This window comes from Vicia villosa, linkage group LG6 (genome assembly GCF_029867415.1).
Source record: "Vicia villosa cultivar HV-30 ecotype Madison, WI linkage group LG6, Vvil1.0, whole genome shotgun sequence".
NCBI lineage: Eukaryota > Viridiplantae > Streptophyta > Magnoliopsida > Fabales > Fabaceae > Vicia > Vicia villosa.
The window spans coordinates 164,334,067-164,385,797 of NC_081185.1; the positions used below are offsets into that span (position 1 = coordinate 164,334,067).

General features: G+C 32.3%; 2 protein-coding genes and 1 pseudogene across 3 annotated transcripts; all 3 read left to right on the plus strand.

Moving 5' to 3' along the window:
- Window positions 1-9,603: 9,603 nt before the first annotated feature.
- On the plus strand, window positions 9,604-16,241 carry LOC131610986 (ABC transporter G family member 39-like; annotated as a pseudogene).
- A 4,979-nt stretch (window positions 16,242-21,220) lies between these two features.
- LOC131610987 (ABC transporter G family member 39-like) lies at window positions 21,221-28,231 on the plus strand. Of its 2 annotated transcripts, XM_058883095.1 has the most exons (20): window positions 21,221-21,532; window positions 21,621-21,741; window positions 21,823-21,911; window positions 21,987-22,071; window positions 22,184-22,474; window positions 22,668-22,758; window positions 22,904-23,804; window positions 24,101-24,261; window positions 24,388-24,491; window positions 24,599-24,764; window positions 24,859-24,942; window positions 25,015-25,151; window positions 25,246-25,578; window positions 25,665-25,955; window positions 26,055-26,138; window positions 26,233-26,366; window positions 26,459-26,686; window positions 26,791-26,962; window positions 27,063-27,317; window positions 27,437-28,229. In XM_058883095.1, the coding sequence occupies exons 1-20, from the start codon at window positions 21,372-21,374 to the stop codon at window positions 27,704-27,706; spliced, it is 4,158 nt and encodes a 1,385-aa protein (XP_058739078.1). In that variant the 5' UTR covers window positions 21,221-21,371; the 3' UTR covers window positions 27,707-28,229. The 2 variants fall into 2 exon arrangements, with proteins under 2 accessions (XP_058739078.1, XP_058739079.1); XM_058883096.1 differs by having other exon boundaries at window positions 21,331-21,532; window positions 24,859-25,151; window positions 27,437-28,231.
- A 2,331-nt stretch (window positions 28,232-30,562) lies between these two features.
- Window positions 30,563-37,527, plus strand: LOC131610988 (ABC transporter G family member 39-like). The gene is made up of 20 exons (XM_058883097.1): window positions 30,563-31,102; window positions 31,194-31,314; window positions 31,433-31,521; window positions 31,609-31,693; window positions 31,787-32,077; window positions 32,230-32,320; window positions 32,439-33,339; window positions 33,536-33,696; window positions 33,802-33,905; window positions 34,025-34,190; window positions 34,282-34,365; window positions 34,639-34,775; window positions 34,866-35,198; window positions 35,293-35,583; window positions 35,678-35,761; window positions 35,858-35,991; window positions 36,085-36,312; window positions 36,439-36,610; window positions 36,712-36,966; window positions 37,063-37,527. The coding sequence occupies exons 1-20, from the start codon at window positions 30,810-30,812 to the stop codon at window positions 37,330-37,332; spliced, it is 4,290 nt and encodes a 1,429-aa protein (XP_058739080.1). The 5' UTR covers window positions 30,563-30,809; the 3' UTR covers window positions 37,333-37,527.
- Window positions 37,528-51,731: the final 14,204 nt, after the last annotated feature.

Here is a 51,731-nt window from a genome sequence, read left to right on the forward strand (position 1 = left end):
AAAAATGTGTATAAGTCTCAAAGCATCATAGAAAATTATAGACAAGCAAACTCATTTTTTGAAGAACAACAACTGAAACTGACCGTCAACACGGTAAATTGTTGTTAAATTGTTTTTATTTATGAGTGATATTTGGGTTGTCCCATATTGAATCACCAAAGTATACCACTTCGACATCAAAATTTATTGCAATCAACTAATCACTCTTTATTGTTGTGTTTGCATAAAGAAAAGTCAAGTTTTGAGAGATGCAGCTGACTCATGGCTGTTTTGGATCGTTCTACCTTTATTAGAAATACCATCTTTTGAAGAAACCTAGTTTGGTGATAAATAGAGTTTACATTTTTACTTTAAGTAATATTTTCAACAAAATTAAATGATCATGCCAAAGTGAACCCTATGACATGACCACTATGCCTACATTCCCTTTACCATAAGTAATGGGCGATAGGGCCTTTAACTCAATGGCATTGTTAGTCTTAACCTTATCATATTCGGGTAGTAGTTTTATGTTGTAGAAAAAATCATCCTCAATATTGTGCAACAACTTAGTGCTTTGATTTTTTTCTTCTAAATACATATTAAAAAAAATACTTACATTCAAAATACAATCCCATAATAAGCTCATTTGACATTATCATATCACTAAATAAATAAAAACAACAACAAAATTTTCTCACCGCTAATTCACTGTCAAAAGCTTCAGTTTATTCGAAGACTATCAAAAGTTATCTACTATACAGTTTTGTGTCAAACAAGTATTTTGTAGCATACTTAAAATTTCTTCAGCAGATCAAGCAAGTATTGTTTTGTTTTGTTCAACATTGAAAACGATGTCAAGATCAAAGTCTATGAACACAATAGAAAGACAAGAAGAACAATAAAGAATTATTTATAATTGTTATTTTTTACTTTCTCTTTAAACAAGATTACAAGTGTTATAAGAATAACAAATAACCCTCTCATTTTAAATTATGATTTATCGTATGCAATGATGGGAGACTAGTATGTTAATTATAATAAACATAACATACTTAACTAATGGGCTTTTTCACAAATATTCATTACAAGCTAACTTAAACAATTGAACATTACCAACAAGCCCAATTCGAAATACTAACAACTCTAACATTTCGACTAATGCGTGTTAGAACACCTTCGACTACACATTACTTTGACAGTAGCATGCGAATAAGCTTCGACCTCAAAGATCAGCATAGATGTAATCAAGGGATCCTTGTGTTCTTTGTTTGCATTTGTTGAACTTCATTCTGCAAGATTTTCCAAGTACACATGGTTCACAAAATTTCAACTTTTTAACTTTGTCTCCACCAAGCAGATTTTGTTTTCCCAATTTGACTTGACCCCTTTCACTGACATGGCCCAATCTCATGTGTCGAATTTCCACCTTTGACAAAGGTTTCATGGATGCAACATTTGTCGAAGCACTTACAACTTCAGCCTCAATGGTATACAAGCCTTGTTTCTTCATACCTCTCAAGACTTCCTTCGACCCCTTCATGACTCTTAGGATACTTTTCTCTCCTTGGAAAACATATTCTTTCTTGTCAAATTCACCAAGAGATATCAAATTTCTCTTCAAATTAGGAACTTACTTGACTTCAGTCAACAACCTTATTGACTTATCTTGGAGCTTGAATCTCACAGATCCAACACCTGCAATCTTGCAAGCTTTGTTCTTTCCCAACAATACAGATCCACCACCTTGATCACATAGTTCCTAGAACAAGTCTTTGTTTGGAGTCATGTTCCAAGTGCAACCTGAATCCATAATCCTTTCCTTACTCGAGTCACTGCTTCAAACCATAAGAACATCATATGATTCAAAATCATCTTGAACAATGGTTGTGTTGCCATTATCCTTACCTCCATGATCTTTCAGGCGTTTAGGGCACACCATCCTTGTGTGACCCTCCTTCTTACAATGATAACATCGAATACCAGATGCTTCACCACTGTAAGACTTCTGTCGACTTTTTCCCTTCTTCTTGTCAAACTTACCATCATTTCGCAAGAATTTTCCCTTAACGGCCAAACATTCATCAACAGTCGAAGGTTTATGCTCATTTCGTTTGCTCAAGTCCTTAGAATACAGGGCTGATTGAACTTCTTCAAAGTCAGGGACTCCCTTCAATACAAGAGAGTTTCTTTGAAGTGAGCATATGTTCGAGGCAAAGCGCATAACAGTAACAATGCTTGATCTTCATCATCAATCTTCACATCAATATTTTCAAGATCAAGAATCAGCTTGTTAAACATATCTCACTGCTCAGCCAACACTTTGTCTTCAATCATCTTAAATGAATACAAAGCTTGCTTTAGGTAGAGTCGATTCACCAGCGATTTGGTCATGTACAATCTTTCAAGTTTTACCCATAAACTTGGTGTCATCGTCTCCTTTGATACCTGTCAAAGAACCTTATCACCAAGGCTCAACGAAATAGCATTGTGGGCTTTCTCTATATAGTTGTCTTTTCTTTTTCTGTTAATGCAACGTCCATAGCCGTCGCTTCCTTCAACGCTCTCAAACAACCCTACTAAACCAGTAAGGATTTCATCTTCAAGCGCCACAGACCGAAATCAGTCACTCCGGTGAAATTTTCAATCTCATACTTTGTTGAAGGCATCTTCTCCACGCTCGCCGCACCAATTTGTTGTGAAAATGATGCCAAGAACAAAGTATAATAGGGAACACAATAGGAAGGCAAGAAGAGCAACAAGGAATTGGTTATAACTGCTATTCTTTAATTTCTCCTTAAACAAGATTACTACTGTTACAAGAATAACAAATAACCCTCTCACTCTTAATTAGGATTTGTCGTATGCAATGATGAGAGCCTAGTATGTTATTTATAATAAACCTAACATACTAAACTAATGGGTTTTTTCACAAATATCCATTACAAGCTAACTTAGGGTACAAGCTAACTTAAACAATTGAACATTACAAACAGGCTCAATTTGAAATACTAACAATCCTAGCATTTCGACAAATTCGTGTTAGAACACCTTCGACTACAATACGCATTACTTCGACATCAGTATGCGAACAAGCTTCAACTCATACATAAATTATGTCGAACCAGAAACTACTCTTCGACCCACTAGAGTTTAATCTAATTCTCACAACATTGATTGAAACTATCCAACCATCAAAGAGACTAATTAAAGTCATCATTTTGAGTGTGTCTTATCCAATAGGTAGACCTAACTCGTTCCAATCAACCAAACACAATAGAAGAGTATTATATTTCAATTAGTATCAATAACCTAATCCAAGTTGACCTAACTTTTTACTATGCATTTTAAAGAATGAACATGGACTTTAGTTGTACCACCCTTAATTTTATCCTTATGAGTTTCTATCATCTGGGTCGGACCATGTGATAAAATGTTAATATCATTATGTAAAGAAACACCTTAAATTAATTGAAGTTGTAAGGAATTAGAAAACAAATAAAACATTAAAATTTTTCCACCGCTAATTTAGTGCGAAAAGTTTTGATTCACAAAATATCCATCATAGAATATCCATCACGAAGTTACCATGCTAATCTCTCAAAATCTATCCAACGATTGGTCGCATCTCACACACATGTAGTTTCTAGCCATCTATCCAACAATTGGTCTTCTTCTACCTCTAAGTGTTTGATAAAAAGATAAACTTACATAACAAATAACCTAAAAAAATATGAAGAAGAACGTATTCAAATGAAGCACTATTAAATACAAAGATTGAGAAAAGAAGCAACGCGTACTTACGAAAATGAAAGAGTGAGATGAAGATTGTGACAATTGACCACTGTTTGCTCATTTTCACTACAATTGTGTGACGTTCTATTTGTTTTAGGCTTTCTGAATGCTTACATACACGTTGGCTATGAGAAAATATTTGAAGCAAAGAAATTAGCGTTTTTTTTAATTAAAAACACACTTTTTATTCACGTGTTTTTCTTGTGCAAAAAAAGGGAAATATTTTTTGTGCGTGTAAAAAAAACTCTTTTTTTCATATGTTTTTTTAATGAACAATGTACCCAAAAAAGAAAACAACTTTAAAAGAATTTAAACAATTTTTTATTTAATTGTTTTAAAAAAAATTTATTAAATTTTTTTTAACAAATATAATGTTAAAAAATTATTTTAAGAAAATAGACACTAAGTGGAATAAACCTTAAGTTGATCGCTTCAAATGCAATTGATACATTCTTCTCTAATAATAAGGTAGATATAGGTACTTGCATTAAAGATGATGGTGGTTGTTTTGTTGCAGCCCGAACGATAGTTTTCACATAGTAAAAAAGTTGATATCGAAGAAGCTAGGTCCTATGACATCTATTAAATGGGCGCATGAGCTTGGATATGACAATGTGAAAACCTTAAGTTGATCGCTTCAAATGCAACATTGATACATTCTTCTCTAATAATAAGGTAGATATAGGTACTTGCATTAAAGATGATGGTGGTTGTTTTGTTGCAGCCCGAACGAAATAGTTTTCACATAGTAAAAAAGTTGATATCGAAGAAGCTAGGTCCTATGACATCTATTAAATGGGCGCATGAGCTTGGATATGACAATGTGAAAATCTTAAGTTGATCGCTTCAAATGCAACATTGATACATTCTTCTCTAATAATAAGGTAGATATAGGTACTTGCATTAAAGATGATGGTGGTTGTTTTGTTGCAGCCCGAACGAAATAGTTTTCACATAGTAAAAAAGTTGATATCGAAGAAGTTAGGTTCTATGACATCTATTAAATGGGCGCATGAGCTTGGATATGACAGTGTGAATTTCTAATTGGATGCCAAAAGCGTTGTGGGTAGTGTGAACACTCTAAAACTCAATGATTTGGATTTTGGTGATGTTACACGTGAATGAAATCGATTACTGACTCTTTTATTTAAAAACTCTCATGTTAAGTTCACTAGAAGACAAATTAATGAGATTGACCATGCTTTGCCATAGCCTAGGTAACTCCATCTCTTGCTAATTTTTACAATTTTATCAATGTACCAACATATATCTAAAAAATAATTTTAATGATATGAATTAAACATTTTCTCATACAAAACCAAACAGAGCTTAAATGACAATTTTTAATAATACATAAAAAAAAATATTTAAACCAATAATATCTCAACATTCATATTTAGTATACATCTATAGATAAAATATCAATTAAGTTCCTGTTCACTTTAAATCTCTCATGGTTTGACAAGATTGAGAAAATCAATTTAAAACCATTTAAACCAAATTTCCTCTCTAATACGACACTTTCTCATCCTCCTTCGTAGGAAATTTAGTCTCACTTGAAGCACTATATAAATAAATATGCATTAACTGTTTTAGCTGATTAGTTAGTAAAATGGCATCTGCATTGACCGGAGATGAACAAGAAAATCTTGTTGGATAGTATCCTCAAGATTGTTGAACAAGACAATGATGAATTCCTCCGCAAGATTAGAGATAGACAAGACAGGTTTGTCATATCATAACCCTTCTTTGGATTTTCTTGTTCCATTCACAACCAATCAATTACTTCACAAACTATAGTATACTAGACTAATATTTTTTTGTTAGAATATGGAGTATATTTTATTTTCTTATGATCCTTTTAAGATAATTTGTTATAAATATGAGTAATAGAAGATTAAAAAATATTTGGCATTATGCGACAATTTTTATTTAGTTATATGATATTTAATTTAGAATAAATGAATAAAATATATAAAATAAATAATTTATATATACTTTTATTTTATGTGTATATGTAAGGAGGATGAAGCTCATTCTAAAATTATATTTATTTTTTTTAATTAATATATATATATATATATATATATATATATATATATTAATTTTTTAAAATAAAATTAATATAATTTATTAAATATCTAAAAAATAATTGATAGCGGGATGAATATCTTCATGAGCCAAATTAGTTTTGATGTATGTATTTCAGTACACAATTCAATTCTTGAATTTTCAAAAGCATGACCTAAAAAAATAAGGAAATATTTGTTTATTACTATTAGTAATAAAACTATCCACTTAATAAAATTTTAGAAGATTAAAACATCATTATAAGTGGGACAATCTTCACCCTACTAGCCGGTTTTATAGGGTTGAGTTAGACCCAATCACATTTCTTAACATGGTATGAGAGTCTCGTTTAAGTTTAGGTAGGCCACCATATCCATTTGTCTAGTCCTAGACATAAGGGTGTGTTAATGTCTAGTCCTAGGCATAAGGGGGTGTGTTAATGTCTAGTCCTAGGCATAAGGGTGTGTTAATGTCTAGTCCTAGGCATAAGGGGGTGTGTTAATGTCTAGTCCTAGGCATAAGGGGATGTGTTAAGAGTCTCACATTGGACAATATATGATCCAGACATGTGCTTATAAGTGGAGGAATCTTCACCCTACTAACCGGTTTTGTAGGGTTGAGTTAGACACAACAACATTTCTTTAACACATACCATAATTATTACAAATTCACATAAAAAATACCAAAAACTTAATTTAAATGGAAAGATTAATTTGAATCTACTATCTAGCTATTATTGGAAGATACCATCATTCTATCAAAAATGTCATTCACTCTCTATGAGTATTTACATAAAGATCAATATAATCACACTCTCTATTCAATAAAGTGTTGCACTTGACGATACAAAACCACTATCTCATTTCAAAATATATTTTTCCTCTTTTTTCAAATTGAATTATTTATATCTTTCACTCTCTCTATCAAATACTCTATACACTTCACAATTTTCATTTAAATTTTTTCTCGTTAGATTTTTTTCTCTTTTTATTTTTCTAAACATGAATAAACTAATAAATTAAATTTTTTAATAGAACACGTAAAAATTTACTCAACCGAAAACATAATTATTTTATAATTATTAAAAAATTATTCTTAATTATTAAAAAAATTATTTTCAAATGTTAAAATTTTTACTTTACTGACGGGTATCTATCAGGAAAATATCTTTTTTATTTTAATTAATAATTGTCTTAATTTGAGACATAAAATTCTTATTTTTAAATGTCAAATTTTTTATTTTTTTCACAGGGCATTATCAACAAAATACCTATTTTATTTTAATTAACCATTGTCTTTATTTGAGACACAATTCTTATTTTCAAATCTCAAATTTTCTATTTTTATCACGGGACACTATCAACATGATACTTATTTTATTTATTAACAATTCTATATAAATAGTGACAATTATATATATATATATATATATATATATATATATATATATATATATATATATATATATATATATATATATATATATATTCTACATAAGATCATTATTTAGCTTTGTTTTGATTTTTACACTTGTCTTTAATGTTATGAGACACAAGTTAGATCAAAGGAATAAAACATGTATAAATATTAATGTGCACTTATAAAGCGATACTAGACACAATCAGTTAGATTTAGATAAAAAACATTCATAAATTGACCATTTTAATGATGAAATATTTTAAATATTAATATGTATTCTAATCTTTTTTCATTGTAATATGATTGAAGAACCGATTCATTCTTACTCTTAAGATAATTTGTTATTTATTAGGAGTTGAGTTATCCATCATTTGCATTTGTCTTTAATATTGAAAATTTGAATTAAATATTTTACGAAATGTCATAGAAACTCTGGGAACTCGGTTCCCTTATTTGGGAAACCGGTTCCTGCTGTAGCAGACCCAAAAATGTGATATTTTGTTGCTACGAACCTCAACCCTTCAATACCCCAAAAACTCATGCTTTTCCCATACGAAAATCACCAATAATCATAGTTTTTCAATGCAAATACCAACATCATACCATTATTCACATCTAAACACCAATTCTTTCAATTGCACAAACATTACAAAGCATTCACAACAATCATAAACACATCAAAAACTCAAATTCTTTACACATTCATGGATATACAATTATGAAGCCTAATCTCTACCATACTCATCATCATGTCAACTCTTAGAGAGTAAGAACCCCACCCTTATCTTGGATTGAAGGTTTCTCTAAGCTTCAAATGGGATTGCCCTAGCTCTCTCTTCTCTTCTGTTTCTATGTTCTTTCACAATTTTCAGAATTCTCCATCTTTCTCCTAACTTCCTTGTTTTATTCTTTTTCACTAATTTCTCACTTTTACTAATAGGCTTAACTTACACCCCCACTAATGCTACTTCCAACCTCATAACAGGCCCAATGCTCACATTCTCATTATACTAATTAATTAATTAATTCAAATAAAATAGTATAAACTCTAATAATTCCTAACCACTTCATAATTCATTGAAAAATTCAAAAATGCATAATTAAAATAATTAACGAAATATTCGGGGCATTATAATCCTCGTTCTCTGCCTCTGATTTCATCTGATGCTTTCACCAGCTTCGTACTCCTCGTCTAACCAGTGCAACAACGACCTCTTCAGATGGTCCATGGAATGAATGTTCCAAAATTTTATTTAAATCGGAGATTCACAGTTGAGTAAAACACATGATCATCTCTCTTAAAAATCGACAAATCCGCCATGACAAGAAAAATCGGAGAGAATGTGAGAAAACGGTAGAAAAAATATGTGGAAAATGAAGGGAGATTAGGGGTATATTTATAGAAGATACCCTAGCACATAAGAGCCACCCCATATGGCTCTTATGTACAAAATATGTACATACGCGTCACAAAGGGAAAACTCTAAATTTGGCTTCAACATTGGCGCCACCTTGGCGGCGCATTCCTTCAAAAAGTTTTACATTGGCGTCATGGAGGGTGACTCCTATGTGTAGAGCACCCCCCAAACCTGGTCACCCAGATAAATTTTTTCAAAATTTAGTTTTTTTTTTGTTTGTTTTTTTTAAAGTTGATTATTTAAAATATTTTTCTAAAACATCAATCAAAATCAAAATTTTTTAAAAATGATGTTTATGAAAATCTATGTGAAGTAATTTCAAAATTAAGTGATTTCTTAAAATTTTAATATTTAAATATTTTTTAATAAAAAATTAGATATGTAAAATAACATTTCAACAATAACTATTCAAATCAAATTTTTATTTGAAAGTTTTATAAAAAAAGAATTTAAAAATTATGTAAGACAATAAAAATTATTAAAAAAAAAAGTTAAATATGTTTTTAGTCCCTATAAAAATTACTTATAGTCCCTTGAAAAAAAATTGACTTTTAGTAGAGGGACTAAAAATGAGTAAAAAATAATTTTATAGGGACTAAAAATCGACTTTTCTTTAAAGACTAAAAATCAAAATTGAGATATTTATAGCCACTCCACTGGTTGGTTGGGACTACTATGGTCTACGTAAATGTCGATCAACTTGTACAACGCTGGTTGATTGCAGACTAATATTCAATAATCGACCAAACTACATTGGATTGTCTACTGCTCGAGTATTGGAGTGGTAGAGATCTCTCTATTATCATATTAAAGGCATTCATGATGGTGATTATGTTTACATTTGTGACTACAATGCATTACAATATACAGAGTTGGGATTGAAGTTCCAAAAATCGAAGTTCGTTATTAGAATTTATCAGTGGAAGGAGACGTCTATGTTGGAAGTAGAGCGCTTCCTACTCTTCTTAATGTCACCATCAATACTTTCGAGGTACTTTTTTTTTCATACAAAAACTATCAGATTTATGTAATTTTTAGTTAAATTTGAGAGTGTTATTATTTGCTTGTTATGGTAGAACATTTTGGGATTGTTTCGTCTTGCACCTTCGAAGAAAAGAGAGATTCAAATTCTCAAAAATGTTAGTGGGATTGTGAAACCCTCAAGGTATGTACTTCTGTGATTCATGCATTGTTTTTACAATTTAATTTATAACTTATTGAATTTTGGTGTGGTAATTGTCAGAATGACACTCCTTTTGGGTCCACCGGGTTCTGGAAAAACAACATTGCTTCTTGCACTTGCAGGAAAATTTGATCCCAATTTAAGGGTTTGTTCCTTTTTTTAGTACTTTTTCTAACTCAATATAGTTATATTGTAAATTTTGTGACAATTAAGTGAGATATGTTTTTGCATGTGAATAGGCTTCTGGGAAAATCACTTATTGTGGCCATGAGCTAAATGAATTCATTGCTGCAAAAACTTGCGCTTATATTGGTCAGCATGACATTCACTATGGAGAAGTTACAGTGAGAGAGACATTGGATTTTTCATCACGTTGTTTAGGTGTTGGCAATAGGTATAAAATGTTGATGGAACTCTCAAGAAGGGAGAGAGAAGCTGGAATCAAACCAGACCCTGAAATTGATGCTTTCATGAAGGCTACTGCATTATCAGGCCAAAAAACCGGTTTTGTAACTGATTATGTTCTCAAGGTTTGTATTCTGATTCTATCTCTGACATATTTGAGCTTAATTGTTGAAATAAGCACTTATGAAGCTGATTAGAAAAATATATTGAAACAAATTATTACATGTCTATAAGCTATTCTAAGCTTATTTTTATGGTAGCTTATTAAAACAGTTTGACTTTTTTATCTTCTTTTAAAAATTGTTTATAGATAAGCACTGATATGATAAGAAATTATGCTACGAAAGGTGAACTGCATTGTTTATCCAAACTTATCCACTTTTGTAAAAGCTGAACTTTATCATGTTAACAGATGCTTGGATTGGATACTTGTGCTGACATTATGGTTGGTGATCAAATGAGAAGGGGTATTTCTGGAGGACAAAAGAAGCGAGTAACAACAGGTTAATCAGCAATCTGAGCTTATTAAACATTTAATCTCACACTTTTGATAAATAAATTAACTCATAAACGCATTTGTAGTTATTTATGAATCTGTACTAATTGCTTTTGTTGTATCTTGAAGGGGAAATGCTTGTAGGACCAGCAAAAGCACTTTTTATGGATGAAATATCAACAGGATTGGATAGTTTAACCACTTTTCAAATATGCAAGTTCATGAGACAAATGGTTCATATAATGGATGTAACTGCATTCATTTCTCTTTTACAACCAGCGCCCGAGACATTTGAACTCTTTTACAACGTGCTAGAGTTCTTTGAATACACAGGTTTTAGGTGTCCGGATAGAAAAGGTGTCGCTGATTTCTTACAAGAAGTAACATCCAAAAAAGATCAAGAACAATACTGGTCTAGAAAAGATGAACCTTATAGATATGTTTCAGTTCCTGAGTTTGTTGATTCTTTTAGTTCATTTCATATTGGAGAGCAGCTTGGGACAGAGCTTATGGTTCCCTATAATAAGAGTCAAACTCACCCAGATGCATTAGTGAAAGAGAAATATGGAATTTCAAATTGGGAACTATTTATGGCGTGCTTCTCAAAAGAATGGCTTCTTATGAAGAGGAATGCTTTTGTTTATGTGTTCAAAACAATACAAATAACAATCATGGCTATTATTACTTTTACTGTGTTCTTTAAAACAAAAATGCCGGTTGGAACTGTTCAAGATGGACAAAAATTCTACGGTGTATTATTCTTTACACTGATAAATGTGATATTTAATGGGATGGAAGAACTAGCAATGACAGTTTCGAGGCTTCCTGTTTTCTACAAACAAAGGGATTTCAAGTTTTACCATGCATTGGCATTTGGATTACCTATATGGATTCTTAGGATCCCTATCTCCTTTTTGGAATCATTGATATGGATTGTCCTTACATATTATACTGTTGGGTTTGCTCCTTCTGCTAGCAGGTAATATGAGCTTACTTTTATAAACTTCCTTAAGAGATACTTCAAATTGAAGGCGTGTCCTTAATCCAACTTGCGCAGGTATTATATACTGACACAGCAAGGTGTCAGAAATGGACACATATGTAGATACATTCATTTACTTCCGTTTTATCAAATTATAACCAATTAGGCATCTATGTCTGTGTTAGTGCATCGGTGATCTTGGTTTCAACAATTTTTAGAAAATAGAATAATAATTTATTGTCTATATGATCAGATTTTTTCGACAGTTCTTGGCATTGTTTGGCATTCATCAGATGTCTCTCTCCTTATTTCGGTTTGTCGCTGTAGTTGGTAGAACACTAGTTGTTGCTAGTTCATTAGCTACAATGATAATGCAAGTGGTATTTGTGCTAGGAGGGTTCATTATTGCCAAAGGTAATGAATTGATTGATAATTAATGGCTTTTTTCATACAACACTCTCACACACTATGCACTGATAACTTGCGCTAGCTAAAGTTTGAACAAATACTGATTGCTACATATTATCTTTCATTCTTGTAGATGCCATTAAGCCATGGATGATTTGGGGCTACTATATATCTCCTATAATGTATGGCCAGAATGCCATAGCAATTAATGAATTCTTAGACAAAAGATGGAGTCAAGTAAGAATTTCATATTCCCGTTTTGTTTCCCACTGCCTTAATATACTTTCAAGAAACAAACACATTTGTGTCCAGTGTTTTATTACAGCTATTACATATGATATGAACTTTAAGAATTGTTAAATTTCATTCGTCTTTTTTCATTTGCAGCCAAATACAGACACAAGAATCGATGCACCGACAGTTGGAAAAGTACTTCTCAAATCCAGAGGCCTGTATACTGAAGATTATTGGTATTGGATATGCATTGGAGCCTTGGTTGGGTTTTCTCTTCTCTTCAATATTTTCTTCATTATTGCATTAACTTATTTGAATCGTAAGTTACATATTCTTTTGATTGTCAACGCCTATAATTCAATAGTTTTTCACGGCTGCTAAACAGTTATTAAACTTCAGCGTTAGGTGATTCGAAAGCAGTCACTGCAAATGAAGATGACAAGAATGAAAGTTCATCCTCTAGAAACCATCCCGTTGAAGGTTCTTGTCTATCTACTAGTATAACTCCCTCTTTATAATTTCTTGGGTGATTCTAAGTGTATCTCATTATCATCTATAGAAGTGTGTGTATAACTAATTACTTAGCAGCATTAATTATTTTTCATAAAAATGTTTTAGTTGGTTAGTTGCAGCAGTTCTAGATAGATTTGAGTGCTTCAAAATTTTCAATACAAGTCCTTTTTCTTCATTTTGCAGCAATGTTTTCAGGAAACTTTAGTTGTTCAAATTTCTCTTTTTTGATCAATAGTTGCAAATAGTTCTCATGTATTCAATGGAAATATGTTATTTAACACTGCTAAATCTTTCTGATTTAAAACAGGTACCAACATGGAAGTAAAAAATTCTTCAGATACTATGAATTCATCAGACCATGAACCGAAACGAGGATTGGTTCTACCATTTCAACCTCTTTCAATGGCATTCAATCATATAAACTACTATGTAGACATGCCAGCAGTGAGTCTATTAATTATGTAAACTACCATTTTGAACTAAGTAGAAGCTTAACATTCACTAGTGTATAAATATGAATTTTTCTTGTTTTTCACTTCGATCATGTAACCTCTTTGGATTTTTCGCTGAATATATAAGCTTATGTTTTATGACATCAGAAAATGAAGAGTCAAGGAGTCAATGAGAATAAACTTCAACTACTACAAGATGTTAGTGGTGCTTTTAGACCAGGAATATTAACAGCACTTGTAGGTGTTAGCGGTGCTGGAAAGACAACCCTCATGGATGTTTTAGCAGGAAGAAAAACAGGTGGATATATTGAAGGAAATATCCGCATATCAGGTTACCAAAAGAACCAAACAACATTCACTCGAATAAGCGGTTACTGCGAACAGAACGATATTCATTCTCCGTATGTTACTATCTATGAATCATTATTGTTTTCGGCATGGCTTCGTCTTCCTTCAGATGTAAAGACACAAACTCGAAAGGTGTGTTGGTACAAGCTTTGTCATCTTAAGTCTATGATGAAATTCTTTTTCGATACAAATTTGGTTTCATTTTTTATTTCTATTGCTGATGTAGATGTTTGTGGAAGAAGTTATGGAGTTGGTAGAGCTTAAACCACTTAGAGATGCTCTTGTGGGCCTTCCAGGTGTGGATGGTCTGTCAACTGAACATAGGAAAAGGCTTACTATTGCTGTGGAACTGGTTGCCAACCCTTCAATCATTTTCATGGATGAGCCAACTTCAGGCCTTGATGCTAGAGCCGCTGCTATCGTCATGCGAACCGTGAGAAACACGGTAGACACGGGGAGAACAGTTGTGTGCACAATTCATCAACCAAGCATAGACATTTTTGAAGCTTTTGATGAGGCAAGTCTAGACTTTAGAGTTTCTATGTTATTTATTTCCTTGGTTGACTATCATTGAATATCTTCAAATTTGATTTCTTTGTTACTATAGCTATTGCTGATGAAAAGAGGAGGACAGGTTATCTATGCCGGACCTCTCGGTCGCCATTCACATAAGCTTGTAGAATATTTCGAAGTGAGTATTGAAAATGTTAAAGGTTTTGCATGTCTGCCATTTTGAAGTGTTTATTATAGATCTTAATGACTTCATCAATGTGCACAAACTTCAGGCTATCTCAGGGGTACAAAAACTCAAGGATGGTTATAATCCGGCCACATGGATGCTTGAGGTCAGCTCTGCTTCAGTTGAAGCTCAATTAGATGTAGATTTTGCAGACATTTATAACAACTCTACCCTTTACGAGTAAGCTTTTTTTTTGTTGTAAATATGTTTGCTTAAGTTGCAAGCAACAACATTTTTAGCTTTATAAATCTTGTTTTCTTTGTACTCTCTCTAGGAGGAATCAAGAACTTATAAAGGAGCTCAGTACTCCTGCACCAGATTCGAAGGACTTGTATTTCCCAACCAAATATTCACAATCATTTTTTGTTCAATTCAAAGCTAACTTTTGGAAACAAAATTTGTCCTACTGGAGATACTCTCAATATAATGCCGTCCGATTTTTCATGACCATACTCACTGGAGTATTGTTTGGTCTAATATTTTGGAAGCAAGCCAAAAAGACGTAAGTCATAAAAATGCATATTCATTTAATTTTTCCTTAGCAATGGTTTCTTCTGTTTTCTAACAACTTATGTTTCACTTCATTAATATATTCACTTTAATTTTTGCCAAACCAAAATTTTGGCAGAAAAACACAACAAGATTTATTGAATCTTTTGGGTGGCATGTACTCTGCCGTGCTTTTTCTTGGTCCAATGAACTCTTCAATGGTGCAACCAGTTGTTTCGATTACAAGAACTGTCTTATATCGAGAAAGAGCAGCGGGGTTGTATTCTGCATTACCCTATGCATTTGGTCAGGTATAAAAGTAAAGCAAGAGTGATCCTATTGACTTGCGAAAGTATCTTCTATTATTACTTGTGCAGGAAAGTTCCTGCAATCCTTAAAAACAGGAAAAAAAATAATTTTTTTCTCATATTCACATGTCCTAATAAATTTCTATACTAAAAGCAATTCTTTGATGATGCAGGTGGCAGTTGAGACAATCTATAATGCAATTCAAACAGCCATTTTCGCACTTATCCTTTACCCCATGATTGGTTTTGAATGGAAGGTGGCAAACTTCTTATGGTTTTATTAATACATTCTAATGAGTTTTATCTACTTCACATTGTATGGAATGATGCTTGTCGCAATAACACCAGACGAAGTTGTTGCTTCCATTTGCATGACCTTCTTTACAGGTTTTTGGAACTTATTCTCTGGCTTCATGATTCCTAGGATGGTATGTCATCTACCTTTTTGAGAACTTGATTTTTTGATTTAAAGTGCATTGAAATGTTTTTAATATCGGAACTTACATATATTTACTTTCTTCTATATAATTTATATAGAAAATTCCTATATGGTGGAGATGGTACTATTGGGCTTCTCCTGTTGCATGGACACTATATGGCCTTATAACTTCACAATTAGGTGACAAAAATACAGAAATCGTGATACCAGGAGCTGGAAGCATGGAACTGAAGGAATTCTTGAAACAAAGTTGGGGTTATGATCATGATTTCCTTCCACAAGTTGTTGTTGCTCATATAGGATGGGCTGTCCTCTTTGCATTTGTCTTTGCCTTTGGCATCAAATTCTTCAACTTCCAAAAGAGATAGAATCATACAATAGATATCAGCTTAAAATAAAAAACTATTGAATAGCATACCATAGAATCATACCAGGATTGGAAGTATTAAAAAAGAAAAACATTATCAAATTTAATGTCATCAATCCTTTATTTTATTTTTTTTTGGTATTAAGGAGGGCCGAGGCCCAAACAACAAAGAAAAACTACAAAGGAATAATTCTAGCAACACAAACAAGACTTTGATCCTTCTTCAAGGAGTTAAGCATCCAAGCAGACACCTCAAGAAGAACTTGATATCTCCATTCAATTTCATCAATCCTTTATTGATTAGCATTGTTTCAACACATATCTAATCATTTTAGACGTGTGAGATCTCTAAAAAAAAACGTGTGAGATCTTTAAAAAAAAAGTATAAAGTTTGTTGAAAGAAAAGACTTTTTTAAAAACCTTATCCGAGATACGACTATCAGAAATCAATTCAAAGATTGTCAAAACAAATAAAATTATCATTTTTTGAGATTTGCTGAATTTTCTAACACGTATTATAGGAGTGTTATACAAGTCACATAACATCATGATATCCAATTCATAGAAGTGTTTTTGCGTCATAGTTAATTTTTTTTAATAGAACAACAAATATCAGTTTGATATAAACTATTCATAATTTATAAAATCGGAATCTTAATTTTTTTTGTACATCTCATCAATTTTTTTTCAGGACAATTTGTGTCATTTCATTTTTTTGATAAACATTTGTGTCGTTTCATATATTTTCTACCATGTCGTTATCAAACAATCTTTCAAAATTTTATCCTATTTTTTCTTCTTCTTTACCACGTCTTTTTTCCTATTCAACTATCATTTCTACTTCTAAGGGATAATTTTTTTCTCATATACAATGTTATAAATTAGAATTGATCGGAAAGAATGGATTTATGGTATGTTGCAGTGGTTTGCGGTTTTGGATACAGTGGTGAGGGGCTGATCCTGTAAAATTAGTATTCAGTAAGAGACTAAAAATGAAGTTTGATTGGAAAAGTATTTGAATACTTGTTAAGTGGCTTTTCTCTTTAAAAAAATGGAGATGGTTGATGATTGCATGTGCGTGGAACAGTGTGGGATGTTGCTAGCTGATGTATTTATCTGGATTGTTAGCACGACATTCACGTGAGAAGGAGAGTCTCGCGCACGTTATATACATTGAACAGGTTTAGAGATTGTGTGGGATGTTGCTAGCTGATGTATTTATCTGGATTGTTAGCACGACATTCACGTGAGAAGGACAGTCTCGCGCACGTTATATACATAGAACAGGTTTAGAGATTGTGTGGGATGTTGCTAGCTGATGTATTTATCTGGATTGTTAGCACGACATTCACGTGAGAAGGAGAGTCTCGCGCACGTTATATAGATTGAACAGGTTTAGAGATTTATCTTCGAAAACTTCCCTTAATTTGAAAACAAAGATTAATTCCGAAATGCGTCTGCGAACAAATCCTAAAACATATTCCAAAATGCATTTCCGAATTAAATTTTAAAATAGTGGTGTGTCCGAAAGTATCTCTCTGAACTCATAAGGCATTCTTATTTTTTCACCAAAGATTTAAAAGAACATACAAAAATGAAAGAAGAAATTGTAAAATAAAAAAGTTGTTCAATCTAATATGGACTTCTAATAAATGGTCTAAAAAAAATAATAATGATGCTTGTCCATTTATCTTCTATTTCTATATAAATTTTATTATATTAATTATTTTTGGAGAAATGATCAATTTTCATCGATGGTAGTGTGGTAAATAATTGAAAAGTTTAATTTTAATGGACTAAAGCAAACTGGTAGATTCATTGTATTCTCACTGTTTCCACTTGCATGTTATAATGACATCATATTATTTCAAATATAGTTATTTTACTACAATTTTTTTTTTCAAAACAGTTTTCTAAGATACAATTTAATACTAAAAAAGCAAAAGTGATTTAAATTTTTCTCATATTTATAGTGGCATACAGTGAGTTTCTAGAAGATTGATCTTCCTAAATGTTGGTAGACGATAGTCAAAAGGCAAAATGACATCTATAGCAACGTCTTCATTGGCAGCGATAAACGCAATATATATACTACTCTTTCTCATTTAACTCTCATTTCAAGCACTTTGGAAACGAAAGAAAAAACTAATTTCAAAACGGTTTTTTATTGGAATGTGCTAGGGCAACTGCATCATTGTCACTTATCTCAAACAATTCAAATTCTATGTTTTCATATGTAATTTGTATCATATTTTAGCAAATCGACAACACATCAATGATATAGTTATTTTGGATCTGCTCATTCTTCAGGATCTTCTCATGAATAGGCTTAGGAGGACGTTTAGGAGACTCTGGTGTCATGACAGGGTGTGACACGAAATAGAACCAAATCATGTAACCAATGGCATAATGCAAATGACTTGTGGCTGACATACTCTGATAGTTTTCTACTAGATGACTGTCGTAATCCGCCAGTATGTCATCAAAAATGTCTTAGGAAGATGCTTATAAGAGCACTAACAAAGAGGATCTCAAAATGATCTGCACAAATCCTAATTGACGATGCATTACTCTGGCATATACATATACATCAAATTAGTCCCACAAGTTAGTCATCAGGAATAATATGAAATGGGATCGATGACAATAGTCTCCCGGTGAGTGACGTACGGTGTCCAATCAATATCATCATGTTGAGTCCTGTCAATATACACACAGAATGGTCGCACAACACCATTCCCTCTACGTGGACAATAAAGACAAGCATGTGGATAATCCTCGGTATACCCTAGCACACGATCAAACACGTGTATGCGGTGAAATTAGGATAGGATCCATCCCTAAAAATGAATAAGAAAAAAAACATTAGTAACAAATGTAAAAAAATGTTGTTTTTAAACTAATAGTGACTAAGGAAATTATCGTCAAAGGGTGTAGGAGCCTGTCACTTGCTTTGTTATCCAAAGTGAACCTTCGCTCAACTTGGACTACAAGTATACCAAGCATACGACCCCCCCCCCCCCCCGCCCGATTTCACTCGTGAATGACTGACAAGTCGATGGAATACTTAACGTATGCCACATCTACGTAGGTTGCACTTTTGTCCACAAACATGGACGTGTCCACCAAGAATAGAAGGAAACACCTCAAATCACACTCTCGGTGATAGGTAAAATGTAGTTCATTGTCGGCGGCTTCCTCGTCCAACTCCAAGTTTTGTTCATAAAGCTCCATCAAGTATGAAAATTTAGCATGAACACCTCTGGTGTTTCACACTGCGTCAGGGAATCCATTGGGCCAACTCCCAAATAAATGACCATCATCCATTAGGCCTCATCTCGCTTGATCCTTGAATGATCAAGTAACTTCCCCCTGATGGGAAGGTGTAGAAGGCAAACGATGTCTTCTTGTGTAATTATCATCTCGCCAATGAGGAAGTGGAAGGATGGCGTTTCTTTAAGTCATATGTCACCAAAAGTCCCTTGCATGCCATGACTGATGGTCTTGTACCTGGAAGAACACAGCCCGGCAAGACCAGAGTATCTGATGACACTTTAGAACTACTCATCCTTAAGCTGAGAAAGGTTGTGAATCTTTCAACGGTGGTGAACACATTTCAAACAATCGCATTCCTGTTAATAAGAAAACCTAACAATATCAGTCACATTAAATTTGGTTAAAATAGAAAAATAAAAATCGTCAACAAATATACCTCTTCAGCCCAAACATGTTAAGCCCAAACACGTAGAGCAACATGGTCTATATAGGATATAAGTAATGAGGTATCAATGGGCCCTCCTAGATAAGGGTCTGCAAGTGGAAGAACACCATCATGTGCATCAGAAACTTCCTTCTAGCGTATGTGAGCAAGAGAGGCTTGATTAGGGGAGATATGAGCAAGGGAGACATGCCCATGGGATAAGGACCCCTGTGATAGGCAGCTCCTAGAACTCTGACTTGGTCATTTTGAAGTCGAACCCTCTCGCGGCGAACGAATGCGTGTTGGGTTTCACGTCAAAGTCTCATTCGACAATTGTTGTTCACCGCCATTTTCCTTAAGAAAAAAACGAGCAAAAGACACTAGTTTGCAATTCTACAATAGAAATGACCCAATTCGGAGATGCATCTCTGAGAATAAGAAATAACCCAATTCGAAGATGCATCATCGAAAAAACTCGTGTTTTGCTTCAATGGTAGAAGCAATTTCTACATTTTCCCTAACGATTCAAAATGCAACCAAATCAAAGTGCATATTTGTAACATTACCTATTTCGAATTCTAATACACCATTCAAAAATTTTAAAAAATGACAAACTTATTCAAAAAACTGTTGATGAGGATGAACAATGTTGAATGTAGTATATAGAGTGAGTCGGGATTGGAAAGATTGAAGTAGATGTACTTTTGTTACTTGAAAAGTAGACTTGCACAAGGTTGCTTACGAGCTCCAATGAAGGATGAAAAATATTCAGAAAATAAAGAAGGAGAAGATAGAGGGTTTGATGCGAGTTATATACATTGAGCAGGTTTATAGATTTATCCCTGAAAACTTCCCTTAATTTAAAAACAAAAATTAATTTGAAAATACATTATAAACAAACCCTTAAAAACATTCAAAAATACATTTCCGAATTAAATTTTAAGATAATGGTGTATCCAAAAATATTTCTACGAATTTATAGAATATTTTTTATTTTTCGTCAAAGATATAGACAAATATATAAAAATGAAAAAAGAAATTGCAAAAAATAAAAAGTTGTTCAACCCAATATGAACTTCTAATAAATAGTCTAAAAAAAGAATAATAATGCTTGTCCATTTATCTTCTATTTCTATATAAATTTAATTATATTAAACTTTTTTGGAAAAAATAATTAATTTTCATCAATGCTAATGGTAAATAATGGAAAAGTTTAAATTTTAATGGACTAAAGCAAACAGGTAGATTCATTGTATTCTCACTGTTTCCACTTGAACGTTATAATGACACCATAATATTTCGTACATATTTTTTTCCTATATAAATTTATTTTTCCAAAAACAATTTCCTAGAATACAATTTAATACTAAAAAAAGCAAAAGTAATTTAAATTTTTCTCCTTATATTTTTAGTGGCCTACAATGGATTTCTAGAAGCTTGATCTTCCTAATTGTTGGTAGAGTGTAGTCAAAAGGCAAAATCACGTTTATATAGCAACGTCTTCAATGGCAGCAATAAACTCATTATATATACTACACTTTCTCGTTTAACTCTCATTTCAATTTTCAAGCACTTTGCATAACGAAAGAAAAAAGTCATTTCGAAACGGTTCTTTACTTTTGAGCGTATGAGAAAAGGTGCAATGAATCACGTTAATGAAGATGGAAAAGATGTGCATGGTGAAGTTGATAGTTTACGTGACAAGAAAATATTATTGGATAGTATTCTCGAGAGTGTTGAACAAGACAATGATAAATTCCTCCGCAAGATTAGAGACAGACAAGACAGGTTTGTTACAGTGTTTTTTATTGATTTTCGCATTAATAGCATTCATTCATGATGCTGATTGTGTTTACATTTGTGACTATCAATACAGAGTTGGGATTGAAATTCCGAAAATTGAAGTTCGTTATGAGGATTTATCAGTGGAAGGAGATGTGCATGTTGGAAGTAGAGCGCTTCCTACTCTTCTTAATGTCACTATCAATACTTTAGAGGTAGTTCAACTTGATCAGATTTAACTGTTTGTGTAATTTTAAGGTTTTATTGCCTGATTCGTTTGTTTCTTTGCATGGTAGAGTGTTCTTGGATGGTTTCATCTTGCACCGTCCAAGAAAAGAGAGATTCAGATTCTCAAAAATGTCAGTGGGATTGTGAAACCCTCAAGGTATGTACTTCTGTGATTCATGCATTGTTTTTGCATTTTAATTATAATTTATTTAATTTGGTGTGATAATTTCAGAATGACACTCCTTTTGGGTCCACCGGGTTCTGGAAAAACAACATTGCTTCTTGCACTTGCAGGAAAACTTGATCCCAATTTAAGGGTTTGTTGCAAATTTAAATTTATTACTTTTTTAAATAAGTTTAGTTAAACACCGCCTTTTTATTTTTTTCAAATTGTAAATTTTGTGACAATCAAGTTTTGGATGTGAATAGGCTTCTGGGAAAGTCACTTACTGCGGTCATGAGCTAAATGAATTCGTTGCTACGAAAACTTGTGCTTATATTGGTCAGCATGACCTTCACTATGGAGAAGTTACTGTGAGAGAGACATTGGATTTTTCGTCACGCTGTTTAGGTGTTGGCAATAGGTATGAAACGTTAATGGAACTTTCAAGAAGGGAGAGAGAAGCTGGAATCAACCCAGACCCTGAGATTGATGCTTTCATGAAGGCTACTGCAATTTCAGGCCAAAAAACCAGTTTTGTAACGGATTACGTTCTCAAGGTTTGTGCCTCCCCTTCTATCTTGGACATATTTGGATTGACTTATAAACAGTCAGACTTCTTTTTAATCTTATTTTAAAAATAGCTTATAGATAAGCACTTTTATGATAGGTGACTATGTTATGAAAGACTAGTTAATTTGTTTATCCAAACTTATGCACTTTTGTAAAAGCTGAATTTTATTATGTTAATAGATGCTTGGATTGGATATTTGTGCTGACATTATGGTTGGCAATGAAATGAGAAGGGGTATCTCCGGAGGACAAAAGAAGCGAGTAACAACAGGTTCTATTCTTTTTTAATACATTCTTAACCGACAATCTACGTTTATTAAACATTTAATCTTACACTTTTGATAAATAAATTAAGTCAAAACAACATTTGTACTTATTTATGAATCTGTACTGATTGATTTTGTTGGAACTTGTAGGGGAAATGCTGGTAGGACCAGCAAAAGCACTTTTTATGGATGAAATTTCAACTGGATTGGATAGTTCAACTACTTTTCAAATATGCAAGTTCATGAGACAAACGGTTCATATAATGGATGTAACTGCGCTCATTTCTCTTTTACAACCAGCACCTGAAACATTTGAACTCTTTGACGATATTATCCTGCTTTCAGAAGGTCAAATTGTCTACCAAGGTCCACGCGAAAATGTGCTAGAGTTCTTTGAAACCACAGGTTTTAGGTGTCCAGATAGAAAAGGTGTCGCTGATTTCTTACAAGAAGTAACATCCAAAAAAGATCAAGAACAATACTGGTCTAGAAGAGATGAACCTTATAGATATGTTTCAGTTCCTGAGTTTGTTGATTCTTTTAGTTCATTCCATATTGGAGAGAAGCTTGTGTCTGAGCTTAAGGTTCCTTATAATAAGAAACAAACTCACCCAGATGCTTTAGTGAAAGAAAAATATGGTATTTCAAATTCGGAACTATTTAAGGCATGTGTCGCTAAAGAATGGCTTCTTCTGAAGAGGAATGCTTTTGTTTATGTCTTCAAAATAGCACAGATAACAATCATGGCTATTATTACTTTTACTGTGTTCTTTAGAACAAAAATGCCGGTTGGAACGGTTCAAGATGGACAAAAATTCTATGGTGCACTATTCTTTACACTGATAAATGTGATGTTTAACGGGTTGTCAGAGCTAGGCATGACAATTTTTAGGCTTCCTGTTTTCTACAAACAAAGAGATTTCAAGTTTTTCCCTGCATGGGCATTTGGGTTACCTTTAGCAATTCTTAGGATCCCTATCTCCTTTCTGGAAACATGGATATGGATTCTTCTTACATATTTTACAATTGGGTTTGCTCCTTCTGCTAGCAGGTAATATGAGTTTACTTGTATCAACTATATATGATATATATATCAGCAACCATTTTTCTTAGGAGACACTTCAAATTGAAGGCAGGTCTGGTGTCCATCTGGTTTCCAACCTGCGTCTAGATTAGATATTGACACAACAAGGTGTCGGACACAGACACATATATAGTTACATTCATTTACTTCCCTTTTATCAAATTATAAACAATTAGGTATATGTGTCCTGTTAGTACATCAATATATTTTGGCTTCAACATTTTTTAGAAAATATAATAATAATTTCTTGTCTATATGATCAGATTTTTCCGACAATTCTTGGCATTGTTTGCCGTTCATCAGATGTCGCTCTCCTTATTTCGATTTATCGCTGTAGTTGGTAGAACAGTAGTTGTTGCTAGTTCATTAGCTACAATGGTATTGCAAGTGATATTTGTGCTAGGAGGGTTCATTATTGCCAAAGGTAATTGATTGATTGATAATTGATGGCTTTTTCTTACAACACTAGCATACACTACGCACTGATAACTTGCGCTAGCTATAGTTTGAACAAATATTGATTGCTATAGATTCTCTTTCCTTCTTGTAGAGGCCATTAAGCCATGGATGGTTTGGGGCTACTATATATCTCCTATAATGTATGGCCAGAATGCCATAACAATTAATGAATTCTTAGACAAAAGATGGAGTCAAGTAAGAATCAATATTCCCATTTTGTTTGTAACTTCTATCATTATTGCTATTATATATGATATGAACATTTAGCATTGTCAAATATCCTCTCTTTTTATCTTTTGCAGCCAAATACAGACACAAGAATTGATGCACCAACAGTAGGAACAGTACTTCTCAAAGCCAGAGGCTTGTATACTGAACATTATTGGTATTGGATATGCATTGGAGCGTTGGTTGGGTTTACTATTCTCTTCAACATTCTCTTCCTTCTCGCATTAACTTATTTGAATCGTAAGTTATAAACTTTCTTTTGATTTTCCATGTCTATAGTTCAATAGTTTTTTGATGGGTTCTAAATAGTTATAATATTACACCAAAATTTCAGCTTTTAGTGATTCGAAAGCAGTCGTTGAGGATGAAGACCACAAGAAGAATAGAAGTTCGTCCTCTAGAAAACATCCCCTTGAAGGTTTGAATCTATATTCTTTTATATTTAATAACTTCTTTGTGATCATACATGTATCTTATTGTTTAAGAACAGGTATCGACATGGCAGTAAGAAATTCTTCGGATACTATGAATTCATCAAACCATGAATCTAAAAGAGGGATGGTTCTACCATTTCAACCTCTTTCAATGACATTCAATCATATAAACTACTATGTAGACATGCCAGCAGTAAGTCTCTCAATTCTAACTAAGCATACCATTTTTCTATGTTATTGGACTATTTAACCTCACTAATTATGTTTTATGACTTTTATCACATCAGGAAATGCAGAGTCAAGGAGTCAACAAGGATAAACTTCAACTATTACAAGATGTCAGCGGTGCTTTTAGACCAGGAATATTAACAGCACTTGTAGGTGTTAGCGGTGCTGGAAAGACAACCCTTATGGATGTATTAGCTGGAAGAAAAACAAGTGGATACATTGAAGGAAGTATCAGCATATCAGGTTACCAAAAGAACCAAACAACATTCGCTCGAATAAGCGGTTACTGTGAACAGAACGATATTCATTCTCCACATGTTACTGTCTATGAATCACTACTGTTTTCGGCGTGGCTTCGTCTTCCTTCAGATGTAAAGACACAAACTCGAAAGGTGTGTTGGTACAAGCTTGATCAACTTAAGTCTCTGATGAATTTTTTTTTTTCAATACATAGTTTTAATTTCTATTGCTGATGTAGATGTTTGTCGAAGAAGTTATGGAGTTAGTAGAGCTTAAACCACTTAGAGATGCTCTTGTGGGGCTTCCTGGCGTGGATGGTCTATCAACAGAACAAAGGAAAAGGCTTACTATTGCTGTGGAACTGGTTGCCAACCCTTCAATCATCTTCATGGATGAACCAACTTCGGGCCTCGATGCTAGAGCCGCTGCTATCGTTATGCGTACCGTGAGAAACACAGTAGACACAGGGAGAACTGTTGTATGCACAATTCATCAACCAAGCATAGACATTTTTGAAGCTTTTGACGAGGCAAGTCTAGACTCTCTAGACTCAAGAGTTTCAATGTTATTTATTTCCTTGGTTGAGTATTATTGAATATATTCAACTTTGATTTCTTTGCTACTCTAGCTATTGTTGATGAAAAGAGGAGGACAGGTTATCTATGCCGGACCTCTTGGTCGCCATTCACATAAGCTTGTAGAATATTTCGAAGTGAGTATTGAAAATGTTAAAGGTTTTGCATGTCTGCCATTTTGAAGTGTTTATTATAGATCTTAATAACTTCATCAATGTACACAAACTTCAGGCTATCTCAGGGGTACAGAAAATCAAGGATGGTTATAATCCGGCCACGTGGATGCTTGAGGTCAGCTCCGCTTCAGTTGAGGCTCAATTAGATGTAGATTTTGCACACATTTATAACAACTCTACCCTTTACCGGTAAGTGTTTTTTGTTATAACTATGTTTGCTTAAGTTACAAGCGACAATACTTCTAGCTTTATAAATCTTGTTTTCTTTGTACTTCCTTTAGGAGGAACCAAGAACTGATAAAAGAGCTCAGTACTCCTGCACCACATTCGAAAGACTTGTTCTTCCCAACCAAATATTCGCAATCATTTTTTGTTCAATGCAAAGCTAACTTTTGGAAACAAAATCTGTCCTACTGGAGACATTCTCAATATAATGCTGTCCGATTTTTCATGACCATACTCGTTGCACTATTGTTTGGTCTAATATTTTGGCAGAAAGGCAAAAAGTAGTAAGTCCTAAAAATGCATATTCATTCAATTTTTCCTCTAACAAATTAAATTTCATTTCATTAATATATTCACTTAAATTTTTGCTTAACAAATATTTTGGCAGCAAAACACAACAAGATTTACTGAATCTTTTGGGAGCCATGTACGCCGCCATGCTTTTTCTTGGCACAATGAATTCTTCAGCAGTGCAGCCAGTTGTATCTATTGCAAGAACAGTCTTATATCGAGAAAGAGCGGCAGGATTATATTCTGCATTACCCTATGCATTTGGTCAGGTATAAAAACAAAGGAAGAGTTATCCGGTTGACTTTTCTAACAAATTCCATTTTGTTTTATCGTTGGAGATATACTAATAGCAATTAATTGATAATGCAGGTGGCTGTTGAGACGATTTATAATGCAATTCAAACAGCCGTATTCACAATAATCCTTTACCCCATGATTGGCTTTGAATGGAAGGTGGCAAACTTGTTATCGTTTTATTACTACAATTTAATGAGTTTTATCTACTTCACATTGTATGGAATGATGCTCGTTGCAATAACACCAGACGAAATTGTTGCTTCCATTCTAATGGGTTTCTTTATGAATTTTTGGAACTTATTCTCTGGCTTCGTCATTCCTGTGAAGGTACGCCGTCTTCCTTTTGACTTGTGATTCATATTTTCATAATGTAAATGATACTAATGCATTTATGTCCTTTTAAGATGGAAACTAACATACATTTACTTTCTCGGTATGATATACAGCAAATTCCTATATGGTGGAGATGGTACTATTGGGCTTCTCCTATTGCATGGACACTATATGGCCTTATAACCTCACAACTAGGTGACAAAAATACAGAAATAGAGATACCAGGAGCAGGAAGCATGGACCTGAAGGATTTCTTGAAACAAAGTTGGGGTTATAATCATGATTTCCTTCCACAAGTTGCTGTTGCTCATATAGGATGGGCTGTTCTCTTTGCATTTGTCTTTGCCTTTGGCATCAAATTCTTCAACTTCCAGAAAAGATAGTATCAGGAAAACCATTTCTACTTCAGTTTAAAAATTATGTTAAGTTTTCTTATTGGTGTTTTGTATTTATTTCAATCTTTTTGAAAGGAACAAGACTGGTAGATTTGTTAGCAAAATATGGTGAAGTTACTAAAAATATTAAGAACAGTGATCAGGATTCAATTTTCCTAAGCCAATTTTGGAATGAATTATTCACACTTCAAGGCATGGTTTTGAACAAATCCTTTTGAAACAATTTATGTCACTCATCATGAGAATAATTTTAGTTTAAGTATCTTTGAAATCTATTTTGCCTATATGAAGCTAGGCTGTAAAGGTTGTTATTAGATTCCCTAGTAGTGGCATAAATTAGGGAGGTATTTGATAGAAACCGGTATCAATGGGATATATAACTGAATAATAAGTATTTATTTTAGAATAAACTGTGGAGAAAGATTCTGAATCAGAGTTGGCAGCACATATATACAGACTGTATTGATAATAAAATGCTGACAGAAAATTATAGACACATTCTTACCAAGATTAGCGAGTTTGGTTCCCTCCCTATTTAATAACCCTTAGTAAAATTCTCAATGTCCATCCTTCTTATTACACTTTGCCTAACAGTACTCTCCCCCAAAGGAGTCACATTGTCCTCAAGGTGAAATGAAGGAACTTGTTCCTTTATTGTTTCAACTGATTCTCATGTAGCTTCAAAACTGGGCAGATCCTTCCATTATATGAGCACTTCTGCAGGACCACTAGTCTTTGAGAAAATGGGGTGTTTCACTTAGAACGTGTTTTGGTGTACAATAGGTGATTGAGTATGGAACAAAGTTTTATTAGAGTTTGAAGAAGAAATAGTGATATGATAATGAGTGAAGCATACATGCAAGATGGTGTTTTATTTATTTTCCCGCTTGATAAATCTAAACCTGCACTTCCAAATTATTCACTTAGTTGTGAAATACATGCAAGGAGGTTTGTCTGTCAAATTTCTGGTTGATAAATTCAGAACTCCATTTACGAATTATTCACTAAATCGTGGAATGAACAAAATTATTGTAGGGGTTAATCCAGAAATACACTTCTAAACAGGTTTTTTTGGGGAAATGGGGTGTCTAACTTAGAACGTGTTTTGGTGTACAATAAGTGATTAAGTATGGAGGGATGTTTTGATATGGTTTGAAGAAGAAATGGAGGTATGATTATGAGTGAATCATATATGTAAGGTGATGTTTTATTCAATTTCCTACTTGACAAATCTAAAATTGCACTTTTGAATTATTCACTTAGATGTGAAATACATATAAAGTAGTATGTTTATCAATTTCAATTTCTGCTTGACAAATTCAAAACAGGCTTTTGAGTTATTCACTAAATTGTGAAACAAACAAAAATCATTATAAGTGTTAATCTGAAGATACACTTCCAGACTTGTTTTTAGAAAAATGGGAGTGCCTCAAGTAAAATGTATTTTGGTGTAATATATATATTTTTGATTTACTTGGTGGCTCTAAAAGAAAGGTAGAGGAAGTTGTAAATAGTAAATCATTTTGAAAAGAAAAAGAATTTCAAATTATAAGTCACTTTATAATTCTAATATTAATGATTTTTTCCTTAATTAATATTAATGTAGAATACTAATGTAAATTTATACCTAATTTTTATTTCTCATACAAAATTAATTGTCTTATTTAAACGGTGTGAAATGCCTAAAGCATTTATCAATTGGGACGGATAAAGTCTTTGAGAGAAAAAAAGTTGTCTCATTAGAATTAGGATGTGAATTCAATACTACTATATAATAAATTATAAATAAATTTTACTTTTTAAACTTTATTGAATAATTGATATATTTAGTTTTATACATAGACTGGATTCAATAAATGCTTATGGAGTAGTTAACTAAAATTCTGGGATCTGTTAATCTCCTAAACATCCCCTTCATTCTGGGATCTATCATTGTATCCAACCCATCATTACTAATAGATAAAGACAATAATAATTAAAGGGATAGGTATCCAAAATTTCTAAATACTTAAAAAAAAAAAAAAAACCAAAAATTCAATTCTAGAAATGAAAACATATTAATTTTTTTTAAGGCTTAATTGCAAATTTGGTCCTCAATTATTAATTTTTTTGGATTTTGGTCCCCTATTTTAAAATCTGGAATTTCTGGAATTTTAGTCCCTTTGTTTACGTTTTTTGAGGATTTTGGTCCCCCTATAAATCCAAAGATAATTTTTAATGAAATGAAACTCAAATTAATGACATTTTCAATATAAATCTTAAATAAAAATAACTTATTTGAACAAATTATTGTTGAACTCATCAATAAGAGCGTCATTTCATTTAAAATTGCCTTCGAATTTGCAAGGGACCAAAATCCTCAAAAAACTAAAATATAGGGACTAAAATTCCGAATTTTAAAATTGAGGGACCAAAACCCAAAAAAATGATTAATAGAGGGACCAAAATTGCAATTAAGCCTTTTTTTAATAGAAATATGAAATCAAAATGTGTATTTAAACCAATAATGTTTTAAAATATAAATTACTAAATCTACATACATGAGTACGTAAAATAACGACTACGTAACTGTTCACCCAAAATGAATTTCTAGAAGCTTGATCTTCCTATTGGTATGTGGCATAATTTACTCTTATACCATTTAGTTAGAATAAATTAAAGTTAATACCATAAATTCCAAATGATAGGTTACCAAAAATTCCAACTACTTGAAAAAAAATACCATAAATTTTCAAATGATAGGAATTCGAAATAGTTTGACTTAACATAAATTCAGTTTTAGAAATGAAGACATTTTAATTTTTAAGTTATTGGCTTCAGTGTCTGTCTATCCAAATGATGTAAATTTTTTGTTTTTCACATTTGAAGAATAATCAATAGTATTAAATAATAATTACTTTGTTATAAATCAGATGAAAAAAACCACGAATTAACTTGCAACAGTTTTTTATCTAGAAGCTTGAAGTTGATTTTCCTACATGTTGGTAGTCAAACTCAAACCTAAATATACACATACATTCACACGTAATATATACTACACTTTCTCATCTTCTTTCTTAGAAAATTTAAGTCTCCACTTGAAGGAACAACAATGGCATCAGTATCGGCGGGTGTTCCGGACGTGTTCGAGCGGAGTGATCGACACACACAGGAAGATGATGAATATCACCTTACTTGGGCAGCCATTGAAAGGTTGCCTAGTTTTGAGCGTATGAGAAAAGGTGTAATGAAGCACGTTGATGAAAGTGGAAAAGTTGTGCATGGTGAAGTTGATGTTGCTAAACTTGGTTTACATGACAAGAAAATCTTGTTGGATAGTATCTTCGAGATTGTTGAACAAGACAACGATAAATTCCTCCGCAAGATTAGAGACAGACAAGACAGGTTTGTTACTTACAGTGCTTTCTATTGATTTTCACATTAATAGCATTCATTCATGATGATGATTGTGTTTACATTTGTGACTGCAATGCAGAGTTGGGATTGAAATTCCAAAAATTGAAGTTCGTTATGAGGATTTGTCAGTGGAAGGAGATGTGTATGTTGGAAGTAGAGCTCTTCCTACTCTTCTTAATGTCACTATCAATACTTTCGAGGTACTTCTTTTTTCATATAGCACTGTCAAATTTTTGTAATTTTGAGTTAAATTTGAGAGTGTTAATAGAATGGTAATGGTGTTTTATCATCTGATTAGTTTGTTACTTTGCACCGTAGAATGTTTTGGAATTGTTTCACCTTGCACCATCTAAAAAAAGAGAGATTCCGATTCTCAAAAATGTCAGTGGGATTGTGAAACCCTCAAGGTATGTACTTATGTGATTCATTCATTGTTTTCACAATTTTATTTATCACAATCAAATAACTTATTCAATTTTGCATGATAATTTTAGAATGACACTCCTTTTGGGTCCACCGGCTTCTGGGAAAACAACACTACTTCTTGCACTTGCAGGAAAACTTGATCCTGATTTAAGGGTTTGTTTCGTTTTTTTAGTACTTTTCCAAATCAGTTTAATTAAATAGTGGCTTTTCATTACTTTAACCTGTATTGTTTTTTGGTGTGAATAGGCTTCTGGGAAAATCACTTATTGTGGTCATGAGCTAAATGAATTTGTTGCTGCAAAAACTTGTGCTTATATTAGTCAGCATGACATTCACTATGGAGAAGTCACGGTGAAAGAGACATTGGATTTTTCATCACGTTGTTTAGGTGTTGGTAATAGGTATGAAATGTTGATGGAACTCTCAAGAAGGGAGAGAGAAGCTGGAATCAAACCAGACCCTGAGATTGATGCTTTCATGAAGGCTACAGCCTTATCGGGCCAAAAAACCAGTTTTGTAACTGATTATGTTCTCAAGGTTTGTATTCTGATTCTATCTTGGACATATTTGGATCGACTTAATTGAGCTTAATTGTTGACAAAAGCAATTTTCAAATTGTTGGGAAAAATATTGAAACAGATTACCGCATGTCAAATTTTTGTAAAAGCTGATTTTTATCATGTTAACAGATGCTTGGACTGGATATTTGTGCTGACATTATGGTTGGTAATGAAATGAGAAGGGGTATCTCGGGAGGACAAAAGAAGCGAGTAACAACAGGTTCTATTCTTTTCTATTACATTCTTAATCAACAATCTGAGTTTATTAAACATTTAATCTCACAAGCATTTGTAGTTATTTATAAACCTGTACTGATCGATTGTGTTGTAACTTGTAGGGGAAATGTTGGTAGGACCAGCAAAAGCACTTTTTATGGATGAAATTTCAACAGGATTGGACAGTTCGACCACTTTTCAAATATGCAAGTTCATGAGACAAGTAGTTCATATATTGGATGTCACTGTAGTCATTTCTCTTTTACAGCCAGCGCCTGAGACATTTGAACTCTTTGACGATATTATTCTACTTTCAGAAGGTCAAATTGTCTACCAAGGTCCACGTGAAAGTGTGCTTGAGTTCTTTGAAACTACAGGTTTTAGGTGTCCAGATAGAAAAGGAGTAGCTGATTTCTTACAGGAAGTAACATCCAAGAAAGATCAAGAACAATACTGGTTTAGAAGAGATGAACCTTATAGATATGTTTCAGTTCCTGAATTTACTGATTCTTTTAATTCATTTCGTATAGGAGAGCAACTTGTGTCAGAGCTTAAGGTTCCTTATAATAAGACACAAGCTCACCCAGATGCATTAGTGAAAGAAAAATATGGCATTTCAAATTGGGAACTATTTAAGGCATGCTTCGCAAAAGAATGGCTTCTTCTGAAGAGGAATGCTTTTGTTTATGTCTTCAAAACAATACAGATAACAATCATGGCTATTATTACTTTTACTTTGTTCTATAGAACAAGAATGCCAGTTGGAACTGTTCAAGATGGACAAAAGTTCCATGGTGCATTATTCTTTACTCTGATAAATGTGATGTTTAATGGGTTGGCAGAACTAGCCATGACAGTTTCTAGGCTTCCTGTTTTCTATAAACAAAGGGATTTCCAGTTTTACCCTGCATGGGCATTTGGGTTACCTATATGGATTCTTAGGATCCCTATCTCCTTTTTTGAATCGTTGATATGGATTGTCCTTACATATTATACCGTTGGGTTTGCTCCTTCTGCTAGCAGGTAATATGATTTAATGAGGCTGCAATTTTTGTTAACAGACACTTATAGGTGTCAGACACGCACACATGTAGTCAATTACTTTAGTTTGATCAAATTACAACCGATTTGGTATCTTTGTCTATGTTTGTGCATTAGTGTATTTTGGCTTCAATAACTTTTAGAAAATAGAATAATAATTTTTTGTCTATATGATCAGATTTTTCCGACAATTCTTGGCATTGTTTGGCATTCATCAGATGTCTCTCTCCTTATTTCGATTTGTCGCTGCAGTTGGTAGGACACTTGTTGTTGCTAATTCATTAGGTACATTGACAATGCAAGTGGTATTTGTGCTTGGAGGGTTCATTATAGCCAAAGGTAAGTAATGGATTGATAATTGAACACTATGGACCAATAGCTTGCGCTAGCTAGCTATAGTTCGAACAAATACTTATTGCAGCATATTTTCTTTTGTTCTTGTAGATGATATTAAGCCATGGATGATTTGGGGCTACTATATATCTCCTATAATGTATGGCCAGAATGCCATAGCAATTAATGAATTCTTAGACAAAAGATGGAGTCAAGTAAGAATTAATATTCCCATTTTGTTTGTGACTTCCTTAATATCCTTCCAAGAAAGTAACACATTTGAGTCAAGTGTTTGTTACTGCTATTATATATCCTCTCTTTTTATCTTTTGCAGCCAAATACAGACACAAGAATTGATGCATCAACAGTTGGAGAAGTACTTCTCAAATCTAGAGGCCTGTATACAGAAGATTATTGGTATTGGATATGCATTGGAGCCTTGGTTGGGTTTTCTCTTCTCTTCAACCTTTTCTTCATTCTCGCATTAACTTATTTGAATCGTAAGTTATAAGTATACTTTTTATTTTCAACGCCTATAATTCAACAGTTTTTGACGGTTGTTAAACAGTTAATATTACCTCAAAATTTCAGCGTTCAGTGATTCGAAAGCAGTCACTGCGGATGAAGACCACAAGAAGAATGAAAGTTCGTTCGCTAGACATCATCAACTTGAAGGTTTGAACCTATATATTTGTATACTTCCCCTTTAATAATATCTTGGTGATTCTAAGTGTATCTCATTATCATTTGTAGAAGTGTGTGTATAACTAATACTTAGCAGCATTAATTTTTTTCATAACATGTTTTAGTTAGTTAGTTGCAGCAATATTTTCAGGAAATTTTAGTTGTTCAAGTTCTCTTTTTTGATCAATAGTTGCAAATAGTTCTCTCATGAATTCAATGGAAACATGTTATTTAACACTGCTAAATGTTTCTGATTAAAAACAGGTACGGACACGGTAGTAAGAAATTCTTCAGATAATATGAATTCATCAAACCATGAACCGAAAAGAGTAATGGTTCTACCATTTCAACCTCTTTCTATGGCATTCAATCATATAAACTACTATGTAGACATGCCAGCAGTAAGTCTCTCAATTATAAGCATTGCATTTTTCTATGTTGTTAGATTATTTAACCTCACCAATTTTGTTTTATGACTTTTATGACATCAGGAAATGAAGAGTCAAGGAGTGAATAAGGATAAACTTCAACTACTACAAGATGTTAGTGGTGCTTTCAGACCAGGAATATTAACTGCACTTGTAGGTGTTAGTGGTGCTGGAAAGACAACCCTCATGGATGTATTAGCTGGAAGAAAAACAGGTGGATATATTGAAGGAAGTATCAGCATATCAGGTTACAAAAAGAACCAAACAACATTTGCTCGAATAAGTGGTTACTGCGAACAGAACGATATTCATTCTCCACATGTTACTGTCTATGAATCACTACTGTTCTCGGCCTGGCTTCGTCTTCCTTCAGATGTAAAGACACAAACTCGAAAGGTGTGTTGGTGCAAGCTTTGCCATTTTAAGTCTAACATGAAATTCTTTTTCAATACAAATTTGATTTCGTTTTTTATTTCTATTGCTGATGTAGATGTTTGTGGAAGAAGTTATGGAGTTGGTAGAGCTTAAACCACTTAGAGATGCTCTTGTGGGCCTTCCAGGTGTGGATGGTCTGTCAACAGAACAAAGGAAAAGGCTTACTATTGCTGTGGAACTGGTTGCCAACCCTTCAATCATCTTCATGGATGAGCTAACTTCCGGCCTCGATGCTAGAGCCGCTGCTATCGTCATGCGTACCGTGAGAAACACAGTAGACACAGGGAGAACGGTTGTGTGCACAATTCATCAACCAAGCATAGACATTTTTGAAGCTTTTGATGAGGCAAGTCTAGACTCTCTAGACTCAAGAGTTTTATGTTATTCATTTCCTTGATTGACTATAATTGAATATATTTTTGATTTCTTTGCTAATATAGCTATTGTTGATGAAAAGAGGAGGACGTGTAATATATGCCGGACCTCTAGGTCGCCACTCACATAAGCTTGTAGAATATTTTGAAGTGAGTATTGAAATTTTTGAAGTTTTTACATGTCTACTATCTTTGAAGTGTTTATTATTGATCTTAAATGCTTCATCTAATGTACACAATCTTCAGGCTATCTCAGGGGTACAAAAGATCAAGGATGGTTATAATCCGGCCACATGGATGCTTGAGGTCAGCTCTACTTCAGTTGAGGCTCAATTAGATGTATATTTTGGAGAGATTTATAACAACTCTACCCTTTACCAGTAAGTTTTTTTTTGTTGCAACTATGTTTGCTTAAGTTACAAGCGACAATAATTCTAGCTTTATAAATCTTGTTTTCTTTGTACGTTCTTTAGGAGGAATGAAGAACTTGTAAAGGAGCTCAGTACTCCTGCACCGGATTCAAAGGACTTGTACTTCCCAACCAAATATTCGCAATCATTTTTTGTTCAATGCAGAGTTAACTTTTGGAAACAAAATTTGTCTTATTGGAGAAATCCTCAATATAATGCTGTCCGATTTTTCATGACCATACTCATTGGAGTACTGTTTGGTCTAATATTTTGGCAGCAAGCCAAAAAGATGTAAGTCATAAAAATGCATATTCATTCGGTTTTTATTTATCAATAGTTTGGTTTGGTATTCTAACAAGTTATATTGCACTTCATTAATATATTACTTTACTTTTTGCTTAACAAATATTTTGGCAGCAAAACACAACAAGATTTACTGAATCTTTTGGGAGCCATGTACTCTGCCGTGCTTTTTCTTGGCACAACGAATTCTTCAGCAGTGCAGCCAGTTGTATCAATTGCAAGAACTGTCTTATATCGAGAAAGAGCAGCAGGGTTGTATTCTGCATTACCCTACGCATTTGCTCAGGTATAAAAGTAAAGGAAGAGTGATCCTATTGACTTTACTAACAAATTTCATTTTGTTGTATTTCATGAAGCTATACTAAAAGCAATTCACTGATAATGCAGGTGGCAGTTGAGACAATTTATAATGTGATTCAAACAGCCGTTTACGCACTAATCCTTTACCCCATGATTGGGTTTGAATGGAAGGTGGCAAACTTCTTATGGTTTTATTACTACATTCTTATGAGTTTTATCTACTTCACATTGTACGGAATGATGCTTGTCGCAATAACACCAGACGAAGTTGTTGCTGCCATTTGCATGGCCTTCTTTATGAATTTTTGGAACTTATTCTCTGGCTTCATCATTCCTAGGATGGTGTGTCATCTACTCTTTTGATATGTAGTACATATTTTCATTATATTTGATATTGAAACTTACATATACTCACTTTCTTCTGTATGATATATGCAGCAAATGCCTATATGGTGGAGATGGTACTATTGGGCTTCTCCTATTGCATGGACACTATATGGCCTTATAACCTCACAATTAGGTGACAAAAATACAGAAATAGTGATACCAGGAGCAGGAAGCATGGAACTGAGGGAATTCTTGAAACAAAGTTGGGGTTATGATCATGATTTCCTTCCACAAGTTGCTATTGCTCATATAGGATGGGTTGTCCTCTTTGCATTTGTCTTTGCCTTTGGCATCAAATTCTTCAACTTCCAGAAAAGATAGTACTATAGTATGAGCAAATCCAACCTATAGGATTTTGTAGTTGATGAACTAGTTAAATACCCGTACGTCCGCACGGGTAAATGTCATTCTTTCATATATTTTATAAATCATAAAATGTATTGGTAAAACTACAATATATTGATGTGGAATTGAATTGAAAATAAAACTTGTAATTTAATATTATAATGAGATGTCTATTATATTAAGTTTGATTATAATAATCTAAATACTTTAATATAGTAAAACAGTATAAAATAAGAAACTACAAAGATGTTGAAAGTTTGTGATGCTTGCTTCATAACTTATTTCCAAGGTTGAGGTGAAACTTCAAAAGTAAACAAAATAATAATTCAAAATAACATAGTTCAATGCTTGACCCTGAAACGTGTGTTAATGTTGAAAAAGGTTACACATTATAGTTGTGGCTTAATTGAAATCAATATTGAAGCAGACAATGGAAAAAAGAAAGTATTGTTGTATCAAACATAAAAGAAGTTATAAAAGAAATTTTAGTTTTGATAAACAATGGATGAAAAAATGATTAATGTTATAAATACCCATTGGGGTTTAGGTAGTCTTTAAAATATATGGAAAGGTAGCAAACTGATCCATTAAGTTCATGCCACAATAAAAGAGTACAGAAGTACTGAAAGCAGAGCCCAGAAAGAGTAATCAATAATTTGCTAAAAAAAATCATGTAGAATATTCCCTAGAAAATAATCAAGTTACATACAAGTTTTTTTTTAACAGAGAATCAAGCTACATATACAAGTTGAATTTCATGGATTGCCTTAAAATTGTATTGTATTATTACATCGACTTTATGAAAACCATAATGTTAGATGAAGATCTCACAACAGCAATCAAGAGGATTTGTGTTTTCGATGGGCAGATCCCTTCAAAATACAGAGCCGCAGGCGTCGACTATAGGACTCCAACTTCTCAATATTTGCCCTTGATATTGGATTGTAATTACTTGTATCAAATGACCACTTCAATGAAATGTTAGTCATGATGCTGCTTGTCAAATTTCCAATTAGTCATGATGCTTTAAAAGAGAATTATCTCCATATTAACTGATCTACGATTCGCCACCTAAAACAAACTTGAGATAAGAATTTTAGCAGAGCTGTAACTACACGAAATTGATGATATCGTCTAACTCTGGAAACGCCTCCCAGACTGACACCCTCCAACTCAAACCAGCCAACACTGAACCATACCCGGCAGACAACGCATTGCCAAATCAGCCTTGCAAGAAACAGCTGCAACAAAAATGAAGGCAGCCTTGTCCATTAAAGTGCATAAAATTCAATTACTAACAAAGTTTTTGAAGAAAATGAATTACTAACATTCAAATTGAATTATTAACATTCAAAATATATATGGTTACCAAATGAAAGGCAATGAAGAGACAACATTCTGTTCATATCATCTTCTGCCATGTATTAGCAACAATGAATGAATGCTTGAACTGGCAAGAAAACAATTCAAATCTACAATATAAGAAAATTAACTGCTCTAGAAAATACCGATTTGCCCCCCTGCTTGCATGTTGTTCCACGTGGATGTCTTTATAACACTCCATTTCTTTTGCTTCTATGTATAACTTTTTTGTTTGGTCATGTCTCCCCATTTGTTTAATTTACTTCAAACATTCTACAACCACTACTTTTCTCTCCTTGCTTATCTGTATGTCACTAATTCAATTTCTTCTTTCTTTCTCGTCCTTTCTCTCATTCTCTCTCTTCCTTTCCCTCTTTTTCTCTCACGAAGAATTTGTTCTTCTTTCTCTTCCTTCAACTTTACTGCAGATTTGGAGATGAAAACGCGTATCGATGTGAGAGGGTATTGTCGAACTTGCTAGGCGATTCTTTCTCTCTCTCTCTGAAGCAATTTTATCAATGTGGCGAAGAAGTTGGCTGCGGTGTGTCAAACTCTGGGTTGAAGCAATCGTCGGAGGTCGATGAGTTCTTAAGCTCTCGTCGCCTTTGTGAACCGGCATCCACCGTTTGGGTTCTAAATAATCAACACCTGCTGATTCAATGATAGGTTTGATAGCTCTGTTGTTCTAATTTCAGGGTTTTGTTTCTTTAGGTTTTTTGTGCGATCTCATTTTTTCTTTCGGTTTTAAGTTTCTCTTTTTTTTCTTCTTATTTTGATAATGTTTAATCTCATTTTGTTTCAGGAAAAAGTATAAATTCTTTTTGTAGATTTGAATGTTCAATCACTTGACTTTGAACATATTTTTTTATCAGAATGAATGGTATGTTTGGGAATTCGTAATAATAAATTGATTCAATTTATGTAGGTTTCGAGTTCTATAATTGACTTCGAAAATATTGAAGGAATTGGGTCATGAAGCAGAAGTGGTCATAAAGTTTTAATTTTTGCTCAAACCGTTGTTGTATAAGAGGTATTTCGTTGATAAAGTTATGATTCAAGTGAATGAAAAGTTTCAAGCTCTAACATGCTTTTTTTTCTTCTGTTGGTTTTCTTCAGCTACTGTTCTGTTTTGGTAATCATAGTTTTTTTTCTTCTGTATTGTTTTTGCCTTTTTTTTCCTATTTATAGGTTTATGACATGTTGTCTGATTTTAAGTTAGACATTGCTACTGATCACAACTTTGAAGAGCTAGGGTTAGCAAAAACTATAGGTTCAAACATATCACTTGATGAAAAGGGTAAGGTAGTGCACACATCTTTCAATGGAATTTATGAGCAAGAAAAGTTGTGACCGAACAACGTGACAAATGCAGAGCGAAGAGTTTTGTATGATAGGTGTAAATGTGAAGTAAATCTTCTTTTCCATATTTTGTATTCATAAAAATCCTTTGTGTTTCAATGATATTACACCTCTGGAACAACTTTCCCATGCCAATCAGGTCCAACGAAATTCATCCATCTGTCTCCCCTCTGATTTGCTCCTTGGTCTTTATGCCTTTTGGTTGAGCCGCTGAATATTGTTATGATAATAGCCCTAATGGCTTCATCTTGCCAGCTTACCTCCTTGGAAAGAGCTTCAAAAATAATTTTAGGATTTCTTGCATCAACTTGTCGACAATAGTCATAACTTAAGCAGGATGAAGATTGGGATGGATGCTTCATGATATTCTCTTCATCCAAATTAAAGCTTGAAGAAAATCGATTACAAGTTTCCTTTGGAGGCTCCATTGTATATTGAATTGCAGGTTTCTTCAATTTATTGCTGGTAGGAGAGGAGCATATTACTAAGTCAAGGTCTGTGGTTACTGAAGTCACACATGTGGAAGACAATTGAAATTAAAGGTTTTACTACTAATTTGAAGATGTTTACAAGAATACATATTTTAATTTGTTGCTTCATACATTAATTAACATTTTATTTTTGTTGGATAAATAGTTTTGCTTTATATATTGACTTAAATAAGAATTTATTCTCTGATGTTGCTGTGGAATGTGAGTTGCCTTATTTATTTTCCAAATAATGATTATTGATTTTAATTAAAAAAATTATATTAGAAAAACATACATCTAATATTCAAAAAAAAAACTGTACATCTGAAATGAGACATGAAGTTATTGATCAAAATATTGATTATTAACAGGACATGAAGTTATTGATCAAAACTTTTTTTAACGGGACATGAAGTTACTTAATGTTGATTATTTATTTACCAAATAATGACTATTAATTTTAATTAAAAAATCATTAAAAAAATGTACATCTAATATTCAAAAAAACAAAAATAAATGTACATCTAAAACGGGACATGAAATTATTGATCAAAATATTGATTATTAACGGGACATGAAGTTATTGATCAAAATATTTTTTATTTATTAATTATACCTTAAATTATTGTTTTTTCACGGATAATCAAACATTTTTTATTAAAAAATATATATCTAAAACAAATGTGCGTCCCGTACCAGAACCCGTGCGAACGCACGAGTTTGTTACTAGTTAATAGTCAGCAAAATTTGAAAGCAACATACATAAAACCTGTCATATTAGGGACACGAGGCAGGACATCAAGAGATAATTCAACTTAACAAAGGCATTAGGGTCCACAGCAAAATGAACTTTTTATCAGAAATATAAATGCATTGTCAAGAAATGGAGAAACAACTTATATTTATAAGATCTATAGCTCATGTCAACATATAGCTAGTGACTCTAATGACAAATATCATATGCATCAACTTATATTAGAAAATACCAAAGTTAAGCTTCAAAAAAACCTTCTGACTGTACCCATTCCACCAGTTCAAACTGAAATAGCCATCTCCATCAACTTATTCATCTGAGTAAAATTGTTCTTGTGTGTTCAGATCTGGAAAAAATTACACATGAAATGCATCTAACCTAACTCGTCCTCTTACATAGAAATTAAAGTTGCAAGCATTATCCCACTTAACTGAAAGTTGTATTTTGAAATAAACAATGCATTGTACAGACATAAATAAGAAGAGAAAACTATAAACTCATCAAGAATAGAAGTTGAAACTTTAAACTTACTTATGAAACTCTTGATCAACAAAACAGAGAAATATCAGCAAAAAGACACGGTTAAAGACAAAACAGAGAAATATCAGCAAAATTAAAACCCTAAAATTGAAATTCAGAAAAAATTTAAAAATCAAAAGCTATGTTAAAACAGTAATAAATCGCATTTCTCCTACGATGATGGTGATGACGACAGCAATGATGAATCATCAATAGACACGATTTTAATGTTGATTTTTGTGACTCGTTGATTTTATTGATGTATGTGGATTGAGTTACAATTAGTATGGAAGATGAAGAGCCACGTTCGGTTTCGCCCATGATTGGATTGAAAGTGGCTTCTGGTTCGATTCTCGCCGCCGACACCATGAATTTAGGGTTTTTGCGGAAAAGGGAGAGAAGAGAAGACGAAAAGGAGAGAGACCTTGAATTTCCACATTGTTTGGAACAGATGATATTAAGAGGAAAGAAAGAAGGAAGGAAAGAAACACACTTTTTAAAATCTGCTCCCTTGTTTGGTTGCTACTATAAGAAAAGACCACTTTTTTGTGGGTCCCACACAAGAATCCTTTCCTTCCAATAATGAGAAGAAAATCATAGAATAATGAAAAGACAAAAAAAAAAGTTTCTCAACGCACGCCATATGTCTCTTATACACCACGTAAATTTTTATTTTTGCCCCTTGTTTCCGTAGATGCACATCCGAAAGCATCCCATTCTCTGAAAAAATTTGATTCATTTCGTAGATGCATATACGGAAGCGTATAAAATATAGATGTATCTACGTAATAGTCTATTGGCAAAACCCATCAAACCTTTATGTAGATGAAATTTTTTCCCAATTAATTGAGAAATCTTTCAGTAGATGTAACTACGGAAGATTTTTCCCAATTAATTGAGAATTTGGAATTTTCTCAATTAATTTGTAATTTAATTGGAGATTTTCCCAATTAATTGGGAAAATCTCAAATTAATTAAGTTTGATTACATCTACGTAATCGTTTCTCACTATGTTTTAAGGGGTTCCGTAGATACATCTACGGAAGGAAGCAATTTTTTTTAAAAAAAAAAATGTGTTTTCGAAGATGCATTTACAGAAGCACGAGGGTAAATTGGTCAATTCGGTGGTGCGTAAGAAGCGCATGGGGTATGTTAAGAAATTCTCAAAAAAAAAAACCTATACAAATATTAATTTTTATATATATATATATATATATATATATATATATATATATATATATATATATATATATATATATATATTTACTCTTATTTTATTTTTTTATTGTTAAATTTACCTTCTAATATATTTTCACTTTGACTTAATATTTAAATATATTTATAAAAATGAATTAGTACATTTACAACAATATTTCTTTAATAAATTTATTGACAATTTATAATCAAATATAATTTTATATTTTACTTAATAAATTTTTTTTTATTGTTTATAAGAGTATTAATGTCAATGTTTCTTGGATCATGAAAAAGATGATGAGTTATATAGAGGAATTAGAACAGAGTGATTATTGGCACACTGCTGTTCAAACTGGAAAATACATAACCAAGCATATGTATTAAGAACTCAGAGATGAGAAATCTAATACTCCTTGGTATAAACTTTTCTTTTATAATGCTGCGAGACCTAGGGTAAAATTCACCTTATGGATAGCTCTTTGGGATATGTTACCAACAAAGAGTAGGCTGGCTCGGTTTGGAATTGCAACAGATGGAAGCTGTATCTTTTGTAGGAGGGAGGAGTCACAATAGCACCTATTTTTTTCATGTAGCTTCACTGGTGAAATCTGGCAGAAGATTTTGAATTGGATTGGGTTTAATAGAATACCCCAGGGCTGGAACATTGAGAAGGAGTGGGCTATTATAGAAACCTCGAAAAAAAGGTTGGAAACGACTCATCCTCAAAGCTACTATTGCAGAAACAATATATGCTATATGGAATTACGCAATGCTATCATCTTCAAGGATCAAAGCAAGAAGGAAGACCTACAACATAAGATAAAAACTAATGTTGTTATTAGATAACCTAAAACTTTTGATGTGTGTGGTTGTTTTAGTGTTTTGGACTGCCTAGATCCTATAGGATCGGTGTATGCTTCATTGTTTTTGGTTTAGTAATAAAGTATACTTCTATTCAAAAAAAAAGAGTATTAATGTTATTTAGTAATAATTAACACTTTCTTTCCTTCCATATTCAATTTTACCAAACAAATTGAAAATCATCTTACTTTCTACTCATTTTCTTTTTATTTTCTTTCTTTTAACAATCTTTCCATTCACATTCTTTCCCTTCTAATCTTCTAATCCAAACAAAGCATTACGGTTTCTGGATAGAAGAGAAGACGTAAAGAAGAGAGAGAATATAAAGTATCACTTATGGGAAAAATGAATTTAAATTTAGACCAATGAAAAGAAGACACTTGTGACATTATATTTAAAAAGCTCAAAAAGTAAAGGCTTAATTTGTTAGTTACTAAAATGTTTGATCGATAGAATAAATTTTTTTATAGGAAAGGGCACAATAGAAAGTTTGGTCAATGCAATAGTAATGGATAGATAGGAAAGGGCACAATAGAAAGTTTGGTCAATGCAATAGTAATGGGTAGATAGTAGATAAATAGAAGAAGTAGTTGTATCATTGTATGCCTCATGATGAACAAATCCAACCTATGGGAGTTTCAGTCACTAATCCATACGCCTCTTTAAAACTTTTCTTGAAGACTCACACTTAGCATCTTAGCTTGAGTTTTCTTGAACACTTTCTTTTATTTTGATATGTTTTGTCCCCTCTTGCTAAATCTATAATATAAGAAAAGTTGTTGTTCTGGAAATCAAAAAAATACTATTTTGATAGTATAGTCTAAATTAATAATTTGAAAGCAAAAAAAGTCTTTTTTATCCAACTCACTTTTCATTTTCACTTTTTATTACTTTATTATTATTATTATTTCTAATAAATTATTGTTATTATTATTATTATTATTTCTAATAAATTATTAATCAAGATATTTCAATAAATTATTTTTTAATAAAAAGATTATTATGATCATTTCAAATGATTGTTAATTTATATTTAAAATAGTATTTAATTTTTAAAAATTAACTTTTGTAATTGAATATTAATAACGAAGAAATATAATTTAAAATAATTTTTATTTTAAGATACAATATTTTTTAAGAAAATAATAATAGTTTTAGTTAAAAAAATTTTATTTCAATTACATTGAATTTAAAAATATATTTGAAAAGATGTGTTGTTGGATAAAATATAAAAATGTGTGTCAGTCATCATTAACTTTAATTTATATGATTCAAAATACTATTATATTAATATATGTCATTAATGAAGTTTATACAATTAAAATAATGTTTGCACAATTAAATATTAACAAAATTATTTGTTATTGATGTCATTTCATATATATATATATATATATATATATATATATATATATATATATATATATATATATATATATATATATATATATATATATATATATATATATATATATATATATATATATATATATATATATGACATCAATAACAAATAATTTTGTTAATACACTCACACGTGAAAAAGTGTATTACTTATTCAGTTGTAACATACAACTATTATTTATAGTCAAATTTTATTAGTATCAAATTATATTGATTCAGATATTTTTGTAAATGATACCTAAACTAAAATAATATTTGTATACGAAAAAAAATTTATTATTGATTTAAGTATTTTTATATATGAAAAATGGTATTTATGTTCAAAAAATATTTATTCAAAAAAGGTATACGGGAAAAAAACTATTATTGATCTAAATATTTTTATATATGAAAATTTACAATGGATTTAGATATGTTTGTAAACGATACCTAAACATAAATAATATTTATATATGGGAAAAAACTATTAAGGATCTAAATATTTTTATATATGAAAAATGATATTTATGATCCAAAAACATTTTATTTAAAAAAGATATACGGGAAAAAGTTATTATTGATCTAAATATTTTTATATACGAAAATTTACAATTGATTCAAATGTTTTTGTGAATGCTACCTAAACATAAATAATATTTGTATATGGGAAAAATCTATTAATGATCTAAATATTTTTATATATGAAAAATGATATTTGTGATCCAAAAAATTTTGATTCCAAAATGGTATATAGAAAAAAATCTATTATTGATTTAAATATTTTTATATTCAAAAATCTACTATTGATCAAGATATTTTTCTAAATGATACCCAAATATAAATAATATTTGTATACGAGAAAACATCTATTATTAATTTAAATATTTTTAAATACGAAAGATGGTGTTTATATCTAAAAATGATATATGGAAAAAATTATTTATTTAAATATTTTATATACGAAAAAATATATTATTAATTTAAATATTTTTTTAACTTTTATTTAAAATAAATATATTATATAAACAAATACGCGTACCAAACCAGAACTCGTGTGTACATTTTGTTATTGAATTAGTAGAAATTGATATGGATGAATTTGTTGTCGCGCCATAATACAATAAATTCCATGTAACTTCATTAAAGATCGTTCAATACCTTTTTAATCCAAATATTTTGATCCGAGGCAGTAGCTACAACAATATACCAAGGTTTTGCGTAGGATTGACCAACTATATCAATGAAGTTAGTTAATTTCTGTTGCTTGGTCAGTTACGTGTAAGTATGAAATGTTAATTTTGTTTAGATGATGTGTAACACCCCACTTTCCCATCTCGAATATCTATAAATTATAAATACATAAATAATCAGAGTAATACAAGTAAGATGTCACATCTTCTAAAAATCCATAAAAACATCGCTTTATTTAATAAGTCTTCATTAAAATAAATCCAATACCGCAACGGAAATTAAAACGGCTTATTAGTTCTCATGGCACTACGGTCTTAACAAATAAATCATCTCCACCAAACAGGTGGTCCAACAATATTGTCAAAATCAAGATATGTAACGATTAACAAATAACTGAAAGGAAATAAAAAATATAACGCATCCCAAAACTCCCGTGTTACGTATCAGAGCGACTCCTAAGACTCGATCAGGTAACACTTGAAATCCAAGCACTACTCTGGTACCTGGTTATCTGTACTTCCAAAGAAGCACAGATGCAACAACAGAAAAAGGGGTGAGAATTACATTCAATAAATATATGTCGAAATATCACATGCTAGGGAGTAGTATTCACACGACATACAGACAAAAATCACAACAGATTCTCACACCATCAACAACACAACACAACGATATAAGACAAATAACAATCGTTAATGGGAAATGCAATGCGACTATCGACACTACATGCATGTGGTACCAACAAAGCATAAGCCCTCAACGATTGCCATTAATTAGAGGCGATAACAAGGCATAAGCCTTCAATAATGCCAATCCAGGCCAACAACAGGGCATAAGCCCTCAACGACATATGTATGCAATATGGACATCCAATCAACACAAGGCATCATCCTTCAACTCATTGCCGTTAGGCTATTAACTTGTTCAACAACACGCAACGATGATTTCATTTTCTTATAATCAACATTCACAACAACCAACATAAATCTTATCACAACATTCTATGTCCAAAAGTATAACTTTCATAGCCTTCCCATATCTACTTAAGTCTTACTAATCAAGGGAATTCAGAAGGGTACTCATTTTACTCAAGAATCGGAAGAAAATCACGAAAATGGGAAATTCTGCACACCAGCCTTACCATACGCGTACAGCTAGTCCATACGCGTATCCCCCCTTGCCCATACGCGTACCACCAGAACCTGATTTCCACTAAAATTCCTCCCATACGCGTATCACATCTTTGTACGCGTATGGCCTCCTCTCCATACGCGTACCATACGCAAAACACCAGAGACAGGTGTTTGGACGAGACAGGGCTGCGTATCATACGCGTATAGCCCCTGGGCTTGTCCCTCATACGCGTATGACCTCCTCCCATACGCGTATCATACGCAAAGCACCAGCGTGAACCCAAAATTCTACAATCGCACCAGTTTGTTTTCTGCTCGTTTCCATCACTTCCAGTCTGCGATTTCAGGTTCAAAACAACATATTTTCACTTATTAACTCATACCTTTCATCTAGATTCATTAACCTATTATTCTACATTCATTTTACATGATAACAACTCACCTTCTACTCATCACTCTGGACATTTATATTCCAAATTCAACCCCCATGGATGAACACAACAATAACTCAACTGACACAATATGCATAATCAAAATCAGCAACCAAACCATAATTTCTCATAGACTCAACCAGAGATAATATCAATCACCCACAAAAGCAATAACATTCATCAATCAAACATCAAACCAAGGGAAGATTATACACAAATCAATTCCAATTCAATCCTATAGAGGGGAAGGAACTTTCACTACCCTCTCATGTTTTAATCACCATTTAAAGAACCCATTCTCCCCCTTACCTTATATTGAAGCTTGATTTTCCTCAACAATGGTGGAGTTCTTCTACCTCTTGCCCTAGCCTCTTCTCTGAATTTCACGTTCTTCACTAATGTTCACAAATCTCCCTTTTTCCTCTTAGTTCCCTTATTATTTTTATTAAAACATACTAATTATTAAATTACTAATGGGCTTAGTACACACACCCCTCATCTACTAATTACACACTTAGTCTAATTTAATTAAATCACCCTATTATTATATTATAGTTAAGTTAACAAAATTAATATAATAATAACAAAACACCAATTTAAGCACTAAATACACCAATAAATAAGTAATAAAAATAAATATCAAAATCAGGGCGTTACATGAAGCTTCAAGATTGTTAGGGGTTATAATTAGTGATTTTGTTATGATTTTAACAATTAAGTTGGGCGAGTCAGCTGTTGGAATTCAGCTGACTATTTTGGAATTGGTTAGTTATTTGAGAGATTAATTAGGTGAAGGTCCTGCAAGTGTTGATGTTTAGGTGAAATGTTATGGTTAAATGTGTTTGGAGCTGAATGTTTAGCTTGAGTCAAGTTTGATTTGTGAGCTATTTGATCGATTAGATGTTAAAAGTAGAAATCTGAACGTGAGTTGAAAGAGTTTGAGAGTTTGTGAATTGAGAGAGTTTGTGCGTTCAGATAGTAAACATAAAATGAAAAAGGAGAAGAGAGTATGAAACATATTTAATTAAAAATGTGTCTGAAGATACATTTCGGTAAAGTATACATGCGTAGCTACAACAATATACCAAGCTTTTGCGTATGATTGACCAACTATATCTATGAAGTCAGTTAATTTCTGTTGCTTGGTCAGTTACGTGTAAGTATGAAATGTTAATTCTGTTGAGATGAAGCTTCAAGATTGTTAGGGTTATAATTAGTGATTTTGTTATGATTTTAACAATTGAGTTGGGCGAGTCAGCTGTTGGAATTCAACTGACTATTTTGGAATTGGTTAGTTATTTGAGAGATTAATTAGGTGAAGGTCATGCAAGTGTTGATGTTCGGGTGAAATGTTATGGTTAAATGTGTTTGGAGCTGAATGTTTAGCTTGAGTCAAGTTTGATTGTGAGCTATTTGATCGATTAGATGTTGAAAGTAGAAATCTGAACGTGAGTTGAAAGAGTTTGAAAGTTTGTGAATTGAGAGAGTTTGTGCGTTCAGATAGTAAACATAAAATGAAAAAGGAGAACAGAGTATGAAACATATTTGATTAAAAATGTGTCTGAAGATACATTTCGGTAAAGTATACATGCGTAGCTACAACAATATACCAAGCTTTTGCATATGATTGACCAACTATATCTATGAAGTCAGTTAATTTCTGTTGCTTGGTCAATTACGTGTAAGTATGAAATGTTAATTCTGTTGAGATGAAGCTTCAAGATTGTTAGGGTTATAATTAGTGATTTTGTTATGATTTTAACAATTAAGTTGGGCGAGTCAGCTATTGGAATTCAGCTGACTATTTTGGAATTGGTTAGTTATTTGAGAGATTAATTAGGTGAAGGTCATCACTACTAGAAAATTCGCTTTTAGTGACCGAATTAGAGACCGAAAATGCTTAAAAATCGGTCACTAAAATGTTTAGCGACCGATTTAGTGACCATTATATTTCGGTTGAAAAAGTGCTAGTCGCTAAGCATCTGCGACGAATTTAGTGACCGAAATTTAGAGACCGAATTTGTGACCGAATTCAGTGACCGATTTAGAGACCGATTTTAGTAGTCTTTTTCATAAAATAAAATCAAAAGTTGTGATACCTAGGAATCGAACTTGTGACCTCCGCATATTTTAAGAAGAACTTACCACTACACCACTTTACATCTATTGTTATATTTTATATTTAAACATATATACATATAGTTTTTTACAAATATATTATATGTTAAAACAATAAAAAATATGAAAATTTAATTAAAAATTAAAAATTGAAAGAGAATTAAAATCTTTAAAAAAATGGAAAGGAAATAATAATATAATAAAGAGGATTAAAAATAAAAAAACAAAACAAAAAATATTAGTGACCGAAATTTCGGTCTCTAATTTATATATATAAATTAAATTGCATAAAAAAATATTTTTTGTGACCGATTTAGTGACCTCTTTAAATTTGCTCATGAATATCAAATTTTGGTGGCTAATTCGGTCACTACAGTGACTGAAATTTCGGTCACTAAATTTTGGTCTCTAAATCGGTGGCTAATGTATTTTAGTGACCGATTTAGTGACCTATTAAAATTTGCTCATGAATATCATATTTCGGTGGCTAATTCGGTCACTATAGTGACCAAAATTTTTTGGTCACTAAATCGGTCACTAAAAGCGAATTTTCTAGTAGTGCATGCAAGTGTTGATGTTTGGGGTGAAATGTTATGGTTAAATGTGTTTGGAGCTGAATGTTTAGCTTGAGTCAAGTTTGATTGTGAGTTATTTGATCGATTAGATGTTGAAAGTAGAAATCTGAACGTGAGTTGAAAGAGTTTGAGAGTTTGTGAATTGAGAGAGTTTGTGCGTTCTGATATTAAACATAAAATGAAAAAGGAGAAGAGAGTATGAAACATATTTGATTAAAAATGCGTCTGAAGATACATTTCAGTAAAGTATACAAAGATATATTTCTATATTATTATAACCTTAAGGTGTGATTCAAAAATAAATAAATTGTGTATAAACGAGACGTGTTTAGAAATGCATTTATGTGTGCGTGTGTGATCTAGCGGTGAAACGTTTGGGTTCTGAGAGTGTGCCCCTCTCAAGGTCTCAGGTTCGAAGCCCGTGCATTTCTGATTGTTAAAAATAATTTTAATTTTCAAGAAGGTGAATGAGCAATATATATTTAGGAGGTTAAATTCCTCTCCATTTCTTTATATCTCAATTTTCTCCGTTACTATAGTCATATTTAAGAGATATGACATATAATTAATATTTATGTGACTTTATTCACGTATAACTATAGTAATAGAGTCCTGTTTCTTTTAGGAAGTGGTTTAGTATTTAAGATGGAAAATACAATTTCATTGGCCTTTTGAAAAATGCATGGTCACTTGAATTAATAGTAACTCTATTGTTATACTCGGACCACTTAGATTTGACACTGAATTTTACTATTGGATAAATCAAACAATTGAATATCTTTAGAAATATTGCTTCCACAGCCTACAATTAAATATATGGATCTCTTGGAATACCTGTTGTGGTACCACCCATGGACCATGCATGGTATTTTAGAATATTTCCTGTCAAGCATACATGAGAATCTTTATAATAAGCCAATGGATGATTACTAAATGTGAAACTTACATAGTAACATTCCGTTTATTAATCACTGTTATTTTGTCACACAAATTATATTTTAAAATAATTGTTATTTTTATTT

Bases quoted from the DNA above. Each gene is read 5' to 3' on its own strand.
- LOC131610987 (XM_058883096.1), top strand. From the start codon at position 21,372: ATGAGAAAAGGTGCAATGAATCACGTTAATGAAGATGGAAAAGATGTG. The intron at 25,579-25,664 runs GTGTGTTGGTAC...TTGCTGATGTAG, and splicing joins TAAAGACACAAACTCGAAAG to ATGTTTGTCGAAGAAGTTAT. The intron at 26,139-26,232 runs GTGAGTATTGAA...CACAAACTTCAG, and splicing joins AGCTTGTAGAATATTTCGAA to GCTATCTCAGGGGTACAGAA.
- LOC131610988 (XM_058883097.1), top strand. From the start codon at position 30,810: ATGGCATCAGTATCGGCGGGTGTTCCGGACGTGTTCGAGCGGAGTGAT. The intron at 31,522-31,608 runs GTATGTACTTAT...TGATAATTTTAG, and splicing joins GGGATTGTGAAACCCTCAAG to AATGACACTCCTTTTGGGTC. The intron at 33,340-33,535 runs GTAATATGATTT...CTATATGATCAG, and splicing joins TTTGCTCCTTCTGCTAGCAG to ATTTTTCCGACAATTCTTGG.